This window comes from Carica papaya, chromosome 3 (assembly GCF_054855325.1).
Source record: "Carica papaya isolate Zhongbai chromosome 3, ASM5485532v1, whole genome shotgun sequence".
Classification (NCBI taxonomy): domain Eukaryota; kingdom Viridiplantae; phylum Streptophyta; class Magnoliopsida; order Brassicales; family Caricaceae; genus Carica; species Carica papaya.
In genome coordinates this window covers 32,183,070-32,247,008 of record NC_142311.1, presented here as the reverse complement: position 1 = coordinate 32,247,008, position 63,939 = coordinate 32,183,070, and the positions used below count along the sequence as shown (strand labels likewise).

At 35.1% G+C, this 63,939-nt stretch overlaps 5 protein-coding genes across 14 annotated transcripts; 3 read left to right on the top strand and 2 right to left on the bottom strand.

Annotated features, from left to right (window-relative positions):
* The first annotated feature begins 19,936 nt into the window (after positions 1-19,936).
* On the top strand, positions 19,937-24,115 carry LOC110819946 (Tetratricopeptide repeat (TPR)-like superfamily protein). 5 transcript variants are annotated; one of them, XM_022049301.2, is made up of 4 exons: positions 19,937-20,128; positions 20,251-23,081; positions 23,424-23,677; positions 23,762-24,115. In XM_022049301.2, exons 1-2 carry the CDS (start codon positions 20,110-20,112, stop codon positions 22,932-22,934), a joined length of 2,703 nt encoding a protein of 900 aa, XP_021904993.1. In that variant the 5' UTR covers positions 19,937-20,109; the 3' UTR covers positions 22,935-23,081; positions 23,424-23,677; positions 23,762-24,115. The 5 variants fall into 5 exon arrangements, with proteins under 5 accessions (XP_021904993.1, XP_021904992.1, XP_088072693.1 ...); XM_022049300.2 differs by having other exon boundaries at positions 23,323-23,621; XM_088216567.1 differs by having other exon boundaries at positions 23,323-23,677; positions 23,768-24,115.
* Positions 24,116-24,720: 605 nt separating this feature from the next.
* LOC110819965 (ARM repeat superfamily protein) lies at positions 24,721-26,733 on the top strand. The gene is made up of 5 exons (XM_022049322.2): positions 24,721-25,051; positions 25,127-25,233; positions 25,341-25,488; positions 25,852-26,046; positions 26,161-26,733. The coding sequence occupies exons 1-5, from the start codon at positions 24,842-24,844 to the stop codon at positions 26,410-26,412; spliced, it is 912 nt and encodes a 303-aa protein (XP_021905014.2). The 5' UTR covers positions 24,721-24,841; the 3' UTR covers positions 26,413-26,733.
* Positions 26,734-26,824: 91 nt separating this feature from the next.
* Positions 26,825-30,297, bottom strand: LOC110819998 (ABC subfamily C protein). 2 transcript variants are annotated; one of them, XM_022049357.2, is made up of 5 exons: positions 29,035-30,296; positions 28,516-28,576; positions 28,312-28,426; positions 27,594-27,803; positions 26,825-27,461 (listed from the first exon to the last, which is right to left on the bottom strand). In XM_022049357.2, the coding sequence occupies exons 1-5, from the start codon at positions 30,251-30,253 to the stop codon at positions 27,318-27,320; spliced, it is 1,749 nt and encodes a 582-aa protein (XP_021905049.2). In that variant the 5' UTR covers positions 30,254-30,296; the 3' UTR covers positions 26,825-27,317. The 2 variants fall into 2 exon arrangements, with proteins under 2 accessions (XP_021905049.2, XP_088072691.1); XM_088216565.1 differs by lacking the exon at positions 26,825-27,461 and having other exon boundaries at positions 27,607-27,803; positions 28,322-28,426; positions 29,035-30,297.
* Positions 30,298-30,503: 206 nt separating this feature from the next.
* Positions 30,504-45,379, top strand: OVA2 (tRNA synthetase class I (I, L, M and V) family protein). Of its 2 annotated transcripts, none has more exons than XM_088216563.1 (22): positions 30,504-30,771; positions 31,182-31,344; positions 31,513-31,667; positions 31,740-31,841; positions 32,710-32,779; positions 33,054-33,166; positions 33,307-33,375; positions 33,885-33,992; positions 34,450-34,597; positions 36,957-37,188; positions 37,381-37,667; positions 37,791-37,927; positions 38,237-38,384; positions 38,637-38,768; positions 39,843-39,971; positions 40,742-40,869; positions 40,972-41,136; positions 41,423-41,548; positions 42,284-42,357; positions 43,422-43,671; positions 44,112-44,291; positions 44,917-45,379. In XM_088216563.1, the coding sequence occupies exons 1-22, from the start codon at positions 30,658-30,660 to the stop codon at positions 45,157-45,159; spliced, it is 3,273 nt and encodes a 1,090-aa protein (XP_088072689.1). In that variant the 5' UTR covers positions 30,504-30,657; the 3' UTR covers positions 45,160-45,379. The 2 variants fall into 2 exon arrangements, with proteins under 2 accessions (XP_088072689.1, XP_088072690.1); XM_088216564.1 differs by having other exon boundaries at positions 30,505-30,747.
* A 1,972-nt stretch (positions 45,380-47,351) lies between these two features.
* On the bottom strand, positions 47,352-57,299 carry LOC110819909 (putative histone-arginine methyltransferase 1.3). Of its 4 annotated transcripts, none has more exons than XM_022049249.2 (16): positions 56,903-57,299; positions 55,645-55,707; positions 55,176-55,278; positions 54,143-54,286; positions 53,777-53,880; positions 53,584-53,682; positions 53,425-53,494; positions 53,084-53,180; positions 52,418-52,472; positions 52,220-52,303; positions 49,925-50,002; positions 48,794-48,897; positions 48,471-48,643; positions 48,192-48,343; positions 47,560-47,629; positions 47,352-47,470 (listed from the first exon to the last, which is right to left on the bottom strand). In XM_022049249.2, exons 1-16 carry the CDS (start codon positions 57,128-57,130, stop codon positions 47,466-47,468), a joined length of 1,629 nt encoding a protein of 542 aa, XP_021904941.2. In that variant the 5' UTR covers positions 57,131-57,299; the 3' UTR covers positions 47,352-47,465. The 4 variants fall into 4 exon arrangements, with proteins under 4 accessions (XP_021904941.2, XP_021904942.2, XP_021904939.2 ...); XM_022049250.2 differs by having other exon boundaries at positions 47,560-47,626; positions 56,903-57,298; XM_022049247.2 differs by having other exon boundaries at positions 47,352-47,629.
* Positions 57,300-63,939: the final 6,640 nt, after the last annotated feature.

Genomic DNA, 63,939 nt, shown 5'->3' with positions numbered 1-63,939 from the left:
ATGGGTAATTGTTTATCGGCTCACCAAGTCTTTCCACTTTTTAGCCATCAAGATGACCGATCCTTGAAGAGACTAGCAAGAATGTATATCTAGGAGATAGTCAGTTACATGGGGTGCTAGTGACAATAGTGTTCGACATGGACCCCAGGTTCACTTCTCGGTTCTAGTATAGTTTTCAACAAACCATGGGAACAAAACTATCCCTTAGTACTGCATTCCACCCTCAGATCGATGGACAATCAGAAATGACAATTCGCACGCTGGAGGATATGTTTTAAGCTTGTGTTTTTGACTTCGAGGGCCATTGGGATGATCACTTACCCCTAATAGAGTTCGCCTACAATAACAATTACCAAGTAAGTATTGGCATGGCTCTGTGCGAGGTGTTGTATGGTTGTCCCTACAGATTGCCGATATGTTGGGAAGAAGTGGGTGATAAAAAATTGTTCAGCCCAGTCTTGTAAAGGAGACTACAACCAAAATAGTTAAGATCAGGAAGAACATTCAGACAGCTCAGAGCAAGTAGAAGAGTTATGCAGACACCTGGAGGAAAGATTTGGAATTTGAGAAAGGTGATCGGGTGTTCTTTAAGGTCACTCCTTTCAAAGGAATCAGTAGGTTCGGCAAGAGGGAAAACTAAATCTCTGGTTTATTGGACCATTTAAAATCTTAAACAAAATTAGTACTACCGCCTATAGACTGGTACTGCCTCTAGAACTTTTCAGAGCCCATAATGTGTTTCATGTGTCCATGCTATGCAAGTACAACCCGAACCTCTCTCACGTCTTGGCCCACGAGCTTCTTTCACTCTAGAAAGATCTGTCATACGAGAAAGCACCGGTTGGTATTGTAGACCAAAAGAGCAGAGTACTCCACAACCGGAAAATAATTTTTTTCTAAGGTGCTATGATAAAATCACACACCGGGAGAGGCCACATGGGAGCTAGAATCAGACTTTAGAGCCCAATATCCCCGATTATTTGATTGAATGAGAGAGAGATAAATTTGAGGGACCAAATTTCTTTTAAGAGGGGGAGAGTTGTAATATGCTTAATTAATTTTTAATATAATTAAAATTAATGTATAAATATGATCTTTTAGTTTTTGAATTTTTATTTAATGTAAAAATGAAAAAAAAATTAATTAGAGAATGAAATTGAAAATAATTTTGAAAAAAAATGATAAAAATTTAGGTTCTAGAGGTATTTTTAAAAGAAAAATAAAAAATTAGGGGTAAAAATATAATTTAGAAAAATTGTACCACGTAAAACGCTCAGTCAACAGCCCTGACGAACCGAAGCTTATTGCGTGACAAAGCACACAGACACGGTGCCAGCGGGAGGCCACGCTGGCAATCCGCGTGCCTGCGATCGAACGGTCCAGATTTGTTCTTGCGTGCACAGACAGTCGGGATCCATTCCCTCCTCAAATACGATTAGACGGTTACGATTAAACGCGATGAACGGTCTGGATTCACTTTTTATTTAAACGCGATCGGACGGTCTAAATCAAATCTTGATGAACGGTGCAGATTCACTTCCTATTTAAACGCGATCGAACGGTCCAAATTAAAAGGAGACAGCTATAAATAACTCTCTTTATACCAAACCCTAACCTTAGCCACTAGACTCCCCTCCACACCGGAGAAGAAAGCCAGTCGCTGGGAAGGGAGTCGACCACCACTTGTCGCCATGCCGAAGCCGCCTCCGACCTCTGGAAGAGGTAAAAATTTCCTCATTCGCTCGAAATTCAATTTTGAACACCTCCATGGCCAAATTGAAGCAAAAGAACCGGCGGATGAGCCGAAAAGTGCGGGTAAAGCCCGACGGCGCTGTCGCAGAAAAAAACAAAAATCGCCTCCAATGAGGCCCTTCCCAATTTTCGTTTCGTGTAATTTTTCTACCATTGTAATCATCATCCCTTTTTCTACAGGTTGACTGAAGCAAAACACTCAATCGCGAAGGTGAGCCGGTGGAGCCGTCACACCAAAGAACCCCACCTTCAGTAAGCTTCGATTTTTTTTTTTACTTTTTCGGTTAATCGAGGTCCCTTAATGTGTTTTCTAAAAGGGACTGGTATAAAACCGGCCGAAATCGGCTGAAAACGACTGAAAATAGCCAACCCGAGGTAAACTGCCACTGCAGACAGTGGTGCCGTCACCAGAGCATGGTGGAGCCACCGTGTTGGAATTCTGAAATTGGCCAAAAAGCGTTTCTAACATTGATTTTAGGTTTTTAGGGTATTTTTAGTTACTTGAAACGTGTTTTAATTCCCGAAAAAAAAATTTAGGGAACCTGAGGACCACTAGTAGGCACAGTTAAAAACTTAGCGTTCGGACACCAATTTGAGTAAGAATCTTTCATCTTATTTCCTGTTATGAAATTGAAGTTTAATTTTAAATAATGTGGTACTTTATAAAACTTAAAAAATATTTGTAAGTAATTACAAGTTACTAATGGAGACGGAACCGGTTACTTATTACTGTTTGCTATATTTAACTGATTGTCTGATATTACAGTTTCAAATGTATGATAATACACTGAAATTGGTATGATAATTTGATTGTGTTTTCTTGATGCATGTATTGCTTGTTTTACGTTATTTACAGTTAATTGGGAAACTGAAAATTAAAGGTAAACGAAAAATTGTTTGATTGAGTAAATGGATGAATGGTAGCCTTATTGGATATCCTAGGAGATGGTGGATGGACTGGGTACATAGGGAACCCTACCGTGAACGTTGTCTCATATCGGACGGGATATCAAGGATTTGTATTTTGGCGCTCATATCGGACGAGGTATGGGGATGACCCATTTTACCCTCATACCGGACGGGGTATTGAGAAATGGTATCTTTTGGCACTCATACCGGATGGGGTATGGGGACGGACAGTTATTTGAAAATGTTGAATAGGTTCATGCGTAGTGGGGACATCCTTATGGACCCTCATGGATATCAGTAGACTTATAAAAGAGAAAGTTGTTATTTTGATTGATTAAATATAAGATTTTGATATTGTTTATGTTATTGACTTTATAAATTATTTTTTTAGAAATCTCGCTACGGTAAGTATGCAGTAAATAATTTTATTCATGATAAACGAATTTACTTAAATTAAGAGCTACATTAGTTATTTTTATATTTTTTACCAACTTTTATTTCTGTGTCGGTGAGTAGCATGATATTCTTACTGGGCTAGTGTAGCTCATTCTTTCATTAACTATTTTTGATCAAGATGATCAAAATCTAGAGTCCGATCTACATGAAGGTTGCGAGTAAGATACCCAGTTGTTTATTTTCTATTTATTTCTTTAATTTCTCGTTATTTCTTTTAAAATGGTCATTCTCGTAGCCCTATTGGGTAATCTGAATTATTGTGTAAGGAATGTAAACTCTAACTATTTATTTTGCTTCCACTCTCTGATCATTTTCCTTTTCGCTCACACTCCTCACTTAGCTCCCTAACTGTAAGGGCCTGTAAACTCCAAAGAAAACTGAGTTGGATGAGTTATATATGTGTTTGTGGCCACATTATGGCCGGTAATGGCGCATAAAGGTTGTATTCCATAAATTAGAAAGTCGGAACAGAACATTACGGGCATGTGTGGCCAAAGGTTTGACAGAGGCCATATTGGACCGTGGTGTTATATACCGATAAGCCAAGATGAATGATGGAAGCAGGTGTGTGGGCAATGGATGGTCGGTGCGGTATGTAGTAGTTGTTGCTGTTTACAAAAAAATTAACTAGGCATTTCCATCTACATGTGTGGCCACGAGATGGTCAGAGTTGCAAGAGGCATTATTGATTATAATTTGGGAGGCTAAGATAGACAGCTATGTGTGTGTTGTGTGTGGCCAACGGATGGTCGGTGGTGTCTAAACCTGTTGTTGGTGTTCCCATAAGCTAACGTAGGCGGTTGTGTGTGGCCAACGAGTGGTCGGTGGTGTCTAAACCTGTTGTTGGTGTTCCGGCCAGTAAATATAGTTGTTTAAGTGTGGGTGTTTGGCCTAGCTGGTAACATATAAGGTTGATGTTGGGTGGTCCAGAGCATTAGTCCGAGCGACTGTGTGAATATATAAACTACAGGTTATTCTTCTCAATTTGTAGGTGTTATGTATTTCTGGATAGGGGAGGGCTTTAATGGGCTGTGGAATTTAAAAAGGGAGATTAGGAATTGTTGTAGCACCCCGGCTCGAAAATTTGACCTAGGATAATTTTTCAATTAATAAAATTATATATTTTATAATTTAATCTTTATTTTAATTTAATTTTGTAGAATTTTTGAGAAAAATAGAATTATGGACAAAATTGAAAATAATTTTAAAAAAAGGGGCGAAATTGAGAATAAGGGAGGATATTTTTAAAAGAAAATTTAAAAACAGAGGGTAAAATCATGAAAAAGTAAAATATGGCAACGTGGGATGATCATGTCAACAGCCACAACGAGTCAGAACACACCGCGTGGTGGACAAGCTGACATCGGCTCCACGCGGGCGATCCATGTGCCTGAGCGATCCAACGGTCCAGATCGTATCTCGCGCACATTAACGGCCTAGATCTATTTCTTCTTCAGACGTGATCAGACAAATGGGATTGATCATGATGAACGACCCTGATTCACACACGTGATCGACCTAAACAGGCAATGATTGGACAGTTCTCCTCACTCCATGTCAGCTCGAACGGACAGTCTGGATTAAATGAAGATGAGTATTTAAACTCCTTTTCGTAGGGAACCAAAACCCTAGCTAATAGAGGAGTGACCGTAGAAGAAGAAGAAGGGCAGTCGGGGAAAGAACCAGACATCAGGGAAGGAGATCGGCCACTGTCATTGTTGCACCAGAGCCATCACCAACACCGAACATGTACTTTTTTTCCCCTTCCCGCTTGGAATTTAATCTCGAATCTCCTTATGCCCATATCAGAGCCGAAAGATAGATGGGTGAACCGAAAAATAAGAGCAAAACTCAACCAAACCGTCACGGCCGAAATCCAAAACCCTCTCCGATAACCCCCTTCCCGCTTCTCGTTTTGCATACTTTTTTTACTGTTGTGTTCTTCATCCCTTTCTGGTGTAGGTAAGCTGAATGAGAATCTCAGTTATGAAGGAGGAACGGCGGAGCCATCGCACCCGAAGACCTTCCTGCCGATAGGGTTTTCATTTTTTCCTTTTATAGCCAACAAAGGCCCCCTAACTTGGTTTTTTATAGGTTTCCATGTAAAACCAGTCGAAAATGGTCAGGCCAAGAGGAACCGCCGCCGTGGGTGGCGAAGGCGACGCCAGAACCCTAAACTATCCAGAAAAGGTTTAAAATGCCTATTTTAGCCTTTTGGGGTATTTTTATATACGTGACGAGTATTTTTAATTTTCGCAAAAAAAAATTCAAGAAACCCCAGAACCATCGATCTGAGGTAAGAATCTCTCACCCTTCTCCTTGTTATGGTAAATTAAAGCTTAATAATCAATAACACTGTGTTTTGTAAAAATTAGAAAATTCTAAAATTAATTTTATGTCACTAGTGGAGCTGTAACCGATCAGTGTATTTTGCCCTAGTTGTTGTTTATTTTCTCCTATACTGCTTGAAATGCTTATTGTTATATCGTGTGCTTTAAATTATAAGTTTTAATTACTTTCTCAGTTATTTGGTTTATCGAACTGTGTTGTTCTCATCTATTGGTTTGGCTGCAATAAATGTCCAAATCATGTTCCTTTCATTTACGTGTTATCTAAATTGCATGACTTACTATATATTAATTTACGTGTTGTCTATTGTATAACTTACTGTTGATTGTAAAATGTAATGTTGGTGTGTCGATGGTGAGTGGTTGATGATGTGAATCTATGTACGAAATATTTATTGGGTACCCTAGGGAAGGGTGTATAGACCCGGTACATAGGAAAAGCTCTACCGTGAGCATTATCTCAGTTGAACAGGGCTGAAAAATCTCATACTAGAAGGGGTTAGGAGAATAATTTACCCTCATACTGGATGATATATTGAGGCAGTGGTATGTTTGACGTCCATTACTAGATGGGGTATGAGAATGACCGATTAATCAATAACTTAGATTTTGGGTCCATGCATAGGAGAAAAGAAATATAGGGCTTAGGTTTAGAATCCTCACCTCTCTATCTAAAAAAAGCCCTTCCTAGAGGAAAAGTGGAAGCTCTATGATGAATATGTCCTGGATTCCCGGATTCGTTCTCGTCCTGATCCACTATGGTATTTTTGAAATCTACAAAAAATTAACGAAGATCTCTATGGACCCCTGGAGGTACTGATAAGCAGGTAAGAAGGTAACTTGTTATTATTACTCATTTGGGTATGAAATTCAATGTTATCCAAGTTATTGTCTCCATATGTCGTTTTTGAAAATTCATAAAGATAAGTATGAAATATAATTTTTAAGTTAAATGAATTTATTTAAGAAAGTAAATGATTCCATTGATGGTTTTATAATTTTTTTTACTAACCTTTGATTTTTTATATCAGTTATTAGTGTGATATTCTTACTGAACTAGTGTAGTTCATCTCCTTATTTAACTATTTTAAATCAAGAATATCAATATTCAAATCCTGAACAGCAGGAGTGTTGCGAGTAAAGGTTAACTCTCAGACCCCATCAAAGTTGCCTAGTAATCCCGTATGATTTTTATTTCTTTTGCTTTAACCATTTATTCAATTACTATAAACTACTGTAAAAAAGACATTCTCGTAACCCTATTGGACGTCCTAATTTACTGTGTAAGGAATGTAAACCATAAATTCTAAATTACTTTCGCTTATAGTTGCTATAATGCAATGTTTCCATTTCTTTTAGCTTTGGGCCTTTACAGTTGTGATGGTGAATAGGGTCTCTTGTGTGGGTTTTAGATGCAGTTGTGGAGGTAAAAAGCATATGTAGGATATGGGTAATGTAGCTTCGAAGTAGCAGTACGGTTAAAGGGAGGGTGACACGAAAATGGATTGAGTTAGGGACTTAACTAATTACAACGTTGTGTTTTCGGTTTAAAATTTATGTTACTAGGCTTGTATGTGCTAATTATATGTTCTTTTTAAATGACATATAGGGGAAGTCTGAAACTGAATTACCATCGACGAAATTCAATGTGTAGGCGATGGAGTCGATTAGTTAGGATGCTGATTTTTTTAAACACCTACACACACACACACACAACACTATAATGATAGTACTTAGATTCCATTTGACTGTAATTGAAGTTGAAATTGTGATGTGGATAACTCTCTGAAACTCTAGAATTGTGTGGACAAGAGCTAAAATTACAACAATTCTTGTTGAAGTTGCGAATAAGGATCGATTTACTTACTCAGATTGATATATATTTTCATAGTAAAGTGACAGGAAGCACCAATGTCCCTGATTAGATTTTTTTGGAGCGTTACATATGTTTTGTATGTTTTTATTATAATTTGTGTTATCATCAGTTGTGTTACGTTTAGTATATATTGCTATGTAATTAATATAAGTTTATATTAAAAAAATTTGAAATACAAATACTAAACAAGATAAAGATTTGTTATTAAAATAAATAATAAATTCAAAATATAATCATTACTTAAATTAATAATTAATATAATATTAATAATAATTATGACTTATATTTTTATTTATTTGTGTGAAATTTTGATTTTTTTTAGCCCAAGCATAGAACTAAACCAAATTTTACTAAAACTTTTAGTATATTAACATTTAAGCTAAAGATTGGATTGAATGTAGTTATAACTAATTAAATTTTTCATTTGATATAGGAGGTTTTAGTTTATAGTAAATTTTGAAAATAATTACCAAGTGGTATATAAAAATCCAAATAGGGAGAACTATTTAATTAATTAACAAACTCACTATTTATATCTTCTCGAGCTTCATTTTTGTGATGAATAAATTTAAATTTTCCATTCCACATTATTGAAAATTTATAATAAAAAAAAGAAAACCCGTTAGTAGTTAAGTATTTGAGAGAAATACTCAGAGTTGCAAAATTATACGTCTCGTAACTACTATTTGTAATAAATAAAATTATGCACATAAAAAATATATACATGTAAGAATTTGAGAAAAATAGTTAACATACTCGTGTGATTGACTCGAGAGTATGACATATGTGCATCTCTAGTTGCTTTTTCTTATCTATTGAATTTACACGTTGGATTTAATTTACAATTTAGTAACTAATTTTTATTTGATTGATTAGTTTGATCTCATATATTTTTACTTTATTTATTAATTAAATATATACGGTGTTTTAGTTACTTTTACTTTTGAATTCACTATGATAATATAAATTATATTTGTTAAAAGTATTTGATAATTATTTATCTGATTGCATTTTTAATAACACTTAAATTTAAGAGTTAAAATATTAACTGAGTCATTTTCCTCAAGTGAATTGCACTAATTATCTACATATTTTTATAATTATTTTATTGAGTTAAAATTAGCCAAATTTTAGTAACCTAATTCATTTTCATATTGAGTTGACTCATATATTTTGGACCAACAAATTAATATATATATATATATAACTTCTTTTAAAACAAATAATTAAATACAAAATAATTAATTATGAAAATATTTAATATCTTTCAATGACATGAATTAATTTGATGCAACAATATCTAACTTTATATATATAAGAAAGTATTTATATATATTATTATCATATAAATAGTTTATAATCAATTATATTTACAATATAAATTATATCCACACTATACATATATATATATATAACTACTTACTCTTAACGTGTAATATCCGGACCTAGAGTTTGGCTCGAGATCAATTTTTATATTTATAAAAATAATTAAAAATATTATTTTAATTTTATTTTATTAAATTATTTGAGAAAAATAGGTTATGGACGAAATTAAAAGCAATTTTGGGGAAGATGAGTGAAATTTTGAGTTCGATGAGTATTTTTAAAAGAAAAATTGAAAACAAAGGGTCAAAATACAAAGAGAAGAAATTCGACTACATGAGACAGACCAGTCAGCAGCCACAGTGAACCAGAGCACGTCGCGTGACAAAACACGCTGATGTCGGCGCCACGCAGGAGGCCACACAGACAATCCGCGTGCCTAGCGATCTGACGGCCCAGATTCAATTATGCGCACATGAATGGGTCAGATGCATTCCCTCTTTAGGTGCGATCGGACGGACGACATCAATCGCGATAAATTGTTCAGATTCGCCAACGCAATCGGCCTAAACAAGCAACGATCGGACAACTCTCCTCGCTCCACGTCGATGCGAATGGACGGCTCAGATCGACGTGAGATAAGTATATAAATATCGCATCACAGGGGAACCCTAACTCTAGCCGCACTTGCCCTCACCGGAGAAGAAGGACCAGCCGTCGGAGAAGAAGACTGACCCCGACTGTCGCCACACCAAAGCCACTACCAACAGCCAAAAAAGGTAAAAATTCTCCCATACTCGCTCGGAATTCGATTCTAAGTCTCCCTATGGCCACTTCGGAGCAAAATGGACGATGAGTGAGTTAAAAACTACGGGCAAAAATTGATGGAGTATCGAGGTATTGAGGCAATGATATTTTTGGGCGCCCATTACTGGACGGAGTATAGGGACGACCGAGTTAATTGTCAATTTTGATGCTGGATCCACGAGTAGATGAATATCCCTATGGACCCCTAGGGGTCCCATTAAGTAAGTTAAAAAGGAAAGATTGTTGATCCTATGCATGAAATTGAAATATCATTTGGTTAGTTGTCTTTATAGGTTGATTTTAGGAAAAAACCTGTAAAGAGTAAGTATGAAATAAAACATTTTAGAGTTAAAAGTATTTACTTAAATTAAGGGCTCCATTAGTTATGTTGTGATTTTTACCAACCTTCAGTTTTTTGTATCAGTTATTAGTGTGATATTCTTACTAAACTAGTGTAGCTCACACTTTTATTAATTATTTTATATAAAAAAGACCAAGATTCATATCCCAATCAGAAAGAGGGTTGTGAGTAGTTCACCTCCCGGACTCCTTTCAAGTGTTAGTGAAGGCTAATCCCTAGGATATCTATTTATTTATTTTTAATTACCGTTTGTCGTTTCATAAATAAATGTATAAGGGACATTCCCATAGCCCTATTTGACATTCTAAATTAATGTGTAAAGTATGTAAACCCTAACTTTATTATTCGCTTCTACATTAAAGATATAAATTTATTTCCTTTGAGGTTTCAGACTTTTACAGTTGGTATCAGAGCTGCGTTCCTCAGAACAATTCCTTATACAGAGACTTAAAAATACCAAATACAAACTATTGCTCAACTCTCCTTATCAAATGCAGGTATAAAGATGTGAAGAGAGGAAGACTCCTATTAAATCGAGCAGCTCAGGATGGTTCGCTTCGAGAGGATGTTGATTGACTTTTTGATATACTGGAGAGACTCATCTCTGCCTAGCAGGTCCAGAAGGAAATGAGGGAGTTGTTTGACCCTCCCCCACTACCACAGTTGAGCTACCCTTACAGTGGAAAGATCCAAAGCTGCCCCGATATAATCCTGTTCTTCCATCGTATCATTCGGCACCACCACAGTACAATCTGGTGCCTCCATCGTATCATCTGTCACTGCTACAATACAATCTACTGCCTCCACTATATCATCCGATATTGCCACAGGGCCACCTGGTCCCTCCCCAACATAATCCAATCCCTCTTTCACGGGACTCGGTTCCACCCATGAGAATATGATAGATGAAGGCAGAAAGGCAGAAAAGTTTGAGTGAGGCCTCCGTCTCAAGATCATACAGTAGTTATATGTATTTGAGCTCAGTACCTACTTAACCGTTTTAGCCAAAGCACAACTAATGAAGATAAACTTTTGCATCTTTTCTACAGCAATGGGGAATTTCAGACCCCCCGATTTCATACCGCATATCAGCACCCACTGCACTGGTTCTGTAGAACAAGAGGCTTAGACCAGTGACTCAGGCTCCTTCTCAGGCTCCGGTAACAAAACACGATAGGACTTGTCAGCACTGTGGCAAGGATCATGGGGACCGACCTTGCTATTGTCTCAATAATACATGCTGCATATGTGAGAGTGTCTAACACTATGTGAGAGAGTGTTCGCAAAATCAGTATCAAACTAGACCTCCTATCCAGGGTAGAGTATACAACATCATTCAGTAGGATGCTAAAGCCAACCCGAACATCATACAAGGTACGTACACTATCTGTAATCATCTTGCACATATTTTAATTGATGTTGATGTTTCACATTCATTTGTCTCACATACTTTTACATAAAATTTGAATGTATTACGTGAGAAACTTAATTCTGTGTTGTTTGTGTCCACTCTTAGAAATATGACACTACTAGGGGAGGTTATATATAAAGCTTATATCATAAACATAGTAGATAGAAAACTGAGTGTGGACCTGATAGAGATTGACACGAAGGATTTTGATGTAATTCTAGGAATGAACTGGTTAGCGGCATATCACGTCACCGTAGATTGTTTCCATAAGATACTTGTATTCAACCCTCCTAATGAAGAGTCATTTAGAAGTTAATAAAAATTTTAAATATTATTCCTTTATGGTAATTTCCTTATTACATAGTGCTTTAACTTGATTGTCTTCTCTATATTAGGCAAACCTAAGAAAGAAGTTTGCATTCAAGAGATCCCGATAATCTGAGACTTTCCAGATGTGTTTCTTGATAAACTACCAAAACTACTAGTGGACAGGAAAATTGAGTTCACCATAGATCTTCAGCCTGGCACCCAGCTTATTTCTGTTGCCATTTACCACATGAGTCGTGTTGAGATGGAAGAGTAGAGGAAACAGATCAATGAATTACAGGATAGTAGGCTCATCCAACATAATGTGTCTCTTTGGGGTGTTGGAGTCACATTTGTAAAGAAAAGGGATGAGACATTAAGACATTAAGATTATGTATTGACTATAAGGGATTGAATGGAGTCACGATCAAGAACAAGTACCCCCTCCCCAAGATTAATGACTTATTTGACCAGTTGTAGGGTGCCTAAGTCTTCTCCAAAATAAACTTGTGTTCAGGTTACCATCATATAAAAATCAGGGCAGGGGACATTCCCAAGACAGCCTTCAGAACCAGTACAACTACTATGAGTCCCTGATCATGCCATTTGGACTAATCAACGCACTAGCTATTTTTATAGACTTGATGAATAAGATTTTCAAAAAGATTTTACATTAGTTCATTATTGTATTTATCGATGATATCTTAGTCTATTCAAAGAGCACAGACAAACACGTTCATCATCTGACTTAGTTTTTGCAGGTTCTTAGGGAGAAGAAACTGTATACAAAATTGAGTAAGTGTGGGTTCTGCCTCGAGAATACTACTTTCTTAGGGAACATCATATCAAGGGATGAAATATCAATGAACCTTGAAAAAGTTGGGACAATACTTGATTGAGAGAAATTAACCTCGGTTGAGGAGATTCGTAGTTTTTTTTAGAATTACAGGTTATTACCGCAAGTTTGTGGAAGGACTTTCTAGCCTAACCGCTCCTTTGATCCGGCTCACAAAGAAGAATATTAAGTTTGAATGGAATGAGGATTATAGAAGGAGTTTTATAAAACTCAAGAAGCGGTTGCCTACTGCACCCATGTTAGTTTTACTGAGTGGAACATGTAAATATATAGTGTATAGTAATGCCTCTTACCTAAGATTGTGTTGTATTATGATGCAATATGAAAAGTTTACAGCCTATGGGTCCAGACAATTGAAGAGTCATGAGAAGAATTACCCCACTCACGACTTAAAACTTGCCACCATTATCCACACCTTGAAGACTTAGCACCACTACTTGTATGATGAGACTTTTGAGATTTATATTGGCCATAAGAGTTTGAAGCATATACTCACTCAGAAGGATCTCAGCATGTGCCAGAGGCATTGGATAGAGCTCCTCAAGGACTATGATTATAATATTTTATATTACCCGGGCAAGGGTAATATGGTAGCCGATGCACTCAGCGAAAAAAGTGCATGTATATTGACTCACTTAATGGTTTCTGAATGCATGGTAATATGGGTTGCACAACATATATGACTTCAAGACTTGAAGAAAGTTACATGCTTGACCCACCTAACTGTCCAACGCGAATTGATCTAAAGAATAAAAGAAGTCCAATCAACTGATTCTACCCTAGTAGCTCTCAAGAATGATACAGAATAGAGAGTAAATTTAGAATTCTAAGTCTCTGTCGATGGGTTGCTCAGATTTCAAGATAAGTTGTTTGTTCGAGATAACAGTGAACTGAAAATGGATATCATGATAGATGCTCACAGCTCAAAATTCGTCATATATCCCAAATGTACTAAAATATATTAAAAAATGTGACCCTGATTTTGGTGAAGCGGGATGAAAAGAGAGATAGCCGACTTTACCTCCAAGTGTCTTGTATGTCAATAGGTTAAGGCAGAGGATCAACACTCAGGCGGGCTACTTCAGCATTACCGATCTCGAAGTGGAAATGGAAACATATCACAATGGACTTCGTAACAGGATTGTCTAAGGCACGCTCGAGACATGATACTATTTGGATAATTTTTGACCGACTTACTAAATCCTCTCACTTCTTGGCTATCAAAATGACCAACTCCTTGGACAAGCTAGCAAGAATGTATATCTGGGAGATAGTTAGGTTACATGGAGTTCTAGTGACAATGGTATCCGACAGAGACCCTAAGTTCACTTCTCGATTTTGGTTTATTTTTCAGTAAGCCACGTGAAGTAAACTGTCACATAGTACCGTATTCTACCCGTAAATCGATAGACAATCAGAGAGGATGATTCCCACACTGAAGGATATGCTCCGAACTTATGTTCTAGACTTCGGGGGCCATTGAGATGATCATCTACCTTTGATAGAGTTCACCTACAATAACAGATACCAAGCAAGTATCAGCATAGTCCCGTACGAGACATTGTATGGCCGCCCCTGCAGGTCGTCGATCTATTGAGAAGAGGTGGGTGATAGAAAATTGTTCGACTCAAATATTGTAGAGGAGACTACAATTAAGATAATTATGATCAGAAAAAATATCCAGACAGTTCATAGTAGACAAAAGAATTTTGCGGACACTTGAAGAAGGGATTTGGAATTTGAGAAAGGTGATCGAGTGTTTCTTAAGGTCACTCATTTCAAGGGAATCAGTAGGTTTGACAAAAGAAAAAAATTAAATCCCTTATTCATTGGGCCATTTGTGATCTTAGACATGATTAGTACGGCCGCCTACAGACTGACATTACCTCAAGAGCCATCCATGGTTCATAATGTATTTCATGTATCCATACTACACAAGTACAACTCGGACCCCTCATACATCCTGCCCCACGAGCCCTTTTCACTCCATGAGGATCTATCCTATGAGGAGGTACCAATAGGCATTGTAGACCGAAAGAATAGAGTACTTTGCAACAGATAAATTTTCTTCATCAAGATCCTATAGCAGAATTACACACAGAAAGAGGCCACATGGAAGGTAGAATCAGACTTCACAGCCCAGTACCTACAACTATTTGACTAAGTGAGAGGGTGACAAATTTGAGGGATTAAATTTTTTTAGGGGGGAGAGTTGTAGTAACCGGGCCCAAAATTTAGCTCAGGATCAATTTTTTTATTTATAAAAATAATTAAAAATATTAATTTAATTTAATTTTATTAAGTTATTTGAGAAAAATAGGTTATGGATGAAATTGAAAGCAATTTTGGGGAAGAGGAGTGAAAGTTTGAGTTTGGTGGGTGTTTTTGAAAAAAAAAAATAGAACCATGGAGGTAAAATGCAAAAAAAAAAAAATTCGACGACGTGGGACGTCTTAGTCAGCAACCACGGTGAATCAGAGCATGATGCATGGGCAAACATGCTGATGTCAGTGCCACACAGACGATCCATGTGCCTAAAGATCCGATGGTCCAGATTCAATCCTTCGCACGTGAACTGCTCAGATGCATTCCCTTCTTAGGCGTGATTGGACGGACGACATTAATCATGATGAATGACCCAAATTCGTCCACGCAATCAGCCTAAATAGGCAATAATAGAACGACTCTGCTCGCTCTACATCGACGCGAATGGACGACTCAGATCGACGCGAGATAAGTATATAAATATCCCATCATAGGGGAACTCTAATCCTAGCAGCACTTGCCCTCGCCAGAGAAGAAGGACTAGTCACCGGAGAAGGAGATCGACCACTGGCTGCTGCCGCACCAGAGCCACCACCGACTGTCAAAAAAAGTAAAATTTTCTCCTACTCACTCAAAATTCAGTTCCGAGTCTCCCTGTGACCATATCAGAGAAAAAGGGATGATGGGTTAGTCGAAACTGCGGGTAAATTATGGCAAAGCCGTCGTGGCCGAAACCCCTCCATTGAACCCTTTTTCGTTTTCCATTTTACATGATTTTTTAACTATTGTGTTCACTGTCTTTTTTTGTACAGGTTAGTCGAAGGAGAAACCCTAGCCATAAAAGAGAACCAGCAAAGCCGTCGCACCCGAAGACCCCTCTGCGAGTAAGTTTGATTTTTTTTTTATTTTCTGGCCAATCGAGGCCCCTTAACGTATTTTTCTGTAGGGATAACTTGAAAACTAGCAAAAATTGGTTAGGCCGAGACGAACCGCCGCCATATTGAAACCCTAAAATCGGCCAGAAAGGGTTTTCAACACTGATTTTAATTTTTAGGATATTTTTAGGTACGTGATAAGTATTTTGATTCATACAATAAAAATTCAAGAAACTCAGGACCCGTTAGGAGGCGTAGTAGATGGCACAACGTTTTGAAACATCGATCTGAGTAAGAATTCCTTCCTCTATTCTCTGTTACAATAAATTGATGATTAATAACTGATAATTATATATTTTTTTAAAAAAATAGAACAATCTTAAAAATATTATAAGTCATTAGTGAAGGCAGAACCAGTTAGTATAAATTTATCCTATGTTCCCTATTTATTTTTCTGTACTGTCTAAATTGCTTACTATTATATTGTGTATGTTTAGATTGATAGTTTTATTGTCGTTTCGATTATCTTGTTTATTTATTTCTTTCTGCATTGTTCATTTGGTTATCTAGTTACCCGATTATTGGTTATGATAAACTATATCGCTTGCTTAAATGCCGTTTAAATTGATCAGTGAAAATGAAATGTGACGTTGATATGTTTTGGTGGTTGTTTGGATGATGATAATCTAAATAAATGAAAGCTTTCTGGGCATCCTGGGAAATGGTGGACGAACCTAGTACATAAGAAACCCTACTGTAAACATACCGGAAGGATTTTGGGAGATATGATTCACTCTCATACCGGACGAATTATTGAGGCGATGGTAGTTTTGGGTGCCCATTACCGAATGGAGTATAGAGACGGTTGAGTTAATTGTTTATTTTGATATTGGATCCACAAGAAGATGGATATCCCTATGGACCCCTAGAGGTCCCAGTAAGTAAGTTAAAAAGGAAAGATTGTTGATCCTATGTATGAAATTGAAATGTCATTTGTTAATTGTCTTCATATGAAACTTGTAAACGGTAAGTATGGAATAAAATATTTTAGAGTCAAAAGTATTTACTTAAATCAAGGGCTCCATTAGTTATTTTATGATTTTTACCGACATTTGGTTTTCTGTATCAGCAATTAGTGTGATATTCTTATTAGACTAGTGTAACTCATCCTTTTATTAATCATTTCAGATCAAGAAAATCAAGATATAAATCCCGATCAACAAGAAGGTTGTGAGTAGTTTATCTCCTGAACTCCCTTCAAGTGTTAGTGAACATTAACCCCTAAGATATGTATTTATTTATTTTTAATTACCATTTGTCTTTTCATGAACATATATAGAAAAGACATTCTCGTAACTCTATTAGGTATTCCAATTTACTGTGTAAGAAATGTAAACCTAACTTTATTATTCACTTTCGCATTAAAGATATAAATTCATTTTCTTTAAGGTACTAGGCTTTTATATAACGTGTATATTCCTGTGCCTATTTCTAAGTCCAAAAATTAATATAAAATGTAAAATATTTTAGTGTTCAACCAAATTAGTGTTCAACCAAATTAGTGTTCAACCAAATGTATCCAGAAGATGTCCATATATACATATATACGGTGTATTATCCAAATAGAATAGACTTGACAAATACATTACTTGTAACAACCTGATAAAGAAAAAAAATAAAAAGAGAAGGAAATAGGACTAAACTGGGAATATTTTTAATAGAAAAAATGGAATCAATGGTTCAGATTCGTTTTGGAGATTAGACAGTTCTAGGACACCATATTTAGGCTTCCTTTTTCCTACCTATTTAGGCAGAAGAAACCCTAAAGGAAAATAGGGGGAGGTGAGGTGAAACAGAGGTCGGGAGAGGGGAGAAAAAGAATGAAAGTAGTAAATGAAGGAGAAGAAAAGGAAGAAGAAATGACAGTGAAGGAAAAAGAAGAGAAATAAGATCAGCGTGCGCGACCAAAAAGTTTCGTGTGGTACGCCTTGTGTAAGGGGCAAATGAAAAGAGAGGAGAAGTAGGATTTGAGCGACCAAGGAAGAGGTGGTGCGGCAAAAGTTCGGAAGCAAAAAATCACTTCGACGTACGAGCTTCGACGCGAAAAGAGCTTAGGGAGAAGAGAAATCGTCACCAGGATCCTATATCATCTTTGTACACACTGATTAAGTCCAATCTGCTCCTCATAACTTGGATTAGAAATTATATACTAAAGTCTTGGCATGGTACATTAGGAAACAATGCGAGAGGAGGGAGGGGGGGGGGGGGGCTGCATGTAATGCATATCTGGTGGTTATGTTCAGGTTTAATGGTGTAATATATTATTATTGTGCGTGTGTGTGTGGCCAATAGTAGGCTGGTGCGTGTGTGTTAGTGGTCGGGAGAAGGCTGAGGTGTGTGGCCAAGGGAAGGCCGGTGTGTGTGTGTGTGTGTGGCGAAGGAAAGATAGGTTTGTATGTGTGTGGCTAAGGGAAGGCTGATGTGTTTATATGGCAGTGTACTGCCGATGTTGGTGTGGCCAGGGGAAGGCCGGTGTGTGTGCATGATTGTGTGCTGCCAGTGTGTTTATGGCCAAAGGAGGGTTGATGTGTGTGTGTGGCTGTATATTGCCAGTGTGTGTCCCTGAGTAAAGGCCAGTGTGTGTGGTTGGGTGAAGTCGATGGTGGAGTGACAGAAATTGAGTGTGAGTATGTGTGGCTACCTAAGGCCGATGAGGGGGTGTGTATGGCTGAAAGGCTAGGATGTGTGTGTGGCCAAGTCAGGGTCGTTGTGATGTTAGTGTGTGTGTGTGTGTGTGTGGCCGAGTGAGGGTCGTTATGATGTTAATGTGTGTGTGTATGGCCGAGTGAGGGTCGTTGGGGTGTTATTGTGTGTGTGTGGCCGAGTGAGGACCGTTGTGGTGTGTTAGTGTATATGTATGGCCGAGTGAGGGCCGTTGGGGTATGTTAGTGTGTGTGTGTGTGTATGGCTGAGTGAAGGTCAGTGTGTACATGTGTTATATGGTTAAACTGCTTTAGTAGTATATTAATTAGGATTACTATTATTGTGTTTTCTGCTGGGTCATGGTGAGTAACCGGTGTGGATATTCTGGGGTCGATGCGGTTGGCATGATTCTGCATGTGTGTAAGGTCAAAGTATTTTGTATACAGTCGTAGAGTATTGTATGAATGTCATAGATTGTGAAATATGGGCTGGTTAGGTCTTTGTAGGTATAAGAGATAGACTAATTAGTATGGTTAATTAGTTAAAAAAAGGGATAGAGACATTTAAGTTAGAGTGCTTAATAGGAACAGGACAAGTTTATGCAAGAAGGAGACTTGGGGATAATGGAGGGGGTGTTTGGGACTATAAGTAGATAGGTTAGAGTAAATTTATAGAAGCTGAACATAACTCTAAAACAAAATAAAAGAAGGCTGAAGGGTATAAAAGAGTACTTAGGAAACCTATTAGACGAGTTAGGAATCCCAGTGAAAGGATAACAAACTTTTGTTTTATGGAAACAAAGTTAACAAGGAAATTAAATGAGCACTGGATTGTACCACCACATTTAGTTGTAATATGTTTTTTTTTTTAATCTTTTGGTGTGATGTGCATATTGTACTTATTAGGCGATGTAACTCATTATGTTGTAAATTTCAGAGCAAGTAAAATGGAAAACAAGAATTGGAAAAACAAGAATCATGCTACCAAACTTAAGCATTTACAAGGACCTTCTTCGTCATTACTTAGGTCAAATAATTAAGAGTTAGTTACAGGATATAATTGATATTATTGTGTGTAGGAGAAAATACTTGTACATTCAGTCTCTGCTTTAGTTAAAAAGGTTTTTTTGTATTATTTCTTACAAAGATAGCTTAATAGAAACGTGAAGTATAAATATATATATATATTTACTTAATTAAAAATATATGAAATAAATATTATTGGAATAATATTTATGAATAAGAATGATATTTTTAATCTCTCTTATAAATAGCATTATGAACTATAGTAATTAAATGAAAGGGTACCGGTTGTTACATTACCTGCATTTAAAATTTGACTTCATTCCATGAATTTTTACAGAATTTTGAGAACTTCTGCCATTACTTTACAAACATGGACTTGAGACAGTTAAAGTAATTAAAAGCATCTACTGACACGTGGAGGTAATTTAAATAATGCAGTTTAATATGATGCGACCATCACCTACTTATATATATATGATATATATGATTTGTTAGAAAATTAATAATTAATTTAAATTTATTACTCAATACGTATAAATAAATATTACAATAATTTTTTTTTTGTATTTTTAATAGAAAAATGACTATAATTCACAATTTATTTACAATTATTAGACTTTAATAGGCACTATAATTTGATAAATTAAAAAAACTTGCTTTTTTTTGTTAAGAGAATTCATCCTAATATAATAATAATAATAAATAGGATGAAGAGACAATAAAACTGCAATCCTACTTCAGTTATGGCTTTGATCATGTTAAGTTGCTTTCACACCTGCGGTTGCGACTAGCGAGAGGAACATAATTTCCGTACCGCAAAACCAGCATGCTCAAAGATGCTGTTGAAAAAACCAGGTAACTTGACTCTATTGCTTTGTAATTGAACGGAGGATACTCAAGTAGATTGAATATTTCGATTTTCTTTTATATTCAATTTGAGGGAATGCATTAACTAAATCCCAAATTATTGCTTGCAGTTGCAGGAGTAACACTTCGTTTGGGGACAAACGGTTCGAGCATTTTTTTTATTGCCAAGAAGCTGTTATCATCATCCAACGGGCCTTTTACTGAGTTGTCTGGCCGACATGATCGTTTTGGGGAGGTGGATAACCAAGAAAATTCAAGAAAAGTTGAGAACGCAAGGCAAAGAGTAGACGAAATATGCCGTATCTTGGAAAGTAGTCGTTGGGGGATTGAAGTGGAAGATGCCTTATCGGTGTTCGACGAAAAGCCTCAACCAGAATTTGTAATTGGAGTGTTGAGGAGGTTGAAAGATGTTACTGGAGCAATTAATTATTTTCGATGGGCTGAAAGAGTAACTGATCAACCACATTGTCCTGAAGCATACAATGCGTTGATTATGGTCATGATCCGTAATAAAAATTTTGATTGTCTGGAACAGATTCTTGGAGAAATGAGTGTTGCAGGATTTGGTCCTTCTAATCACGCGTGTATTGAATTGATTGTGAGCTGTGTTAAATCACGTAAACTGAGAGAAGCTTTTGATATCATACAAACTATGAGGAAGTTTAAGTTGCGGCCTGCATTTTCAGCTTATACCACTCTAATTGGTGCTCTATCTGCGGTTAATGAGTCTGATCTAATGCTCACTCTGTTTCATCAAATGCAGGAGCTGGGTTATGAAGTAAGCATTCATTTGTTTACAACTCTCATCCGGGTCTTTGCCAAGGATGGCCGGGTTGATGCTGCTTTATCCTTGTTGGAGGAGATGAAAAGCAATTCTTTTGATGCTGATATTGTTCTTTATAATGTATGTATAGACTGTTTCGGTAAGGTGGGTAAGTTGGATATGGCATGGAAATTTTTCCATGAGATGAAAGCACAAGGTTTGGTTCCTGATGATGTTACTTATACAAGCATGATAGGAGTTCTCTGTAAAGCTAACATGCTGGACGAAGCTGTGGAAATATTTGAGCAGATGGAACACAACAGGAAGGTACCCTGTGCGTATGCATACAACACCATGATTATGGGTTATGGGTTGGCTGGAAAGTTTGATGAAGCATATAATTTACTAGAGAGACAGAAAGCAAAGGGTTGCATTCCAAGTGTCATTGCATATAACGGCATTCTTACATGCCTAAGGAAGAAGGGGAGAGTAGATGAGGCATTGAGAATATTTGAGGAGATGAAGAGAGATGCAGTGCCCAATGTTTCGACCTATAATATTCTTATTGACATGCTCTGCAAAGTTGGAAATCTTGATATTGCCTTCCAGATTCGAGATGCCATGAGAGAAGCTGGGTTATTTCCTAATATTAGGACTATAAACATTATGGTTGATCGACTTTGTAAAGCTCAAAAACTTGATGAAGCTTGTTCTTTGTTTGAAGGAATGGATCACAAAGTTTGCGCCCCAGATGAAGTTACATTTTGCTCACTTATAGATGGCTTAGGCAAGCATGGTAGGGTGGATGATGCTTATAGGCTTTATGAAAAGATGTTGGATTCTGATCATAATCCAAGCGCTGTTGTGTATACATCCCTGATTAGGAACTTCTTTACTTCTGGTAGGAAGGAGGATGGTCACAAGATATGTAAGGAAATGCTTAATAGAGGCTGTTCTCCTGACCTGACGCTTCTTAATACTTATATGGATTGTGTTTTCAAAGCTGGAGAAACCGAGAAGGGCAGGGCCTTGTTTGAGGAAATAAAGGCTTATGGATATATCCCGGATGTACGAAGCTATTCAATCCTAATTCATGGCCTTGTCAAAGCGGGTTTTGCACAAGAAACCTATGAGTTGTATTATGCAATGAAAGAGCAAGGCTTTGTTTTGGACACTCGTGCATACAACACGGTTATTGATGGATTCTGCAAATCTGGCAAAGTGAACAAAGCTTACCAACTGCTTGAGGAAATGAAAACGAATGGTCACCAACCAACCGTTGTTACATATGGCTCTGTCATCGATGGACTTGCTAAAATTGATAGGCTTGATGAAGCATATATGCTGTTTGAAGAAGCAAAGTCACAGGGCATAGAGTTGAATGTAGTTATCTATAGCAGTCTTATTGATGGGTTTGGGAAGGTAGGTAGAATTGATGAAGCTTATCTAATAATGGAAGAGTTGATGCAGAAAGGCTTGACACCTAATGTATATACATGGAATTGCTTGCTTGATGCGCTGGTAAAAGCAGAGGAAATTAATGAGGCCATTGTCTGTTTCCAGTCCATGAAAGATTTGCGGTGCACACCCAACATTGTAACTTACAGCATTCTCATAAATGGGCTTTGTAATGTTAGAAAATTTAACAAAGCCTTTGTGTATTGGCAAGAGATGCAAAAACAAGGGTTGAAACCCAATACAATCACATACACCACCATGATATCAGGGCTTGCAAAGGTTGGAAACATTGTAGAGGCTAGTGGGCTATTTGAAAGATTTAAGGCAAATGGGGGTATTCCTGATTCTGCTAGCTATAATGCTATGATTGAAGGGTTAAGTCATGCAAATAGGGCAATGGATGCATTCACTCTTTTTGAGGAAACTCGATTGAAAGGTCTTAAGATTCATACCAAAACTTGCATTGTTCTTTTAGATGCATTGCATAAGGCAGAATATCTGGAGCAGGCAGCAATTGTGGGGGCTGTCTTGAGGGAAAGAGCAAAGTCTCAGCATGCTGCAAGATCTTGGTAGCTCCTGGTGTTTTTCAAAGTATTGAGGGATCGGTTGGTGACGCTCTTAGGTTTGATCTTTCTGATAGAGCAATGTGTGCAATGACAATATATCGGTGGAATCTCTGTCTGCTTCAATTTTCATCGGGGTTAATTAGCTCTAAAAGAGGTATTTTTTATCTTTTGAAATTTCTGGGAGTTTTTAGAAGGCAGAAACCTAATGAATCTGGGTTATTTATGGAAGTGCACACAATTTTGCATGTTGAAGTATTTTTTAAAAGGCTTGCTCTCATTTGTTAGCATTTAACCATATATATGCTGAGCTGGCTACCATTTGGTTTTCCAAGCACAATAGTAAATTGAATTTTAAGACAATTTCTAGATACTGAAATAGCATTCTCATTTTTCAGTCCCACCAAGTATCAACCAAGGTTTCTATGGATCCACCTTTTTCCCATTTCCTCACATGTGAAAAACAGAGCTATCTTCAACTGGTGATTTGTTCATGCAGGCATTGTAATGGTCAAATTACATCGGTTCCTCTCATGTGTCTGGCCCAACATTTATGGACTCGTCTAGTGGTCTTCTTCCAGTTTGCTGCTTTTAGCACCCGGAATACATAAGCATTGAGAATTAGATGCTTCTTCATCCTTTGATGCAGAGATTTATTTGTCATTCTCATTCAGAAGACAATTCTAGCCTCCATTTGGTACACCATTGTGCTCATTTTTGTCAGATTCCTTTAGCCTTTTGGCTTGTGACTAGGTATTGTTAGGTACTTAATGGAGGTTGTTGTCCTTACACATTGATGATTTTAATAATTTGGTCATTTTCTTTGTTCTCTGAAAGGAAAAGGCAACTGGGAGCCGGTAAATTATTCTAGTTCGCTGAAAAAATAAAGAACCGACGAAGTCCTTTTTGAGAGCTCTCAAGATTGATATGGCATGGGACCATCCGAAACAAGTCTGCATATGAAGATATAAACTCACAACTCTCTTGGACTAGTAAGGTGAAGAACAAAATGGTTTTTCACTAGAAGATCGCTAGCCATGAACGATGACAAGAAATGTATTTCGTAGTTGTTGAAACTAAAAAAAAAAAAAAAGTACAATTACGTGTATGTAAAATAAAAGTTGTTTTATTTTTTAGAAGTAATTTGTAATGTTGGGGATGAATAATATTTTTAAGGAGTATATTTATTAAGTTTTTGTTTTATTAATTTGACATTTTAAAATAAAATGTAATATTAATTTATTGTCAATAAAATTATATTTAATTTAAATTATTTTAAATAGTATTTATTTTAAAATTACACAATAATAATTTATAATTCATTTTTTTATTAAGTAGATAAATAAAATAGTTTAGAATAATTTAAATTGTTAGACTATTTTTTAAAGTAATATTATCTAAGTAATAGTTTTTTTTAAACTTAAAAAAATTGAATAAAATTTAGAAAAAGTTTTAACAACTTGTAATAAAATTTTATAAATAAATAGTTATAATAAGTTAATTTTTTTTTATGTTGTTTAAGGTAAAAACATTATAATGCTTTATAAAATTTATTATAAAAATATTTCTAATACAAAATATAATATTATATTTAAATTTTTTATTATTACATAATAAATGATCTGTATTTAATGAAATAAAAAATATTAATTTATGTACATGTTAAACTAATACAATTGTGATAAGTTTGACAAATCATATAGTAAATATTACCAATAAGAGATATATGACCGTTAAAGCCAAACTCCAACGTCTCTTTTGACCTTAAGTTTAAAATTTAAAATTTTGAAAGCCGAACAAGACATTCTCTTTTCCTTTTGCAAATCGCTTTGATCTTCAACCCTTTTAAATTAAACTTTCTATCGACTTTTTTCAATCCAACTTCTTGAATCTGCTATCAATCTTCCTCCTGAGAAAATGGCATTGAGACCCATCGACAATGCTCTCCCAACAACACTCGAGAGGCCCAAAAAGCAACCTAAAGTATCAAATGCGATCCAGAAACAACCGGAGACCGGCGTGAATAACGAGAATCAGGCTCCCTTACCGACATCTATAGATGCCACCATTGATTATATCTCTTCAGAGAATCTGAAACCGATTTCAGACCCTGAGTTTAAGATCCAGGTACTTTTCTCTTTCCTGTGAGTGTCTATGTTCGTTTTCTCTATGAATAACAATTTTTTTATTGGATTTCTTCAGAGTTTAGTTGAAGGTTTAGATTCAAAGGACTGGATGAAGGTTTGTGAGTCACTGAATGATGTTAGGCGGTTCGCGCTGTATCATTCCTCACTCTTGCTCCCGATCTTGTAAGATTTTTTTTTTGGTTGTATTTTTCCCCGAAAATTGCTTCTTCTTTTTAGTTTTTCTTTTTTCCCCTATTTCCATTTGCCGATTTGATATTCGATATTTGCAGAGAGAAAGTCATGTCTGTGGTTCTAAAGGCAATGAAGAACCCTAGAAGTGCATTGTGCAAGACCTCCATCATGACATCGTCAGACATTTTCAATGCATTCGGCGAAACTTTACTGGAATTGCCCAATTCCAATGCATTTGAGAGTTTGGTAAGTATCCAAATTTTCTTTTAAAAAAAGATCCTTGTATGTCGATTTAGTGGAATTATTCTTGTAACTGGAGAATTTTACAGGAAGTTTGAGCTCAAAATATTAATTGCAAACATTAATTATTTAGCTATTAGATTTTATTTAATCATAATTTACATGTTTATGCATACTCGAATCACTCTACTCAATCATTCTACTCGCCAATAAAACTACAAAAATATCTAATTTTTGTTAAATGTATAACTTATAGAATATTTTTATTTGTTTTATTTTATGATTTCTCATTGAATCGAGATTTGAATTCTCCTGTGCATCATGTAGTCCTTTTGTTCTTAACATTTGAATTGTGTTGATCGCCAACAGCTGCTGCAGCTACTGCTGAAAGCATCTCAGGACAAACGGTTTGTCTGCGAAGAAGCAGACAGGGCTTTGAATTCAATGGTGAAATCCATGGCTCCACTCCTTCTTCTCCATAAACTCCACACATATGTTAGCCACGGCAATCTCAGAATCAGGGCCAAGGCTGCCATCTCGATCTCCCTTTGTATCTCTAGAATGGTATGTACTACTGGGAATTTGCAGCTTTAGTTTCCTTGTTTCTATTGGTTGCTTGTACTGTGAAGAAGCTGCTAATGATTTGTTGGATGTTTCCATGATGCCTGACGATTTCAGGGGCCGGAAGAAATGCTGGAATTTGGATTTGTTTCTCTGGTCCAAATCACCGTGAATTTGTTGAATGATAGACTGCCAGAGGCTAGAGAAGCTGCAAGAAGCATTGCAACCACCATATACCAGAGCTTTACAGAGAAGGAAGAACAGAAACATGATGTATGGCAGAATTTCTGCCAGGCTAATCTACCAGCCATTCATGCTCAGTCCATGGTCAAAATTGTTTCCTCCCAGTTGAATTTGGAGCGGCAGTGATTAATGGTGATAGATAACAGCTGAAGATGAAAAAGGGGTCAGTTATATTAGGAGGTCAAACATGTTTAGTAACTCTGTGTTGCATGTAATTGCCCTTTACATGAAAGATAAGGTGATGTGTTAAATTTTAATCAAACTTTCTACAGGATTGATCTTAATTCTCAGTTTGTCAAATTTGATGACACTGAATTGTTGTGTGAGGCATTGCTATCATAAAGCTCATGATTAGAACATTGATTTTAGGCAAGTACTATTTTAGCCCTTTATCCTTCAGCCATTGCTAATGATTTAAAAGCTCCAATCAAGCTTGATTTTATGCTATTGAATTTAGAAGTAGGTCGGATTTCATAGAACTTGCAATAATATAAGCACCAATGTTTTGACTGCTCTCACTTAAAATTTAATATCTAACTGATGATAAATTAAATTTCAAAATTGATATTGTAAACTCGAGACTACGGTATCATTCTCCTTAACAAATATTTCGAGACTGTAGCATGACCAAAAGAACGAAGCCTTCTATTTAATGTCAATAGCCGAAAGATATTTCAGCAGTAAACAGTGTCCAAAATTCCTAAAAAGGCACCAACCAATACTTTCCGCAGCTTGTTACAGGCCATACTGAATGTGGCAAAAGGAATCTGCCATAGCTTCTAGCTTCACATTGCAGCAAGAAGAGCAACTGCTCGTTACAGGCAATACTTTTGCAACTTCAGATCCATCTCCACAACAATTGTAAAAATCAAACTGAATGTGGCAAAGGAATCTGCCATAGCTTCTAGCTTCACATTGCGGCAAGAAGTTACCCTGTGTAGTGCTTTAGCTGGTCCAGTATTTATCTGCAAAGGTTATCTCCAGCATGGTACTTTCCCAGTTAGTCTCTCTTAGTCACTTTTATATATATCTCAGGTATATGCTGTTTCATTTTCAATCAAAGAGTGCAAAGCCATCTCAACATCCTCAAAAGGCTGTCCAGCATAAAGCTTAAGTTGCCTTTTCCTAATGACAATCACTTTCTTGCTATCTGATTTCACTGCTTGATGAAGATCCTGCAAAAATTTAAATCCATCTTTATTTTTTGGTTGGCAATAAAAAGGCATGTATTTCTTAAGGACTAACAAAGTGCTGCAGCAAGATAATATTCAAAATATTTTCATGTACAATAAAAAAAAAATTCTTACCTTTGTTGATAAAGGAACAATATCTGCTGAGAAATCAGTTAGATCTTCAAAAAAAGATTCAAGTAGATAGCAGAAGTTATTTGCATCAATGCGGTCCTCAAAAGTAATTGTATAAGAACTTTCATTCTGATCTTGTGCATGAGAATGAACTCTTAATGTAAAAAGTCCTCCTGGTTCTTCATGCTCAAGACCTCTACGCATAAGAATTGCCTGGAAAAAAATGGGATATCAAAATGCTTATTAGACATTAAAAAAATTGGATATAAACAAAGCGATACTTTTTCTCAAATGAGGATCAGAGAAAGAGCTAAGCATAGAGTAGAAAATTAATGAATGTCTTAAAAGAGCTAGGTGTTTCAATACCCAGATGGAACAAAGGACTTTGGACTTAAGAGACAAAAATCCATGCTTGGTATCGTGCAAATATAAATATGGCAATCAAAAAGCCAGCTATCGATAGCAGCTTTTCTGTTAAAACTAGGAAATCCATGACAAAGGCAAATGAAAGAACATACAAAGAATAAATAAGACAATAATTCTATTTAATTTTTAAGAAATATCACTTATGATTGAGAATTCTGAGCCACCATTAACTGAGTCAATAACGAAAACAGGTTTACCTTACCCGTTACCAAAAAATAATATTCTACCAACCTGTGTTAACATACTACCAAGACCATCAATAGCAAATAGATTACAGAAAGTTGCAGCGACATACAAGAACATACGGTAGATTCAGCCACCACAAATTAGTTTCTGCATCTGACTTCTTATTTCCTACTTTGTCGGCTGGTGATTGGTTACTAACTTCTCTGTCCTTTGACTTGCCATTTCTGACAAATAAATAATTCATATGTGATTCAGCAGTATTTTCCATGTTTGTTTTGTGAAATTTTGTACATTTTGTCTCTCAAACTCTTACATTATTCTTGACTTGGGAGCTTCCTCTGAAGACATTCCTCGACTACTCTCCTGAACAGTACCTAAATTTTTTTTTGAAATAAAAAGTGTGAAATTCTATTAACATGGTACCAAACAATCGGGGGTACTGCCCCTATACAAAAGCTCTACAATATAATTAGCAAATCAATGACATGTCCAAAATCCACATCACTAATCATGTGGACCTAAATTTTAACAAATGAGCAAGGACTTTATAGGCTATATCAACAAAAATACATACATAAAAACAAAAATCTCAGTTAATGCAGCTGACTCGAAATATTCAACTACAACACTGTATTTTCAGATCCTTCACTGTCATTTTTGCATCAAAACATCCCTACATATATTTATTCCAGTAACTAGCATTCTCTTGTGAATCAGAGCTTGATAAAAAAGAAACATGTTGAAAAACAAGGATGCCGGAAACTACGAGCCCCATCCAATATTGGACTAAAATATGTAAATAAATCATGCATATGTCATTTAGGAACATTACCAAGCCTCATGTCAGGATCCGCAGCTTCTATTTTTCTTGACTTCTTCCCAAGCTTCCTCCCATCTGTTGATGAGACCTTTAGATCTCTGCCTGGTCCTTTCTTTGCACTATCCATTTCCATGTTCCGTGAAACACCTTCCAGTAAATCACCATCCTGACTAACATTTTCCCTTCTCTGTACTTGATCAATACCAGCTAGATCGGTCTGCTTATTCTTACCTTCCCTACCAGGAAAACCCTTCACAGCACTTCTTGAGTTCATGGCAGGGCTCTTAAACTTAAACTTTTTCTTAAAAATTAAAGTTTTATCATCCTCTTTTCCATTCAAATTATCCATTCTATCTCCATCTTCACCTCCACCCTTGTCCAAATACTTCGTATCTAATCCTTGCAATTTCCCTCTCTTAGAATGCAGCCTCTTCTCCAGGTTAACCAATCTAGCACCAATCTCCTTTTCGATGCCAATTCTATCCTTGGAATCCAGAATTTCATCAACAGTATCATCTTCCCTATTGCCATCCCTTAATTCCTTTTCCTCAATCTTTCTTGCCTCTCTTGCCATTGTCCTAATTTCTTTAATTTTCTCTTCCAAGTCGTGCTCATCCAAACCAATTGCATTCCTTAGCTTAGAGTCAACCTTTTCATTTAAAAACCCCTCATTTTTACTCAGCAAAAACTTCCCTTTTCTTTTCTCACTAACACCCATATCCAAGCCACTCAAATTGCTGCCTTTCGCATTTGAATTTGTACTTCCCAGAACCCAGACAGCACAAATAGTTTGAAAAGCGAAAAGCCCAACTAAATACAAACCATATTTCAGTATAGAATTTGCAGACACTTTCCCAACCATGCCACTGTACTCTCCGCCACCGCCCGAGCTAGCAGATACATGAAATTCATCGACTGAGATGAGTTCATCAGATGGGGAGCCAACAGTTACGTCGTTCTGAGCTGGGGTTTCAGGGGAAATGAATGGAACCACAGGGTTTGGTGAAGGCTCTTCGGTAAGGATAGGTGTAAGCGGGGTAGGGAGGGGTTTAATCAAGGGTTTGAGGATTTTGGGACGCAGATAGTTTTTTCTCTTAGTTGGTTTTGATCGGAAAGAAGTGGAAACAGAAGAACACAGGAGTGGTTTATGTGGAAATTTGGAGTTGAGGCGTGCTGGTGGCGCGAGGAAGGAGAAGGTGGAGGAGACTGTGGGGCGTTGCCCACTCGCCATTGGTAAAACAAAATCTTTCTAGTGAATGTTGTTGTTGAGGTTTTGGAAGGGACATTTTGAGAAGACACTATGCTGACGTCACGTGATGTCATTTTTAAATATAAAATAAAAAATTAATTTTTAATTAATTATAAGATACATATTATATAATTAATTTTTAAAATTATAACCTGCATAAACACTTGGTAATTAGTAAAAAAGGCCTTTGAAATAATTATTTAAAAGCAAAGGGGTTTCGAATAAAACCCTTGAAGCGAGAATAAAAGGCTGAGGAGAGTATGTGACTGCTGTGAGGTTTTCAGTTCAATTTATCCACACACAAATTTTCCCTCTCGCTTTCTCTATCCTTTTCCTCTTCAAAATGGACTCTCTCTCCAAATGAAACAAAGCGCTGAAAAGAAAACATGTCATTCTTTAAATCATTTGCTGCAAATTCCTCTATATTCTCTCCCAAGGAAGCCACCATGGCCATGATGCAATCCTCTCCTTATATAGTGCGTATCTACACTCACTCCCATGTAATGTATATTCGCAATTTTTTCTTTCCTTCACTTTCTAGTGAAACATACAAAATTGTTTGATGCGATCAACTATTTCAACTGGACTGCATGTCCAAGACTTCTTCTATCAATTGCTTTTTCTTCATCCGAACACAAAAAATTCAGTGTTGCTTATTTTTTGGAGGCTTGTATTTACTGCCAAAATTTTGCAGAATGTTGGCGATGATATGAGTTTCATCTATAATTTTGTTGAAGAGTTTTTTTATCTATATACGTTCCCGTTATTTTGCAAATTGATTTTGGTGTTTGGTGAGTTTTGATGTAGTTTCTGTCTCGCACATCAATTGCTTGATCAAATATCTTAGAGGAGATGTGGCCTGTCTGTTGTTATATTTATGTTTATTTGTGTTTGTGATGTATTTCTGCAGGTTTTGTCGCGAAGAACTTGCTCATCTTTTAGAAGTTCTTCAGTGAAAGTCTTTGCTTTCTTAAACATTACAAACTATTCAACGAACACTGGCGGTGAGTTTTTGTCTTCTTCAAAGCGAAGATCTCGAGGGCCTGTTATGGCAGCTAAAAAGTCAGCTGGAGGTCTGCGTTTGGACTATTCCTCTTCCATTTGTTTGCATGAAGGATAATGATCACTTCCTTCAAAATGTGGCTGCAGTGTGGTTTCGTTTTGCATCAGCTTTTATTTCCTTCTCTAAAGTATGTACATACAATTGCTTCTATAAACTTCTTGAAAAGCTTTTTGTTCAGGGGAAAAGCAAGAGGAGGGAAAGTACAAGCATACTGTTAATTTGCCGAAGACGACATTTGGCATGAGAGCAAATGCTTTGGTGAGGGAACCTGAAATTCAGAAAATGTGGGATGATAATCAGGTGTTTAAGAGAATAGTTGAAAAAAATGACGGGGTTAGTTTCTTGGCTATCTTAGCTCCTTTTTCGTACTCAAACTTGTTAGCTTACCTTCAGTTACCTGGTTAGGGGAATTTTGTTCTTCATGATGGCCCACCTTATGCCAATGGTGATTTGCACATGGGTCATGCTCTAAATAAGATATTGAAGGATATTATTAATCGTTATAAGGTACATTTCTTTTCATATTTTAGAAACCTTTGATCTTCTTACTTCTTATATTTACATTTATCATTATGTGGATAGATTAGTTGTGAAAAAAAAGGTCAATTTTGATACTGCTTTTTTCTTAAATTCATTGAAGTTGTATGTGTACGCATGCTCGTTTATAGCTTGCTTATGCACGAGTGCTTGCAAGAGGAAAGAAAATTAATTAAGATTATAGTCACTTTAAATTCTATATAGGATTTTCATGGGAATAGTAGTTGTTGCACCATGTCAGCTGTTGTGTTTTGTTCTCATGCTGCAACCAGGCTAAAAGGCACCTGATTTAATCCTAAGGACAGTAAACCACCTCCCATTGATGAGTCTAATATAATAACGACCAATAATTGAGGCATGAGCAGTATGTCCTCGTGGAAAGTAAATTTTCTAAATTTATAGTGGCCAAAAAATTTTATAAATTTATTTAAAAAAGTTTGTAACTCTGGAACATCTTGCTGAACTCCATTTAGACAGCTTTTTTTTTTTTGGTTAAAAGTGCCTAAAGGTTGCTCATCTGTGCCTTTTAATTTTAAAATTTGGAAAGCGGCTCATAATATAACAAGTTTAAATGTGCAGAGCTTATGAGTAAAACACCTGCTGAACTTTGTTCATTACAGTTTTGCATATTTCTATGTAACATTACTGAAGTGATTCAATTCACTTTTTTAAAAAACCACTAAAATGGAATTGTTGGTCATTAGTGCATAGATATATCAAGGTGCTTTAGTGTCCATCATATACAGTGCATCTTTACAGTGCTCAAGGATTCTAAATTTTATTGAAGTCGAGTAAAATATACTTATTGGTTCATATATTCTTTCTTCTTATTTGGCAGCTACTTCAAAATTATAAAGTTCATTATGTTCCTGGATGGGATTGTCATGGACTGCCAATTGAATTGAAAGGTAATGTTATTGATCCCTCTATCCTCTTTTATTTGTCGTTAAGAGCCTGTCCACATCGCATTCTACTTTATTTAGGAAAATGTCAGTATGACCTTTAATCCATTTTTATCTGGAACATAGCATGATAAGAATGTAAATCAGCAAGTTGATTGAAATTTACCAAGGAAAATAAATTATTATGATGAACAGTTTTGTTGTTGATAGCTGTCGTAATTATGAGGCCTTGTCTGAACAAATTCAAGCTAATTTGATCCGTCATCTTGAATTATTTCAGTCCTCCAGTCCTTGGATGCTGATGTCAGAAAGGATCTAACACCAATAAAATTAAGAGCAAAGGCCGCGAAATTCGCCAAAGCAACTGTCAAAACTCAGATGACATCATTTAAGGTGATATACCAGTCTACTCACATATTTTTAGTTAATTGAATGTGTTTTGACGCTGTTATTTAATCAAATTGATCTGATTTTTTGCTTTGAATTATGTGATAGAAAAAGCTGATCTGTGGTTAATGGATGTGGATTTGCAGCGGTATGGAGTTTGGGCAGAATGGAATAGTCCTTATCTAACTCTTGATCCAGCTTATGAAGCTGCACAGGTATCTTTTATCTGGTTTTTTTTTTAAATTTTTTTTAAAAAATTCTTTCTTACTTTTGTAGCTTAAACCTGTAGTAAACTATAACTAATGGTAAAGGGACTTGGTCATTGGCTACAGTGCCTAATATTTTAAGGGATTTAGTGTAAGCTTGGAACCAGATCTCTGTTTTGAAGAAAGGAAGGAAGAAAGAGAAATAAACAATGAGGATAGGATTGTGGGGGCACTGGAGGTTTTGGTGGGTTGAAAGGAAAGAAGTTTAAAATTATTCTCTGCTTGATTTTCTTCCGGTGGTTTTACTTTCCCTTTTCCTGTTCTTCTGTTGTGGTGAACAGTGACAATAAATGGTAATATCTATATTCTAGCTTAGTTCTAAAGCATGCCTTGAAAAATTAGTCTCAGATATCTTTCTCCAAATAAAAATGAGATATCTATATTTGTGATATTTGATTTGAAGCTGGTTGTGGTTTAGTTTCTGAAGATTGTCTATCATGTGTCATATTGTTTCCTAGATTGAAGTGTTTGGTCAAATGGCATTACAAGGGTACATCTATAGAGGCAGAAAGCCTGTTCATTGGAGTCCTTCATCTCGTACTGCTCTTGCAGAGGCTGAACTGGAGGTAAACTATGTGCTGATCCACTTCCCTCCCATTTCCTCCATATCCACAATGCAGTTACATCCTTATCAGATAGAATCATGGTTATTACATTTTTCGAAGTCTAGAAAATTTTGCCTTTCCTATATACTGATTAGCCTGACATCAGCTGTAGTGAATCATTTTCTCTGTACTCTAACCTTGCCTCTGAACTCTGATAACATAATATTGAGTAACAAATTTTGAGATTCCTCTTCGTTATTTGTGAATTTCTTTTAAGTGCTATCCATTGGAATCAATTTACTAAGATATGGTTGCCGTTTATGATATTTTCCTCTCTTTCTAGTGAAGAGTCTTGCTCTCAAACTTTAGATTTTGTTGTGTACTTTTGCATTTTATCTACTAAGTCTAATACGGTTCCTGCTTGTTATTTGACTGGAGTTGCTCTTTCTATTGAAATTTCTTTCTTCTTTTAATGCAGTACCCAGAGGGTCATATATCCAGAAGCATATATGCGATTTTCAGATTAGTGAGAGCACCAACTATGGACAGCCTATTAGAAGAATTTTTTCCAGATTTGTGCTTGGCAGTGTGGACTACAACTCCATGGACAATTCCAGCCAATGCTGGTAAATCTTCTTTGAGATGTATTTGCAATTTCAACTACTAAAGGGAGATTTAAACTGAGTGATTAATCATAGCCTGTGTTCTATAGAATAAGATTCTAATATCTGTATCTTGCATCATATACTCTAATTTGGATCTTGAAGGGTAATTATCTAGGTATAAAACTAAGTTGTTTAATTGTTTTTAGAACTATGCCAGCTACCTACCAAGTTTTGACTTTTTTTTTTAATCTTAGAATCTTAGCCATTGTACTAAGTTGCATAGAAATGCTTCTTGAAAAAATATGGATTATCCCAGCATAAAATTTTCAGAATATTAAATTTCTACTTCCTAGAGTTTGAAAACTCCAGTTATCGTTTGTGGGCTTATAAGTTTGTCATATATTTTTTATAGGAGATGGTTGTGGAGAATAGAATGTTATATTTGTTATTAATGAAAGGGCTCTATATATACACAACTCTTATCCTAGAAAAGGATATGTAAAATTAATTACATATAGGTGTTTCACTTTTGTACTTTTAGTATTAAATTATGCACACATATATTTACATATATATATATATATATATATAAATGGACTTTTCAACACTCTCCTTCAATGATTGTCCATTCCCAATCCTGCAATGGTTGTTAAAATTGCTGGATTGCTTAGGCATTTGGTGAGCACATCTGCATGTTGCAAGTTGTTATGCATGTAGGGTGTGCAAATCAAGCCATTGTCTAGCTCCTTAATGAAATGTCTGTCAAATTCAATGTACTTTCTTCGGTCATACTGTGCTGGATTGTGAATAATGCTGATTTTTTACTTATTTTTACAATAGAATCTTACTGGGTCATCCCACTTAATTCTTAGATCTTCTAAAACATTTTCAACCATAAAAGCCAACAAACTCATGGAGCCATTGCTTAGAAATATGATTCTGTACTTGATTGTACCACCACATTCTATTTCATGCTTCTCCATGTGACTAGATTCATCATAAGGAATATGCAATAACCTGTAGTATATCTTCTATTCACTATTGATCCAGTGTAGTGTGCATCAATACAGACTTTCAGTAGCGATATGGTATTCTATCTGAATATAATATCCTTTCTTGGTTCAACATTACTCACATATAATATCAATATAGGCTTTCAGTAGTTACATGATTTGCACATTGTACATGCTTACCAACTTGCAGCTTGCAGATATGCTCACTATAAAGGCCTAAGTAATCCAATATTTCACATAATCATTCCCAAACAGGGAATAGACAATGTGTATTCTCAGCTTGAGGAGGTGTGTTGGAAAGTGTGTGTGTGTGTATATATATATATGTAATTTGAGGGTATAAGAGTAAAGTACCTGTATATAATTAACTTTAGAGCTTCCCTGTCCATAGTAAGAGTTGTGTATATATAGGAAAATATCATACCTTTTCACAAATCCTAATTGACTTTCATTTTCGAAACAAAACACAAAAATCCTAAATAGGTCTGGCCTCCATGGCCTGCCACAATTACCACCCACAGCCAATCTGCATAGCCAGAATACCTCCCAGTCGCTCTGCCACATGCTGCTCAGTTGCCTCAGCCACGCACCCCAGCAGCCACTATGCATCTGCTGTAGCTGAGCACAGCACCAGCTGCCACCACTCCAGCTGTGTGCCCCTGCTCCATCTGTGCACTGGACCTACCCCAGATGTATATGCCGGTGCTGTGCAGCTGCAGCAGGTGGGCAATGGCTGTTGGGGTGCACAATTGTAGAGGCTGGCGTAGCTGGGTGGCATGCAGCAGTGGGCCATGCTTCTGGGAGGTTTTTCGGCTGGGAAGGCCGGTTGTGGGTGGTGATGTGATCAGCTATGAAGGCCAGGCCTGTTTAGGGTTTTTTTCTTTTGTTTTGTTAATGAAAGTCAATTAGGGTTTGTAAAGAAGTTACAATATCTTTTCTGTATCTCTGATACTATGTGGGAGAATAGAATATTACATTTATTATTGAATTAAAGGGTCCTATATATACGCAACTCTTAGTATAGAAAGAGAAATCTTAAAATTAATTATAGATAGGTATTTTGCTCTTATACCTTATATATTAAATTATATATGTCCTTTCCAACAGGATATAGATTTACCTTCCTAGAGGTTAAAACATAACACACACTTGTTACGGTGATCCTTCTCTTAGCCAAGAAGTCGTAGTGTTAGTTCTTTATAGAGTTCTTATAAATTGTGTCATTTGACAAGGATAGGCTGTTGTACCCACTTATATGGGCGGAATGAATACGAATATTGTTGTTATCAGATGCTGAACACATTAACAATCTCTTTCTCTCTTACTTTCTCTCTCTCATGTCTTTTTTGGGGGGACTGTTTGTTCAGCTGTTGCAGTGAACGCCAAGCTTCAGTATTCTGTTGTTGAAGTACAATCATTATCAGAAGATGATTCTTCGTCCCCTGGGAGTAAGAAGAGAAGGCTGGGGAATGTTCTCAAGGAGCAAAAAAAGCTTTTCCTTATAGTAGCATCTGATCTTGTGCCAACTCTAGAAGCAAAATGGAGTGTGAAGCTTATTGTCAACAAAATGCTGCTGGGTTCAGATCTCGAAAACTGCAGGTTGAGTCAAATTAAACTATATGTTTTGGTATTTGTGTTTCTACAACTAACATTATAAAATTCTAATGCTCCATCCTCCTTAGTTGCAAAGCTTTCTTTTCAATACAAAACTGTATCATTATTTTGTAGTGTGTCGTCCAGAAATTTGCAACATAATGCATTTATTAAACTCAGGTTTTAAACTGTGTGTAGATATATCCATCCAATAGATGACAGGGAATGCTCAGTTGTTCTTGGAGGAGATTACATTACAACAGAATCAGGTACAGGCCTGGTGCATACTGCTCCTGGCCATGGACAAGAGGATTATGTGACAGGCCTGAAATATGGACTGCCTATACTATCCCCTGTAGATGATGAGGGAAAGTTCACTGAAGAAGCAGGACAGTTTAGTGGGCTTGATGTCCTTGATGAGGGTAATATTGCCGTTGTGAAATACTTGGATGAACAAATGTCTCTTGTTATGGAAGAATCATATGGTAAGACTCAGTCCAGAAAATCCACTAGCATTCTTTCTGAAGTTTATGGAGAAGCATAAATATCCAAATGTTGTTATTCAAAGAAAAAGGTAGATTGTTATGAAATTCCATCTCCTAATGCAGAACACAAGTATCCATACGATTGGCGAACTAAGAAGCCTACAATATTTAGGGCAACTGAACAGTGGTTTGCATCTGTAGAAGGGTTTCGTCAAGCTGCTATGGATGCGATTGCTCATGTAAAATGGGTACCACCTCAGGTATCGGTGTCTTAGATGCACTACAATTATATCAGCTTGAACATTAGGAAATTGTATTTCAGCTCTTTGTCGATAGTATTATTAATAGTTTATGAAGCTAGCTCATGTCTAGTATATAACTTGGTTCTGTCTAATCGAAATCTTCTTGTCTTTTCTGATCATTTTCTTACTGCTTGTCACATGTCATTATTTGCATTCATTTCTAACTACTTACCACGTTATTGTTTTTCTCTCTTCTTCTGTTATTTTAATACCTCATGTTTTCCTTAGTTTTGAATCCTTATTAAGGCTTGTTTGACTTTTGTTCAGGCAGAAAACAGGATTACTGCAATGACATCCAGCCGCTCTGATTGGTGCATATCAAGGCAAAGGACATGGGGCGTCCCCATTCCAGTATTCTATCATGTGAAGTCAAAGGAACCTCTGATGAACGAAGAGACAATTGATTATATCAAATGTAAGAGCCTCTTAGAAGCAGCAACTGCCTTCTCCTTTTCTGTATTGCATTTTATTGCTGGAATATTGAAGTTAGTTTCATCTTCCATCCTGGAAGTTATGGTTTTCTTCATCAATATTTTTCATCTAGTCTGTTTTCTGTTCTCTCTTATTTTATTTGTAGCTATATTGTCTTATCCATTTTTCATGTCTTTATGGAATTGTTTAGCTTTAAAATGATTGGATATTGTGCTTCTGGTCATTTATTTGCCAGCTATAATAGCCCAAAAGGGTAGTGATGCATGGTGGTACATGACTGTGGACGATCTACTTCCTGAAAAATACCGTGATAAAGCATCAGACTATGAAAAGGGAACTGATACGATGGATGTCTGGTTTGACTCAGGTATAAAACTACAGTGACTTGGGTAATCATTTGCGGAACATGAAAAATAGCCTTGAATAGTTATAATGTGATCATTTTAATTCCATTTCAGTTTGATTTCTTCTCTCTTTCAGAAAAAATATATATATTATATTGTCTTAATGCCCATTGCGGGATCAGAAATTCAGACCTGACATAATGGATGTCTGGTTTGACTCAGGTATTAAACTACAGTGATTTGGTTAGTCATTTGCGGAACATAAAAATAGCCTTGAATAGTTATAATGTGATAGTTTTAATGCAGTTTCAGTTTCTTTTTTTTTTTCTCTTTCAAAAAAGATATATATTATATTGTCTTAATGCCCATTGCGGGATCATAGATCCAGAAAAGCATTAAAGTGAAGGATCATGTCAATCATTTGGTTAATTTCTTTTGTTTGTTTTCTTAAGCAGGAGAGCATGAAAAAATGGTTCTTATAAATTGAAAAGTTTGTCAGCTCTCAATTACTCTTTTATAGGTTGAGAATTGGTTTTGTAATATTCAATGCAGATTTTAATTGATCGAGTCATTTAACTGAAATTATCATGAGCCTTTCTATTGATGTAAACAGATAAATTATGAGGATATCATTTACCGGTTAAACAATTTACTTTTGTCTTCTCAATACTCCAGAAATTTTGGAAAAGGAAGATATCCAGCTAACTGGAATATAATTAGCAGTGTCACTGTTTTTTCTCTCCGAGGGAGAATGGTTGGGGGAACCAACTGACCTCTGATTACGTGAGTCCGTGGATATTGAGTTGTCAGTATTTTAGAGCAAGAGCAAGATTAATCAGCAAATTCTCATTATCTTAAGTGCTGATAGTATGGATTGTATTTTTATTCTGCAACACGGCGATACAATATATTGTTGGAAGTATTTGTTTCTAAATTTATTCTTGTCACATAGGGCATGATTGATGTCCTCTTATTCTGCATCCATGTCTATAACTTCTTTCAAATAACTCTTTTTGTTAAAATGGTTCAAACAGTCCATGATCTCGTCACATGTTTATCATGACTGGTTTTTCTTAGTTGCTTATGTTCTTTTTCAGGGTCTTCTTGGGCTGCTGTGTTAGGAACAAGAGAGGGTGTTAGTTTTCCTGCAGATCTGTACCTTGAGGGCACAGATCAGCATCGGGGGTGGTTCCAGAGTTCATTGTTAACAAGTGTTGCAACAAAAGGTATTGAGTTAACTAATATAGTTTTGACCATAGGAAAAATGGTTTCTGAGGTGGAGAAATTATTAACTTTTATCATCTTGAAGAATTGACAATGCAGAAATTATTGACTGGACTTTCTGTTGCAGGCTGGCCTCTCTTTCTTCAGTGTAGTTGTACATTATCAATATTAAGAATTGTGTGTGACAAAACCAAACATGAGATATTTGAACAAGCAAAAGACATGATTAGAAAACGTAAATCTCAGGAGGCAATTATGAAAGTGTTTTTTGACCTGACTTTAGATGCACCAATTCATAGTGATTGTCCTTATTCTTTTCTGACTGCCCATGATACTTATTCACTTCATCGATGGTGGGTTATCTTTTTATTTCTAATTTCTCACCACACTTTCAATCATTCCTAAATTTTTTAATCAATTGATGGTCAATGCTGGATTATTTTATTATTCTCACTTTTTCTGGGTAAAAGTTTGCAAATTAAGATTAACCTAGTAAGTTTGAATACTATGGTTGATGCTTTTACAAAACGCAATCAGAATGGGACATTTTTTTTAAAAATAAATCAGAATGAGACAGAAATAGCATATTAATTGCATGCATTATCTGAGTACTTTCTTCTGAATACAGTTATACTAGGGTTGTTTATCATCAGTTTACATATCATATATGCAGGTTATTTTCCAGATATTATGGATTGCTGAAATTGAAGTTTCATTTCATCTTTTACACTTAAGAAAGACCCATATGATTTTTATTCACGTAACTTTATAGGGAAGGCTCCATATTCCACTGTTGTAACTCATGGATTTGTATTGGATGAAAGAGGTTCAAAGATGAGCAAATCTTTGGGTAATGTCGTTGACCCACGTAATGTTATTGAGGGAGGGAAAGACACTAAGGTTAGTTATTGGTGGATATAGTTTGATTCTTCTGCCTTGCATTATCTTTTTTCTCTGTAATTGTGTTAGTTTGATCAATCAGTGTTTATCTTCTGTTGCCAGGAAGCACCTGGCTATGGAGCTGATGTTTTGCGGCTTTGGGTTTCTAGTGTAGACTATACAGGGGATGTAATGATTGGCCCACAAGTCTTGCGCCAAATGTCTGACATTTATAGGAAGCTGAGAGGAACATTAAGATATCTTTTAGCAAATCTACATGATTGGAAAGTATGCTTCAGTTCCCTAGTGCTTTGTCTTTGGAGTTTTACACCCTTTCTTGTAGTGTTAACTTGTTTACGAAACCATTAGTTACTTTAGATGTAAAGTCACATGTTCTTTGCTAATATGGTCTCTGTATCGTTTGTGCTTCCTGTAGACAAAGCTTATATCATTTGCCATTTCCTAATCTGCATGGTTGTTTTGCTTCTGCCTTTTAGTTTGGCAGTTAATAGCATTATAATCTTTTGGAAGTTCATCCAAGTTGTTGCTACTATTAACATTATGCTATTGTCAGGTAGAAAATGCTGTTCCATACCATGATCTTCCCATGATTGATCAACATGCAATGTTTCAGCTTGAGAATGTTGTAAAGAACATAAGAGAGAGTTATCAAAACTACCAATTCTTCAAAATATTCCAGGTGCCTTTTTCCTTTATTTTACCGATTTCCTGTAGCTATAGTATAATTTATTCTTCAGCCAGTTTTGTGGGAGCACACCTTTTCTCTAGGAAGAAGAGTATTATAGAAAGTGTGCAGTCACCTCACATTTGTTGCTGCTAGGCAGGAGGAAAAACATGCCAAGCAGTATTTTCTTTATTATTTTTTCTAACACTATGTTGAGGCCTTATTTAGTTCAATTCTCATTCAACTCCTATCTTATTCCTTCACTTAATTATAATTTTAAGGAGAGGTTCTTCCTTTCAAAAAGTTTAGGATAGTTGATGGAGCCTTTACTTTCAGGTTAATGATCATTTTCAACCAAAAAATGAGAATTAAAAGTTCAAGATGGATTTTGACTTTTAAATAGTTATTTTCTTTATTTCTGTACATGAGTAGCACCACCTTAGTACCTTGTTAGTAATCCTGTTCTTCGCCATTAAGAAATTGTGGAATTGAAACTTAATTTCCCTGTTTGAATCACCCTTTTTACCTTAGAATTCTTTGGAGGTGGTCAAAAAATATAAAATTTTGTTCTGATTTTACAGTCAAGACATATCAAAACTAGTATTGTAGTCAAGGGAAAGAATAAGGCCAGCTATAGAATGGAAACAGAACCAAATAGGCGAGTATAATTAAGGAATAGAATTATTGAAGAAGAGGACTGTCTTGTTCATTGCCATTTACAGATTTTATTGCCTCTTTTTTTTGTTTCAGATGATACAAAGATTTGTAATTGTTGATTTATCAAATTTTTATTTCGATGTTGCCAAAGATCGGCTATATGTCGGGTAAGTTCTGTCATTCCTTATGATTTTGATTCTTTACATTTGTAGGAATCAACCAATTAATTGCCTTTTTTTATCTCTTTACACTATTTATTTGATTTGGTCAAAATGCTTGTGCATTCACATACTCCATATATCCTTGATTGATATAAATGGTGAATCTTGCATTCTTCTCCTGTAAGAAGATGATTGTTTTACTTCATTTAAAATTTGAGTTCTGGAATGACGTTTAACAATCTCTCTGTAGAGGATCCTACCTGTGAAGGTGCGGTAAACTTGTTTTACTTGTTTATGCTGGTTCAAACCATTGTATTTGATCGCTGCAAATATTATGAAATCATACTCAAATAGAGCCGTAAATTTTGATGTATTTGCAGCTAGCAAGTTTATAAACTTCATATCTAGTATAACATGAGTCCATATTCTTTAATATGTTAAAAATGTCTACTCTGAGGTATTTAACAATGATAATAAAATTTCATTAAAAAATGTTTCTTAATATAAAACAAATATTTATTAAACTATATAAATACTGATATTATTATTACGGTTATTTCCTATTCTATTTTATTTATGTTACAAAGGCACTTAAATTTATTAGAAAAATTAATAACAAGTACATAGATCCACAAAAACTTAACAAACTCCTTTAGCTTTTAATCATGACATCTTTGTTACTCATTTTTGTTCAACACAACATACACTTAAGCTGATTTATCTAAAAATTCCTTTGTTTTCCTTTCCCTTAACGCTTGTAATTAGCACTGCATCTGCCAGGACGACCTTATTGCTGGTCCCAAAGCAGTTCATGTCTGTGCAGACACATTTGATGGACTCCTAACCTGCTTTTCTTTCAATGATATCTATCATCATCAAAATACCCTCTTTCCTAGATTATTTAAATTATAAGGTCATAGGCCGAACTAATCTGTGTCTAGCTCTGGGATACGATATTTGTCTGTATTTTGTGCTGGGACTGAAGCTTTTAAGACTTCCTCAGTGTTTCTCTAGTGGTCTTGAAATATGTTACCCCCATCCTCTACTCAATTGATTTGTGAGCTTTCCAGGGGCACATCAAGTTTTACAAGAAGAAGTTGTCAAACTGTCCTTGCTGCACATCTACTATCGATTGTGAGGATAATTGCTCCAATATTGCCTCATTTGGCTGAAGATGTGTGGCAAAATCTTCCGTTTGAGTACGTAAATGAAGATGGTTCCGTTGCCAAATTCGTTTTTGAGTTGAAGTGGCCTGTCCTGAATGAAACATGGCTTTCATTTTCTGTTGAAGACATTGATTTCTGGGAAAGACTGCTGGAGGTAATCATTTTTTTTTTGAGATAAATCTAGAGATAAAAAAAGAATTTGAAATGTGTCTACCCTGTCACCGAAAGTTCCTACAGAGGAATATCAGAGCTGAAGGTAGAGTATACATACACAGGTGAGTATGCATACAGTAAAACTCGTTCCTATTGCCCAACAAAGGTAATCATGTTGCATAACAATAAGAAAGAATCCTAAGCAAGAATATTGGCTCTTGTTTGCTCTTTATATGTCCTTGGTTGTGAATGAAATCTTCACTTCGACATGCAGTCTAGGATTAAAACTTTGGATTCATTTGCTTCTTTGAACCTTCTCGTGGTGTTTCTTAATTACCTACATGATACTGTATTCCATTTTTAGCAAAATTCTTTGATAATTGCCAATTGGTGAGTAAACCAGTTTCAATGATGATAATATTATTGGAACTATCTGGCTAGATGAGAACTGAGGTGAATAAGGTACTGGAGATAGCTCGTACTGGGAAGTTGATTGGTTCTAGTTTGGAGGCAAAAGTTTATCTGCATACTGCTGATGATAGCATGACTTCTAGATTACTAAAAATGTGTGGAGCAAGCAATGATGCAGACACATTGCCACGTATATTCATAACATCACAGGTATGCTGAATCGTTTTTTTTTTACCTATGTTGTATTTTATCTGGAGTCGATTCAGTTCCAAAGCAACCTGAAGTAAAGACTTCGCTATTACAATTAGCACACATGCTCCAATTGGGTTTAGTTTGTTCTTTTGTTTGAAACCTAGAAATTTTTTAGTTTATTTGAGACTTTCTATTGGGCTACAGGCCATAAATAATTTACGTACGTTGACTATTTGCTTTAATTCCTTCGTTTAATTACTAGATTAATGAATGGCTGGTAGAAATTTTCAAATTTGAACCACCTCCACCCTCCAGTGGATGAATTCTCAACTTCAAAGGCAGAATGGAGGTGGTTTAATTATGATGTAATTATCTTGTCATGATTGCTATAGTAATTAGGTAAAGGAATAAGAAATTAATTTAATTGGACCAAGCATGACTTTGGTCTAAGCGAAGCAAAATTTGTGCCCAGGCTATTGTAAGTTTTCCAAAAAAAAAAAAAAATGATGTTCGGAGCATCCGAAAAATATTTGTGAAATTTAGATGCAAATTTATTTGAATCAAATGAAAGTGTGATTCACTAATATTTTATCACATTGGTCTTACAGGTCATGTAACTTGATGAGCTGTGTTTTTTCTACAGGCAGAGGTACTTTCCTCTTTGGAGGATGTGGCGGGAAGAAATATTGAATATACAGGAGAGTATCTTGTAGATGGGAACAACAAGGTTTGGATTGGTGTCTCACGTGCAGAGGGCCATAAATGTGAAAGGTGCTGGAATTATTCGTTTCAGGTTGGATCTTTCCAGGACCACCCAACTCTTTGCAGTCGTTGCTACAAGGTTGTTGCTATTGAACCACTTCCTGCTGTTGCAGCAGTGAGCTGAGACCGTTCGAATCCAAGTTGATACAGAGAGGCCTCGATAAGGCAGTACAACTCAATACCGACTGAGCTCCTATATATCCATTTTTGTCAGGGATAAATTAATTTAAAGTCTCAAAAGAATTCCACATCAACTGCCAATTAACTATATACATATCCCAATTATTAAAAACAAAGTGAAATTTTTTAATTTATACGAATAAAGACCGTACAATTTGAAGCGATTTTTGTACAAATCTAAACAATAATACTTAAAAATTCCAGAATCTGCAGAAGGAACAAGGTTTTCATTGTGCCACTGCGTTTCTTAATCTCTTTTACAGATCACAGCTCGAGATTTATTGCTACAAAAAGGGATGTGAAATTCGTAAAGCATGTCAATATTACCAAGTTTCCATTCTCATGTTGAGGTTTCCATTACCAAGTTTAGGTTTTGTTGAGTGAGCTCTTGATGAATTTCATATGCATCGGATGGAATGCCTTATATGACTGGATTAGAGCCCCTCCTATGAGAGTTATGAAAAAAGAAAATTCAAGAACTCATGGACAATAATCGACTAACTACAAGAATTAAAATAAAGTAGCGATTAGCGGTAGACTAACGGTAGAAAATTGTGTGGAGTGTAATGTGATTGATGGAGGATCTAATTTAAAACCTTCACTTATAAATCTATGGATGATATTTAAGTTTTTTCTAGGTTTGGTACATAAAGATCGTCGATAACACACTCCACCAAACAGAAACTAACAGTTTCAAATTTCAATAATTATGCCTGTCAGTAAATCTCATCGATACTTACACATCCCTCATGCTAAATTTAAAATACTATATTATCAATTAAAATGTAGTTAAATATATATTTCATTCTTAAACAAGTTAATCCACAACAGAAATCTAGACTTGATAGGAAAAAATAAAGATTATAGTTTAAAATAAATATAAAACCACAACTCCGTATATTTAAATGACAATAATATATATTTGAAGTTGTTTGTATATATGGAACGAGAGAGATGTAGACAATAATGGTAAAATGAATATAATTTTAAAATCATATAAACCTACACCTACATATATGCTTAAATTTCAAACATATATATATAAATATATTTTGTATATAAACGAGAAAGATAAAAGAAAGGAATGGATTTATACAAATTAGTTTGGAGCAACTTATATTTTATATGTGCAAATAATCGTTAGATGGATTTAAAAGAGAACTCGGGGAAGAGAAACTCTTTTTAAACCCCGTTGACGAATGAACACTGTTCATTACTAATAAATTAAATATATTAAAAAAAGCTCTTTTTAATTCAACCTATTATATCCGCATTCAATCCATAAATTTAAATAACTGAACAAATAAAAACTATCCATAATTTACGCAGTTAGAGTATAACTAAATCAACTTCTTTTATATTTTTACGAAATTGAGTTATAGATATTAAAAAATTACAAAAAAAGCACTTAATAAAGATTACCTACGCAAATTTTTATCATTATTATAATATACTAAATACCGTAAAATGAAATTGACATGCGAGCCCAAAACTGCGATAGCAAAATCAGATGAGACAGGTACAGAGCATGTTAAAATCTCCCTCTACTTTCTTCACTATCCAAATAGATGAAAATTTTTTCCCACGAATTTATTCCAAGGTGTAGAAACATTTGACATTTGACACAGCAGGTAACCAACTCATAATTATCTATAATCTCCTCTGCTTATGTAAGACGGGAAAATATAAGTAATTAGTTCATCTTAGGCTCCATTCCCACTTACCCCATTTTACACTTTTTGCATCTACTTTTTGAAACATTTGACAAACCATACGAGACATGTCAGGCATTTTATCCTCTCCACAATTAAAAGAGAAGATAGCATATGCTTTAGACTTTATTTGGCACATAAACACGCTTTCTAATTTTATTTCCTAAATTTTTGCATAAAGCATTTCTTGAGAAAATATTTGGTAGTGTATTTTTTATTAAACTAACTATAGATAAAACTATTTAACAAAACAAGAAATGCATTTTTTGTTTTTTTAAAACTTCCTACTCATTTATCATTTTTTACCAACTTGGATATATCAAATGGAATCTTAATTTCTGGCACTAATCTATATTTGATTATTTAAACTAGTCAAATCACAGCAAGAACAAAAATATACAGGAAACCATCATACAACCACCCGGGCAATAAAATTTCAAATCATATTGATCTAATATACAGTGACCAGAAAGAGTACCAGGAGGGGGTTACATTGACCAAAGGGACGCACGCAGAAAACCTTCCACCTGGAAGGAATTCAATCTGAAATAATACCCCTATGTTAGGAATTCTTGTTGTGAAGTTTTTAGAGAGAGAAACACTCCTGCAACAAAATTATTGAAACTGAGCACCTGAATTTTGTGATGGTTGCTGCAATAACTCAGGTTCATCAAAGTCTTCCGCATGAATTTGTATATCCTGCTTAAAGGTGAAATCAAGTAGGTTTTTAGTGTCAGAATGCCAACAACAGTAGATTGTTCCAACTAGTAGTTAGGACCAACTGGTTTGGTCTTGTACACTCTTAAACTAAAATAGAGCTAAATTCAATGAAACTGGAAATTCAGCAGAATGCTCACGAGAGGTATGTATCCCTGCACTGATAGTGACTCCTATTTTACCTCTTAATATCAGAAGCTAATTTTTAAGAATGCTACCAATTCTTCCAACATCCCTTCAAAATAAATGCAATAGCATTTGAATTTTCAATTGCCAAGTAGTTCCCAGCCAAACTCGTAATGGCTAATGTATTTATGCTTCTTAGCTTGATCACTTCTGGATCTACAACAGCATGATCATTTTTATATGCAATGCTCGTGCTTGAATTTATAAAGAAAATCCCAGTAAGGAAGACAAATATTCTCTTCAAGAAGAAACCGAAAATTAAAAAATACAAATGAAAAGGAGGTTGCACCTTTAATGGTAATGGCCCTATTTATATGGTCTCTTACAAAGCTAAATAAATCAAACAATGATAAGGTAATACCTGTGGGTTTATTAGCTGTTGTGTTTGCTGATCTTGTGGAGTGGCATATGCTTGTGGCTGGGACATTCTATAATATGGTTCTTTCAGATCAAGTTTGCACGATGACGTCTGAAGTATTCCTCCTTGCTCAGCACCAGGGCCCCACATTTTAGCTATGAAAGTTTATATAGAAAACATTATAAACCATAGAAGCATCTTTTATCTTCTCATAAAAAAAAAACAGAAAAAAAAACCATAGAAGCACATCTGAAAGAAGTTGTTAGTATTGACACCACAAACCTGATAGTGTCAAATAAATGGTGTAACTCTGAGCACTGTGAGCAACCATGTGGAGTCGACCTGTAATCTCTTGCCCAGCCATGACATAAATAGGCTGAGACAGAACACATCGTATCTGGTACCAGTGTGTTGTAGGTGCACCAGGGGCAGTCGTAAGCCACCTCGGTACAGTACTGACGAACAAAGCAGTTTGTCAGAAGTTGGATCAAATTGATCCAAGATATTGAAAATGAGATAGCCCATGAAAGCATTCAGTTTACAATGCCAAACAAGAGAAAATGTCTGTTAGCAAAAAGATTGATGGCTCAGGTTCAAACAGTTACCTTCCATTAAACAAAACGTCAAACCAGCAAGCCAAACCATGCACTCTTGTGCCTACAGAAGCTATGAATTTTAAGGGAATATCAATTTCATATAAATCTTCTTCCTGCAAGAATGAAATTTAAAAAAAAAATGCAATCAACTACCATATCACCAACAAAAGAACCCAAATAAAAGTGTCCAGCAACAAGATATAGTGAACAACTGCCATACAAAAATGGCAATCAAGTATCCTGGGGAATGTTTTGAGTCGACTACTTTTAGGTTTACGGTCATCCTAATTGACATCTAATTTTCATGCCACTTGGATTTCTGGTCCAAGGCCATTCCGATTAGAATCCAATTTTCAAGTCATACAGATTTCTTGTTGATCAGGTTTTGAGTTTTTCCAAACATTGGCTTTTATGAATTATTTTATCTGTATTTATAATTCAGGTTTTGTGGAACTCAAGTTTAGGGTATCAAGTTCTGGATGAATTTTAGGTTCACTCTTATAGTTTGATTATACGTTTCAGGCTTTTTGGAGTTTAGATCATTTGGGTCTCAGTTAATTTTTAAGGTTCAGACTATCATAGCTTGTAAGTCATTCGGGCATCAAACTATAAATGTTTTCAGTTATCTTAGACCTTGAGATGTTTGGCCATTTTATTTATTTCAGCTATAAGTTACTTGGGACTTGGGTTCTTAAAATTTATTCAGTCAAGATAAGCCAAGATGATTCAAGTGTTGGCTCAGTTAGATTGCACTAATCAGGTTTTCAGTTTTTTTAAAAAAATAAAATAAAATGAGGTTTTCAGTTATTTTTGAACCCAAGTTGTTTGGATATAGTTTATTTCAGGTTATCAACTTTATTAGCCAATTCAAGTTATCACGTTTCAAGTTTTGCGTTGGGTTTCAAAGAGTTCATCAGCTTTTAAAATGTCTAGCACCTACATTTTTTCCCAAAAATCAGAAGCAATATCTGGTACCATATTAACAACAAGCTTCCAAATTTTAGATTATCGAACATAACAAAAAAATGCAAACCTAGCATGTCTCATACTTTTAAAACATAGTTGAAAGAGTTTCTTCATTGAGTTGGGAAATTTTCCTACACTTATAAAAATCAAAAGAGTTCAAGGGCTTGTTCAAACCTTTATTTGTGTGAAGTCTATTAAATGGAACATTGCAGGTGCCACCAATAATCTCGGATCAAAAGCATCCACCACAGGCTGTAAAAAGTAGGTTGGTCCATTCAAAAGCAGGAAAACTTATTGAGTATAATAACCATAGAGTTTGACAGAGCAGCAGTTAAATGTTAATGCATGTACACTGCACCAAGACACACCTTCTCTGTCTTCCTTCTGATACAAACATATTTACAATGTGGAACAGCAAAAGCAACAAAAACTTAATAACAGTGATCCACAAATTCAAAACCCACAAGTTTTACGAGCAGAAGTCATATGTAGGAACTGAAGAATTTCCAGCAGTCCCCCCCTCCAGAAACCTCAGTCAAAAAGCAAGGGAAGCTGCTGAAGGTGTACCTGAGGGGCTCTCCCCTCTGGAGCTGTAACAGGTCAGCATCCAGCCTAAGTAATCCTAGCAAATCATTGATTAGTTATTAGATTCCTAGATTAGTTATAGCATTGTTCTTTGGTATTATACTATTTCTGCTAAAGACATTTTCTGGATTTTCTTTTTGCCATGATCTCCCCTCTCTCAGAAGGATATTAAAAAGGGGAATGTAATCTGACAATGGACATCATAGAAAAACAGTGTATTTTCCGAATTCCAATCAGCAGTGAATCGAGGGTTTCCTGATCATTCTCTTAATCTATTTCTCTGTTCTCTCTTTCTCTCTTCTGCTTTCTTCTTCTCCTTCTCTATCTCCTAAATTCTAATTCTTACCCGATTATAAGTCTAACGAACCTGAACCTGAACCTGAACCTGAACCTGACATCATATAACCGTGTTTTCAAAAACTTGGAAACTAACCAATAAAGAAAAACCATATCCAATTAAGGAAATCCTTGAAAGAAGTGAGATGCTGAAAGAGTAGACTATCAATGAGAGAAAACAGGTATGGTAGGCTATATAATCAAGTGACACACTGGGAAACTAAAGGGAATAATCACTCCGAAGAATTCATAAAGCTGGAGAACTGATAATGCAATTACTAAGCCTCTTCTATTATAAAGAATAGAATCTTAAACATCTTAAGTACCAGTTCTAGGAAATCTAGAGAAGTAATCTTAAACTAAAAGGCAATAGAATGCTAAAAAGATATGAAGTACAGTAAAAAAACCCAACTTAAATCAGAAAACCTACATAACAATAAATGAATTGTTTACCATTAGTTCAATCCTAAGCCTCTCTTTTCTAAAGTATAAAATCTTAAACTGGATAGTCCTAGTAGGAATGCTAGAAAAGTAACCTTAACTACAAAGGAATAGAATCATAAAACAATTAGGACCAAAATAAGTAGGTTTTCTAAAATAATATAAGCACACAATAAAATACCTGACTTAAATATGAACAACTTTTAATAACAATAAAGAACCCTAGATCTTTTATTAACACCAATTTTGCCATGCCTCAAGAAGAAATATAAATAAACCCATTACCAACTGCCATTCAAATCAAATCAAACTATCAACTAAAAGGGTTATTATATTCTAAACACAAATTTAGTCTCACCAAAAGAGAGAACGATATGAAGTCAGGAAATGTAAAGGAAATCAATGGGTGAATGAGGTATACATAGAAGAGAGAGGACACACCACTGCCAACTCAATCTGTTACATAAGTTTTCTTTTAGAAGTCAATCGTGCAATTCCCGCAGAATTCTGTTTTTTCAGATTCTCCTTCTGGAAGTTCCTCCGGGTGTTTATTTTTTAGTTCATAAATCAGTAAGAATTAATATTAACTTCACATTATGAAAAATGTTCCACCTGCCAGACTCCGGAGGCTGAAAAATCCTACAGCATGACCACACTACAAGCCACATCAGGTTATAGTCAAGCTTGGTCTAAGTTCAAGTAGAAATGTCGTGAAGACTACTTAAAACTCTCTATCAACCAGGAAAAAATAATTTTATAAAAGATAAATTGTTTCTTAGCTCCAGAATTTAATCCAACTACCACATAATTTAACAAATCTCTAGTCGAGCCATTGTTCAGTAGGTTAAGGTAGTGACTTCCATAAGGTTTCACCAGAAAGACAATACCAGGAGAAGAACAATTTTATTTAAAAGCTTAACAGCACACAACTTTGGTATTTTGGACATGCCCAAGACAGAATGCAATTTTTGACATTAGAGCTTGGGATAGTAACAGTCAACGCAAATTTTTGCAAAGAATTTCAATATATTGGGGCCAATAATACTGTCCAAATGGAATCGAAATCTATTTAACTCTAATGTTGAGCTATGTGCAAATAAAACAGACCTGAGAAAAGTATCCACCAAATGCAGATCCATGTAAGGGTGTCAGATCAACCCCATAATAATTTTGTTGCTGCCAAAAGAGGGCCTACACCAAAAAAGAAAGTAAAATTGCTAATGTTAATTATCCCAACCACTCTGAATCACCCTGAATCATATATGGGTTCACCACCAAATCTGTACAAGTTAGACAGTTACATACCTTATTTGCAATTTCTACAAACAAATATTCATCACTGAAAGGTGCCATATGAATCCTACAATATTCAAACATAAGTTAAATGGAAAATCTAAACTAGCTTCTAGATACAGTGAAGATATTTAACAATATGATAGAATTACATACATTAACAATACGATAGAATGAGCAAAGAGGCCATACACGAAAAGCAAGTTGTTAGAGGATTTGAAGGGTATATTACATATTTCAACAATTAGTAAAATAGCATGGTCATAGCATCTAAAGAATACTGAAAATCTTGGAAGAATTTCATTGCTGGGCATAATCATCATGGCATGAAAGGTGCCATGACAAAACATACACATGTAAGTCAGACGATTGGTATCATACATCCAAATTGAAAGATAAAGACAAGAAATCAAGCATGCAGACCAATACGATATATGAAATGAGCAGGCATGATAGCGTTACCATGTAATTTACTCACTTAAGCATATTACAGACAAAAAACTCAAAACACCAGAATCAATCAAATGTACAAATTTTGACAGACATTAATGTACAAATTATGACAGAATCAATCAAATGGATCATTTCCACCATGAATGCATCAGCACGGTTTGCACATAGAAATGTTTAAATTATTTTTAAAGAAAAAAAGGAACTAGCATTTTGAGGACTGGTTACCTTCCAATTGTTGGAAACATTTTTCCATTAGGGACAAGAAAGCGATCTCTAGCAATCACATAGGACTCTAACATTCTTTCGTTGACCAATAAGGTGCCTGCAAACAACACAAGATCTAATCAGATATCCTTCAGTGGACTTAAATTATTAAATCTGTGAACAGCATATGTTTATTCAATAAAAATCTACTATCAAACATTTTATTCACCAGCTGACAAAGAGACACCAAAACAAAACTTTGACCATCCCTAAATATGAGCCAAAGAGAAATGACTGCAATAAAAGTACAATGTTTTGCATCATCTGCTATTCAAGTATGATTAATGCATAAACATACATACCCATTGGTTCAGAGATCAGGATATCTGCTTTCTCAGGCAATTCAATTTCTTCTACTTTTCCTTTGATTACCTACGGATTACACAAGAAAGAACTTGAATAAAATGAAAAACTGGACAAAGACATTTGCAAGAAGTTAATTGCAAGAAAAAATATCTCACTGTAATCCGTTGGCCAAGCAATGGATTGCCAGCAATCAGTTTGCGAGCATATTCTGCCATTTCAGATGCTTCCACAGCATATACATGCTTAGCACCAGCCTTAGTGAAGGAGAAAAGGAAGGCGTTATAAATATGCGAGACTGGAAGTAGTTCACATGGCAAGATTAACTTCTGGCAAAAAAGTAAAACGTACCTGTGCAGCAAATAATGACAAAATACCACTACCAGCACCAACATCCACCACAACGCGGCCAGTAAAATCAGCACGGTTCTCAATGACCGCTGCATAATAGGTGCCTGAGAGATAAATAGAGAACACATGTCTTTAAGAAAAATTGATAGTCCAGGGCCCTGGCACTTATGAGTACATAAATACAGTTATCCACCCCAACACATCAGCTTCAAACTTTATGTAAACCTTTTGTTTTCAGTTGCACTCCCTTGGTGACTCTATCTATATTTACTTTTCTCCTCAAGAAGAAAACAAAAGGAAAAAAAAACAACAGACCTAAAGTCTAGGAATTGAAGTTAGCAAGAAACTGTAGCTCAGTGATATAACCTGTTCTCACATAGTCCTGTAGCATATTTTGCTGATGTAGCAGCTGCCCATAATAATGGAAATACATTTTAGCAGAGGATGCCTCTATTTTGTCATCGAACTTGCTCTTAGCCGCTGAAAGCTCTCCATTTGGTAAGCATGGCGCTGATGGGAAACAATCGAACAAATACAAGTAAAGATAGAATTAGGGGAATGTGATTAGCACATTATTCAAAGTACTCATAGACAAGAAGTGGAATATAAAAAGAAAAGCCTGGATGAAATTCTATTTTTTTCTTTCTTTTTCTCTTTTGGAATTTGCATATCTTATTCAATGAAAACGCACAATTCTTCATCTTTTCTAAGAAAAAAATTGGAAACTTTAAACCCAAAGATATTAGGATCTGTTTCAAACTTTCAACAGCCAAAGAAGGTTAAAGTAAGCCAAATTTCAACATTTTTTTAATGCCAACTTTTAGGTCACGCCCTAGATAAGTTAAATGGATTCCTTTCTGGGACTTGCCACTTCTGGCACATTCTGAAATCTTCAATTGCATTAAGAAACAGACAGGCCAAACTTAGATATAGACAAGAGAACTGCCTCACTTACATCTCATTCAATTACACAATAATAATATAAGCTTTCTCCCCTCAATAACAACACTAAGGAATGCTTCGCACATTATTTTGTTCTGTTTTTAAGACAATTTTTTGTACTCCTTGATTTTCATAAGAAAATCAACACCAGGAAAAAAACAATTTATTGCAAGTGACAGCAAAAGGCATATGCTAATTGGTAAAGATATTTGAATTCAATGATTGCACCCATGACTTCAATATATAAAATAATACATGTGAAACAGGAGAATCCTAATCCAAGCAAGAAAATTAACCAGAATACCAGTAAAGGATAACTGTCATAAGACAATAACTCAAGGAAGAAAAAAATATTTAGAAAACAATAAGAAAAGGATGTTTCCAACATCCAATTTTGCATGAAAGAACTAAGCAGAAACTTCTTAAAACAAATCATGAGCAGATTTCCAACTAGCACCTTGAACAACGACTTCGTTCTTCGATTGCTCAAATGCACAATGGAAAGCCCTGCTCTCCTCCTCATTTCTAAATTGGATTGTGACTCCTCTTGAATATGATTTCTGGTTCAAAATTCATGCCGTCAAAATATGTAACATCTAGCAATCTTTACATTATATAACCCTATTTTACATATCATGAATGGTGGTGCAAAGTAATAAAGCATTCTGGAAGAAACGATTGCAGTATGTCAGTTGCTGTATAAATTTGCCAGGGAACTGCAATTTCACTAACCTTGTACTAAACTCTTAGGGCACCATTTATCCAGGGTAAATTATTTGGACAACAGATAAACACCAAACAAATAAACTAAAAGTAATCCAAGAAGGAAAATTAACTACCAGTCTACCCTCTTGCCCAGCTTCCAAACATGTAGATAGAGGGCAAAGCAAAAGACAAAAGTTTTCAAGTCGAAATTCATCTTATACCTCTTTATCCGAACTGGATGCTTCAGATATGCACACCGATTGAATAGGTCCTAACTTGAATAGCTGAATAATGCAATCACAAACAAACAAATTACTACAGAACTTTTTAGATCAATCAGGAATTACAAAATTTACTCCATGGAGAAACTTGCCACTTGAAAATAGAACAGACTGAAAAGGAAAAATGTGTTCATTAACACAAGCAACAAGGAATCTCATTTTCCTTTTAAGGTAATCATAAATGTGTACATGCACGTGCGCAAAATAGTTAAAAATGAAAACACTCTAAAGCAAAAAAGAACTGCTAACAACGTCCCTAACTGACACCAGGTAATGTAGAATGAAGATAATCATTTTTCCAATACAATATTCAAATCCTCCAAAAGATAATTATAAAAATTATTCCATTCATTCAGTTCAAATTTCAAAATCTTAAAATAGAAGAACATTTGAACTTGGCAAATATTCCCTCCACTTCCTCAGCAACCAAATAAACATTATACACCTAAAACCATTCCAGCATCAAAGTCAAAAAAGAAAAAACGAATAAAAATCTGAAATGGCAACGCGCAAAAGAGTCAAAACTGAAAATACTCTATAGCAAAAAAGAAACGCTAATAATATGCCCCTAACCAGTGCCAGAGAATCTAGAATAAAGAAACTAATTTTTTTCCACTACATATTCAAAATCCTCCAAAAGATAGATACGGAAATTATTCCATGCATTCAGTTCAAATTTCAAAATCTTAAACGAGAAAAACACTTGAACTCGGTTAATAGCCCGTCCACTTTCTCTGCAACTGAAGAAACGCTATCCAATATCCCTCCACTTTCTCAGGAACCAAATAACCACTATACACTAAAACCATTCCAGCACCAGACTCGAAAAGAGGAAGAGAATAAAAAATATGAAATGGATACGTGCACGCGAGCAAAAGAATCAAAACTGAAAATACTCTTAAACAAAAAAAAAAAAGAAACGCTAAAAATATGCCCCTAACCAATGCCAGAGAATCTAGAATAAAGAAAATAATTTTTCCACTACATATTCAAAATCCTCCAAAAGATAGATACGGAAATTATTCCATTCATTCAGTTCAAATTTCAAAATCATAAAAGAGAAAAACATTTGAACTTGGTCAATATCCCGTCCATTTCTCAGCAACCGAATAAACGCTATACACCAAAACCATTCCAGCACCAAAATCAAAAGAGCAAATGAATGAAAATATGAAAATGCACAAAAATCCACACTAACCTGAGCGGTTCTAATATCGATAAGGAATTCAGCAACCGACTCAGATTCCTGGCGAAAACGAAGTTCCGCAACTCCATCATCGATATCAAACCTGGCTATAACTGGAAGAGAATGAGAAAGAGAAGAAGAGGAGGATGAAACCGAAGAAGGAGAAGAAGAAGCGAGCTCAGAAATTGCAGCCAGAGTGAACTCTTGTTGGTTGTTCTTTTGCCTAATTGAAACCTCCATTATCGAATGCGTATAAACACAGAAGTTATACAGTAGCTGTTTGTGTGTATAAGTATGTATAGTGCAGAGGGTTAGGGTTTCTGCGGAGAGGCAGAGGCGCCAAGTTGAAGAGAGAACCTAGAGCCGCCAAAGATGCAGCATAAAGACAGTGGTAGCGTTGGTATTTATATGAGGGTGTGAATTTTACGGGTGTTTTATATTCAAAATAGAGTTTTAAGGAACCCGTCGATGGGAGAACACGTGCATTATCACGCGTTTTGTCGTTGTTTGTGGTTTTGGAATTCAAGCTCACAGTGAATTTTGGTACAAATACTGACGTGTGCATTTTTTATTGGAGAATAAAAGTAGGTCGAGTGGTTGATGTAATATGAGCCGTTGGATTAGTTCGATCGTGGATCGTCCGTTTTGGTGGGTGGGAATCTTATGATAGATAAGCAACAATCCACTAATCTCATAAGGATGCCGTTGGAGGTTGGACTTCTAAGGGTTTACCAAAGTTGTGTCACTCAATTTTAAACGGTTGATCTCAGCTGAAATGTTTGGCTGATTCATGAAATCATAGTTTTTTATTTCTGCAAACTAACACATAAGTACAATATATAAAATAAGATATCAAATGTAAAATTTATAAAAATTTCATAAAATATCAAAGGTAAGAACTGTCGTTGAATAATATTTAATTATAATATTTTTTAAATTTAATATAATTTATTTATTTAAAAATTATCATTTTTAATGTATTAATTTTCACAATTAAAATAGAAAAAATAATGATAAAAACAAAAAAAAAATTCTAAAAATCTTAGCATTAAAAATTATTAATTATTATTTCAACCATCAACAAACTAATTGTTAATAAATACATCATCTTTAATAATTAAAAAAAAAAGAAAAAGTAATTATAAAAAGAATAACAATAATCCGAATTTAGTATAAAAATTATTATTTATTGATCATCTCAAAAAATAAATTTAGTTATATATTTACAACATATGCATCGAGCCAAAAACGAAAAACTAAAGGATAAAAATATTTTAAATACTATTAATTTTTTGTATTATTATTTTTTCATGTTTTAGGTTAATTTCAATGAGTCAATATTACTCTTTAATCAAATTTATTTAACGTGTTAAATATAATATATGCTTAAAAATCTTACTTTAAATTTAAAAGTGAGGAGGATATGCGTTTGGTTGAGCTTCTCCAAACACAAGCTTTCACTGGCACCGTGTATTGGTCTCGAAATAAACTCAGATCAGATCCAATGTTGATTATAAATCGGACCATCATTTTTCCAATCTCAGTTCATAATTAGGCCTCAAATTCTTGGCCCATCACTAAATGAATCCATGCTAGTAAACTTATGGTTTAAACTTTATATACATATTAATCCAATTTCTACAGCAATCTCACTTTCAATTCTTTTATAAAGAAGCTGAATTAAATAATTTATGTAAAATATAAATTAAAAAATAAAAAATTAAACCAAGAAAAATTATCTTATCTAACAAAAAAAAACAAACTTAAAAAAATAATTTCAAAGTGTCGTAAAATAACAATTAAAAAATCATAAACATAAATAAAAGGAAAAAAAAAAAAAACTAAGAGCCTACAGAATAGGAAATTAGTCATCCTAAAAAAATAGAATAGGAAATCAATATCCATTGAGGATTTTTGAAATCAAATTAGGAAAATTACTCTTCTATAAATACTTTATTTCTCTTATAATAGTTTATACCATTGCAATTTTAAGCTTATCCATAAAACAAGTTCTGAAATTTTATTATTCACTCTAAAACTTTTCACTATCAGTTTAGCGACTATCAAATTCTTTGATCGATCAGCTACTCGATCCCGAAAAAATAAGAGATGACAAAAATTTTCAAACTCGTAAAAGAAATTTTCGTGGATAGATATACTGATATCGAAAATCAAAATCGAGAACTTGGAAACTGCAGCAAGAAAATAGAGAACACCATAATGTTGACGAAGAAGGATGAGATGAATGTTACTGATAATGTTGGTAAGTTTCAATCGTTTATTGATTCGTCAAATTTATTTACAATACGAATTATTTATTAATTTTACAGTTCCTTATTCGATTTTAAACCAAAAGCAATATGATTTTTTATGTTAAAATTTGTAATATTTAATAAGCCAAAAATATAGATTACATGTTTAGTTACTATTTAAATTAATTGGGTCTGCTACCATAATGATCTGATGTATTCAATTTGTAATCTGCATATCTAGTTAATTATAATTAGTAAGTGAATAATATCAGTTTTACAATAATAACAAATCTTAATCCTTTGTAAAACAGTGATTACCGAAGAAAGCAAGAAAGGAGAAGACGAGAAAATAGAGGCACCAGAAATCGGAAAGAAGAATGCAGCTCGAGTGACGATAATGGGCACCGGAGACGATAACAAATTATGTGCGAAAACTGCCGGGAGCCTTCCAAAACCAGATCAAAAGCATAGAAGAAGAGATTGTTTGTATTGTGAGGGAAATAATGCTTGGATATGGGGTTTGATACTCTCTGTATGATTAGTCTTTGTTTTGATTTTTTTTTTAATTTTTTTTTTTGAACGTTAATATCTTTTATCGAATTAATAGACATATATCGTGTGTTTGATGCATTTTTATAATTATATTATGATTGATTTTTATTTATTACTTAATTATTAAAATATATAAATTGGTACTCAAACTTACAAAAAAATCTTCCAATCAAAAATACTTAAAGAAGAAATGAAAACGAGATGTATGTATATATATACACACACACACACATGAAATAAGCTTCAACTTGTTCTCATGATTGAAGGTTAGATTGCTGGTCGGGTAGATAATAAGCACTTTTGACAAACATGGATTTCCTAAGCACTTTTGACAAACATGGATTTCCATGTCTTTTCTTTTTTATTGTTCTTGAAGATTAAAAAAAAATTGAATATTTTCATAAAGAAGAGTTTGATTTTTTCTTTTAGATGTGTTTAAAAATTTAAAGAAGCAAACTACTTTTAAAAAGTAAGTTACTTTAATCAAAGGATTACATTAATAAATAATTAAATTTAACGATAAAGTATTACCACTCCTGGAAATTACTATAAGAGAATATAAATTTAGCAAGTAGATGAGTTTTTATCTATTTATTATTTATAAACAATTTTAATATCAAGTTTAGTTTGTACTATAACTTTATGAAATTGATATGAAAATTTTAATCCTTAATGTACATTGTTATTGGTGGAAGTGTAGCCTAAATTTAGTATATTTTAATTCAATTACGATGACAAGTTCTAAAATTTAAGAACCTATGAATAAGTCCGATTCAACAAAAACTAGTTTGAATATGTTCTTTTAATTCGAAATTCTAAAAATTCAACCATCACTCTCTCTCTTATCCTAGTAATCTCTCTCTCTTTCACCCTACCAACTTGAACTAGCAACACCCCTCCATGATGTGTTTATAAATCCTCGCTAAGTAACTCTTAAGACGTTTTTTGTACCTTGAGAAGAACAAATTATAATTAATTTATTTATTTGCGAACAGTGCTAAACAATTTTAATATGCTAACTATTTTAAATACATCAGCAAAGTCTTCTTATCTACTGTAATTACTTAATTTACTATTATCAACGAAATTCTCTCTTCTATTACCCCTCAAAATCCAATTAAAAAAATCCAAATGAAGGAACTTTCACCCTTAAAACTTTCAATTTCTCTTTATTTCTCTACTTTCTGTAAGAAACTATGAGAATTATACTCTAATGCCCTTGCATAAAAAGAAATCATTTTAAATTTTCTCCTCAAGCTTTCTTTGTTCCCTCATTAATTAGAACCTTTATCTCTTATTTTTCAAAAATCCTTTCCAAAGGAAACCCTAACGTTGCTCATTGAAATTTTTCCCATCTTCATATGGAAATCTTATTAGTTTCAACCTTCGCAATAGCTTCTTCATCTTTTATGTGCCCACCTTTGATTCTTTTATAAAATCACATTTCAATATATGTTGTTTCATAAAGCTAGCAGTGGTGAAGAATATAACACTAGGGTGGGGATTGGTAGTCACATTATAGAGGGGTGCGACTAGTTTGTCCTAATGGAGAAGGGATACAGAGAAAGAAATGAGGAGGATGTTAGAGAGAGATGATTTAACTTTGGGAATTTAAGATTAAAAGAATTAATTCAAACTTTTTTTAGTAAACAGGATTAGTTCACATGTTCTCATATTTTAAAACTAGTCACGCTATATGTCATGTTATTGGACACGTGGCATATGACGTGGCTAATGACCCAACAAATTTGACATATATTAACTTAAGTCCATGTGATACTTTTATTATTTTACATCTGCACATTAAATATAATACTCGGGCCCAAAATTAGTTCAGGATTAATTTTAACATCTTAAATCTATAAAAAAATTATTTTTAAAAATTAATTTATTTTAATTTTTATTAGATTTATGAAAAAAAATAAGTTAGGGATGATTTAGGAAAAATATGTGAAAATTTGGGTTCGTGAGTGTTTTTAAAAGAAAAAGCGAAAACTGGGGGTCAGAACGCAATTAAAAAATATTTGCTACGTAAGACCGTCCACTCAGCAGCTTTGATGAATAGGAACACGCCGCGTCGTAAGGCACACTGACTCGGTGCCAGGCAGGTGGCCACGCTGGCGATTCGCGTGCCTCACGATCCGACAATCCAGAAGCGTTACCACGTGCGTGGATGGTCCGGATCCGTTCCCTCATCAGGCACGATCAGACAATCGTAATCAAACGCGATGAATGCTCCAGATTCGTTCCCTCTTTAAACGCGATTGGACGGTTGAGATCAAATCGCGATGAACGATCTAGATTAATTTCCTCTTTAAACGTGATCAGATGGTCGACATGAAACACGATGAACGGTTCAGATTAACGCAAGACGGATATAAATATTTCGCATCACACTAAGCCAAAACTCTATTTGCCAACCTCCCGCCGAAGAAGAATAACTAGTCACTTGAGAAGGGAGCCAACCGCCGATCACCGCCGCACCGAAGCCACTTCCGACCGCTAAAAAAGGTAAAAATTCTCCTATCCGCTCGAAATTTGATTCCGAGTACCCCCATAGCCAAATTGAAGTAAAAAGAATGGCGGGTGAGCCGGAAACCGCAAGCAAAACCCGCAACCGTCTTCGACGAGCCCCTTCTCGTTTTTCATTTCGTGCAATTTTTTTATTGTTGTGTTCACCATTCTATTTTCTATAAGTTGACCGCAGAAAAACGTCCAGCCATAAAGGTGAGTCGGTGGAGCCGCTGCACCAAAAAATTTTACCACCAGTAAGTTTCTATTTTTTGATTTTTTTTTGGACCAATCGAGGCTCCCTAACATATTTTTTCGCAGGGATATATATAAAATTGGCCGAAATCGACTAGAACTGGCCAAAAATGGCCATATCGAGGTCAACCACCACCGCGAACGGTGGTGCTGTCGCCGGAGCACGGTGATGATGTCGTGCTGGAACTTCGAAATTGGCCGGAATGAGTTTTTTTTTACCGATTTTGGATTCCTAATGTATTTTTAGGTACGTGAAGTATATTTTAATCTTTGCACGAAAATTAAAAAAATATAGGGACCACTAATAGTCGCAGTAGAAAGTTTGATGTTTCGGACACCGATTCGGATAAAAACCTCTCACCTTATTCTTTGTTATGAAATTGAAGCTTAATAATCGAAAATATTATATTTTGTGTAATTTAGAAAACTTTGAGAATAATTATAGGTTACTAATGGAACCGGAACTGATTAGTTATTTATTTATAATGTTTAATTGATTGTTGAATTTACAGCTTTAAATACATTATGATATACTAGGATGGTTAAATGATTCAATTGTGCTTCGTTGATATATATATATATTATTTGTCTTGCGTGATTTACGGTTGATTTGTGAAATTATAAATTAATGTGCAAATAAAAAATTATTTGGTCATGTGAATTAATGAATGATAGTTTTATTGAATATCGTAAGAGATGATGAACGAACCGAATACATAGGGAACCCTACCGTGAACATTGCTTCATACCGGACGGGGTATCGAGAAACGGTATTTTTGGCACTCATACTGGATGAGGTATGGGGACGATTAGTTAATTGACAATATTAGATATCGGTTCACGCATAGTGAGACATCCCTATGGGCTCCCAAGGATACCAGTAGGCAAATAAAAATGAAAAGTTGTTGTTTTTACTCACTTGAATATGAGATTAGAATGTTATTTGAGTTATTGTCTTTATAGGTCGATTTTGAAAATTTCGCAACGGTAAATATATGCAATAAATAGTTTTTCATATGATAAATGAATTTACTTAAATCAAGAGCTCTATTGGTTGTTTTTATGATTTTTACCAACCTTCAGTGTTTGTATCGGTGAGTAGTGTGATATTCTTACTAAGCTAGTATAGCTCACTATTTCATTAACTATTTTAGATCAAGATGACCAAGATCTAGATCTCGATCAACAAGAGGGTTGTGAATAATTCACCACCCAGACTTCCTTTAAAAGTTAGTAAACGTCGTCCTAAAATACTCACTTAATAAAGAAAATGATGAGAGATCCTTATCTGAATCGATGTTCGAAATACTAAAGTTATACTGTGCCTACTGGCAGTTCTCGAGTTTCCTGAATTATCTATGTAGAATTCAAAATACTTGTCACGTACCTAAAAATACCATAAGAATCCAAAATCAGTGTAAAAAATTATTTTAAGCCAATTTTGGAGTTCTAACATGGTGGCACTGCCGTGCTTTAGCG

Excerpts from the sequence above, each read along its gene's own strand:
- LOC110819965 (XM_022049322.2), top strand. The coding sequence starts at position 24,842 with ATGGCATTGAGACCCATCGACAATGCTCTCCCAACAACACTCGAGAGG. Across the intron at positions 25,052-25,126 it reads ACCCTGAGTTTAAGATCCAG|AGTTTAGTTGAAGGTTTAGA; the intron begins GTACTTTTCTCT and ends GGATTTCTTCAG. Across the intron at positions 25,489-25,851 it reads CCAATGCATTTGAGAGTTTG|CTGCTGCAGCTACTGCTGAA; the intron begins GTAAGTATCCAA and ends GATCGCCAACAG.
- LOC110819998 (XM_022049357.2), bottom strand. The coding sequence starts at position 30,253 with ATGGCGAGTGGGCAACGCCCCACAGTCTCCTCCACCTTCTCCTTCCTC. Across the intron at positions 28,577-29,034 it reads GGATCCTGACATGAGGCTTG|GTACTGTTCAGGAGAGTAGT; the intron begins GTAATGTTCCTA and ends AAAAAAATTTAG. Across the intron at positions 27,462-27,593 it reads TTGTTCCTTTATCAACAAAG|GATCTTCATCAAGCAGTGAA; the intron begins GTAAGAATTTTT and ends AAATTTTTGCAG.
- OVA2 (XM_088216563.1), top strand. The coding sequence starts at position 30,658 with ATGTCATTCTTTAAATCATTTGCTGCAAATTCCTCTATATTCTCTCCC. Across the intron at positions 34,598-36,956 it reads GACAATTCCAGCCAATGCTG|CTGTTGCAGTGAACGCCAAG; the intron begins GTAAATCTTCTT and ends CTGTTTGTTCAG. Across the intron at positions 42,358-43,421 it reads AAAGATCGGCTATATGTCGG|GGGCACATCAAGTTTTACAA; the intron begins GTAAGTTCTGTC and ends TGAGCTTTCCAG.
- LOC110819909 (XM_022049247.2), bottom strand. The coding sequence starts at position 57,130 with ATGGAGGTTTCAATTAGGCAAAAGAACAACCAACAAGAGTTCACTCTG. Across the intron at positions 54,287-55,175 it reads GAACGAAGTCGTTGTTCAAG|CGCCATGCTTACCAAATGGA; the intron begins GTGCTAGTTGGA and ends GTTTCCCATCAG. Across the intron at positions 52,304-52,417 it reads TTGTAGAAATTGCAAATAAG|GCCCTCTTTTGGCAGCAACA; the intron begins GTATGTAACTGT and ends TTTTTGGTGTAG.